Source organism: Triticum aestivum, chromosome 3B (assembly GCF_018294505.1).
Source record: "Triticum aestivum cultivar Chinese Spring chromosome 3B, IWGSC CS RefSeq v2.1, whole genome shotgun sequence".
NCBI classification, from domain to species: Eukaryota; Viridiplantae; Streptophyta; class Magnoliopsida; order Poales; family Poaceae; genus Triticum; species Triticum aestivum.
The window spans coordinates 305,550,770-305,622,858 of record NC_057801.1 but is presented as its reverse complement, the minus strand read 5'-3'; positions in this window follow the sequence as shown (position 1 = coordinate 305,622,858).

Below are 72,089 nucleotides of genomic sequence, written 5' to 3'. Positions count from 1 at the left end.
AACTCTAAGTGGGGAGGCTACAACCTCGCGTAGCATGGGATCAAATTTATATCGCGCGCTCTAAGGGGTGGTCTCCCCTCTCGGTCCCAACCGGAAACACCCATGCCCCCGGACCAGGTGGCCTGCCTACCAGCTACAACCGATATCTTCCACCATGGCCTCTCTATACGGTGTGTGCTAGAAAGAGGTTGACAACTTACTGAACCGTACTCTACTTGCTGTAGAGACGAGTGGTAGTACGAAACAAGTATGGGGGTTACTGGAACAAGACTCGATCTATGGTCGACTCAGGAGGTTTAAGTATTCCCTGCATGATTAGTATAACGAATATATTTCATCCAACAGAGTCACCGCTCATATCACCTTACCATGCCATACCAGACATAACCGTCCCGACGGAGACCGGCGACAAACTCATGCCTACCCAAGGCAGAGGTTTTCCCGGGTCCCTGCCGGTATGCATGCAAGGCACATGAGGGTGATTATCATCACAAGTGTGTCCATTTCCAACAGCATGGAAATCAATAACATGCACCCATGCATATGATCATGTCACATGAAATAACAAGTCCTTCGAAATGCGGTGGTGTTATAAATATATCAATGATCACACCAAAAATACTATGCCAGGATTCAGAATGCTTGCCTTCAATGTGTGGAAAGGCAGGGTGCACTCCAAAACTTGAAACATTTCTCCTCTCTTCAAAAATCCTATTTTAGCAATATAAAAGAATTAACACACAAAATAAAAACAGCACCAAAAGTTGTTCTGAAATTTTTAAAATAAATCTTAAAATAAACTAGGTTAAATTTGAGAGAGGTAGGAAAAAGAATCAATTCATTTGGAGTTATATTTAAAAAGTTATAGACAGTCAAAGCTGTGGTCAAAATCTGTTATTTAAAATAAAACAGAAAAGAAAACGTTTCGGAGGGGAATACGCTTTCGGTGCAGAGGAGGCGTACTTGAGGCTTTACGACTCCACTTAACCACGTGGACCAGTGTGGGGGTCACTGACAGTGGGTCCAGGGGGCCCACTGGTCAGGTTTGACTATTCTTCTCCCTCCTCTTCCTCTGTCCCGAGCCGAGGCGAGGCGTCCGGCGATCGTCGCCGGCGAACGGCGTTTCTTCGCGGGCATCTAAGCGCAGGGATGGATCCGCCACTCCTAGGCGGTCCTTCTGGTGGTCGCAGGGTCGCCGGGGGTGGAGGGAGTTGCCGGCGGCGAGCTCCGTGGTGGAGGGGGCTTCGGTGACAAAGTGGTTTTGAGGCGGCGGTGGTTCCCGATCAAAATCGAGTAGGGGAAGGGTTCACGGGAGGATGAGGAGGTTTCTGGCGAAGAGAACGGAGAGGGGGAGGCCCTGGTGGTGCCAGAATGGCCGGGGCAGTGGCGGCGGCTGCAGTCACCGGAGATGAGGAAGGAGGCCTCCCCGGGTCGATTGGCTGCCAAAGGGGGTCCTCGGGAGGTGGCTTGGGACTGCCTGCGTGCGGAGATGAGCTCGGGGCTCCTTATATAGGCGAGTCAAGGCGGTTCAGCGGCGGCCGCGGATAAGCTTCCGGCGAACCGATGTTCTGTAGCAGCAGGGCATCGTGGCGGCGATGAGCGCTAGAGGACATGGCTGCGGATGAGCTCGCGCTGCTCCAGGGGCCAGGTGGCGAGCGGGAGGTGTTTGGGCGGCGCTGCCCATGGCTGGAGCCACTGCGGACGCCGGAGTGCCACCAAGAATGCCCTGGCGGCGGCGCTATAGCGTGCCAGGGTGGTTTGGCGTGATGCTGCGAGGCGGGGAGTGCATGGCGAGGTGCTGCCGTGTGGGCCAAAGCCAGGGGGCCAGCGTGTCGGCTCGGGCGCGGCATCATGCAATACGCGCGCTCTGGGCGCGTCCAGTGCACGCACGGGACATGTTCGACACAATGCCACGGCATGCTACAGGTTGCAGGTGAGGTTGGGGTTTACCAGATCGAGGTTAGGAGCAACTGGGAGTCTAGTGGACATGCTAGTTTGATCAGAGGTGCAAGTTCACAGTGAAATGCCAAAACTCATGTCAAAACAGATCATGCCCATAAGGTGTTTGACAAAATGCTAAGGGCACTTAGGCAGGTCTTAGGTTGGCCAAAAACTCCAGATGGTGGTCTCTTCAGATGTACAAGAGGGTGGTGGGGTTAGTTGGTCAAATGCAGCAACTTGTTAGAGCAAGTTTTGCAAAACTACAATTCTGGACAGGAAATAAATGACATTATTTCATGAACCAAAAATATGCCAATGGGTGCATGCTCCTGGACTTAAGGGTTTGGCAAGGGGGACTACCAGTAGAAAAAGTAATCATGGATATAGGAGCAACTAAAATGGTGGTTGCTGTACAAATCCTCAAATTGGACCAGAATGGAAAGGAGGTTGATTCACTCAAAATTTTCAAAGAACAACCCTGGATTTTTGCATATAATGGAATCATATGTTTCTACTGACATCCCATAATTTTGGTGGAGGCTAGAAAGAATTATTTAGAAGAGTTGTAGTGCAAATTGCACTCTGGACCAGAGAAGGAAAAATTGATGCAGAGCTCAAATTATTACATAAATAAAAGATATTTTTGTACAAAAGTGATTTAAAAACATCACATGACATCTCCAAATTTTGGTTGGAATTTTAAGTGAACTTATCAAATGGTTGTAGTTCAAATAAGGCCATTTAACCTTGAAAATCCATTCTTCAAGAAAATAAAGATCAAGCAATTAAATTAGTTAATTAGTTATACTGATAAAAGGAAAGTTTTTCTTGAGAGGTTAAACAAGTCCAATAACATATTTGAAAAGTTTTCTCTTTGGGAAAAACTCATCATAACAGGGAAGGAAATGATTTAAAAATCAAAATGGAGATCAGAAATTCAAAGTTTTAATTCCTGGCAAAATTTTAATTCATTAAAACAAGGCCAAAATTTTGGGGTGTCACAAATACCTCACAAATCTTTTCACAAAAGTTAGAGAATATAGCCATCATACATCTTTGAAAGGTAGCAGGTGCATTACATAAACCAAAAGGCATACGTCTATAAGCAAAAGTACCAAAAGGTCAAGTAAAAGTAGTTTTTGATTGATCCTCTGCTGACACAGGTATTTGAGAGAAACCAGAATAACCATCTAGACAGAAACGTGTGTGTTTGGATAGTCTTTCTAGCATTTGTTCAACAAAAGGTAAAGGGTAATAATCTTTCTTAGTAACTTTATTTAATTTACAGAAATCAATTACCATCCTATCACCTGTGATAATTCTTTCGGGATCAATTCATCTTTATCATTAGGAACAACAGTAATACCTCCCTTTTTAGGAAAACAATGAACAGGACTTACGGATTCACTATCAGCAACGGGATAAATTATACCTGCCTCAAGGAGCTTTAGTATCTCCTTTCTTACCACTTCTTTCATCTTAGGATTTAGTTGTCTTTGAGGATGTCTAACTGGTTTGGCATCTTTCTCCACTTTAATTTTGTGTTGGCATAGAGTGGAACTAATGCCCTTAAGATCATCCAGAGTATATCCAATAGTAGCACGGTGCTTCTTCAGAGTTTTCAATAATCTTTCTTCTTCTTGCTCTGAAAGGTTAGCACTAATAATAACAGGATATATTTTATTTTCATCAAGATAAGCATACTTAAGATTATCAGGTAATGGTTTGAGCTCAAACACAGGATCACCCTTGGGTGGAGGGGGATCCCCTAGGATTTTAACAGGAAAGTTGTGTTTCGGAATAGGACCCTGTTGAAGGAACACTTCATCTATTTCCCTTCTTTCATTCATAAACATATCATTTTCATGGTCTAGCAAATATTGTTCTAACGGATCAGTAGGAGGCACGGCAATAGAAGCAAGTCCAATAATCTCATCCTTACTAGGTGACTCTTTATCACAAGGTTGTCTATGAAACTTAGCAAAATTAAACTCATGAGACATATCTCCTAAGTCTACTGTAACAACATCCTTTTTGCAATCAATCCTAGCATTAACAGTATTCAAGAAGGGTCTACCAAAAATAATGGGACAAAAGACATCTTGTGGGGAACCAAGAACAAGAAAATCAGCAAGATATTTAACCTTGCCACACAAGACTTCGACATCTCTAACAATCCCTACTGGCTCAATGGTGTCCTTATTGGCAAGCTTAATAGTAACATCAATATCTTCTATTTCAGCGGGTGCAATATCATGCATAATTTCTTTATATAAGTCATAGGGTATTGCACTAGCACTAGCACCCATATCACATAAGCCATGATAGCAATGATATCATATTTTAACAGAAATAACAGGCATGCCTACAACAGGTCTATGTATCTTAGCATCTGGTCTAGCAATGTTAGCAGCCTGTTCACAGAAGTAAATAACATGCCCATCTAAATTATCATCCAAGAGATCTTTAACCATTGCAATACTAGGTTCAACTTTGATTTGCTCAGTAGGTGTATAAGTCCTAGTATTACTATACGAACAACAGTTGAAGTTTTAGCATGATCCTTTATCCTATCAGGAAAAGGTGGTTTCTCAACATAACTAGTAGGAACAATAGGATCATTATAAGTGATAGTCTTTTCTTCAACTGTAACAGCTGCAACTACTTTTACTTCAATGGGAGGATTATATTTAAACAACTTCTCCTTAGGGGATCAACGTGAGTAGCACAAGATTTACAAAAAGCAGCTACTATCTCAGAGTCAAGTCCATACTTAGCGCTAAATCCACGAAAAGCATCGGTATCCATAAAAGATTTAATACAATCAAACTTAGGTGTTATACCTGACTCCTTACCATCGTCGAAACCCCAATCTTCAGAGTTGCGTTTAATTCTTTCCAATGAATCCCACTTGAATTCAGTAGTCTTCAGCATATAAGAACCAGCACAGGAAGTATCAAGCATGGTGTGATCATTGAGAGAAAGTCGAGCATAAGAGTTTTGAATAATCATTTCTCTTGAGAGCTCATGATTGGGGCATGAATATAACATTGACTTAAGCCTCCCCCAAGCTTGAGCGATGTTTTCTCCTTCGCGAGGCCAGAAATTATATATGTAATTACGATCACGATGAACAAGGTGCATAGGATAGAACTTCTGGTGAAATTCCAACTTCAATCGTTTATAATTCCAAGATCCCATATCATCACATAGCCTATACCATGTCAATGCATCTCCCTTCAAAGATAAAGGGAAGACCTTCCTTTTGACAACATCGTCGGTGGTACCTGCAAGCTTAAATAATCCGCAAACTTCATCCACAAAGATAAGGTGTAAATCGGGATGCAATGTTCCATCTCCAGCAAAGGGATTAGCTAGCAGTTTCTCTATCATACCCGAAGGAATCTCAAAGTAAATATTTTCAGTAGGTTCAGTAGGTTGAGGAGCAACTCTTTGCTCTACTGGTCGGGGTGAAGATACCCCGAACAAGCCCCTCAAAGGATTAGTTTCCATAGTAACAAGTGACAGAAAATTTCAGCACACTATATAAATGTTTCCTTACCAAGTTCCACTCACCAAAGGCGCTTCACACCCCGGCAACGGTGCCAGAAAAGAGTCTTGATGACCCAAAAGTATAGGGGATCTATCGTAGTCCTTTCGATAAGTAAGAGTATCGAACCCAACGAGGAGCAGAAGGAAATGACAAGCGGTTTTCAGTAAGGTTTACTCTGCAAGCACTGAAATTGTAGGTAACAGATAGTTTTGTGATAATATAATTTGTAACAGGTAACAAGCAATGAAAGTAAATAAAGTGCAGCAAGGTGGCCCAATCCTTTTTGTAGCAAAGGAAAATCCTGGACAATTTCTTATAATGAGAAAAGCGCTCCCGAGCACATATGGGAATTATCGTCAAGCTAGTTTTCATCACGCTCATATGATTCTCGTTCGGTACTTTGATAATTTGATATGTGGGTGGACCGGTGCTTGGGTACTACCCTTACTTGGACAAGCATCGAACTTATGATTAACCCCTATTGCAAGCATCCGCAACTACAAAAGGTGTATTAAGGTAAACCTAACCATAGCATGAAACTAATGGATCCAAATGAGGCCCTTACGAAGCAACGCATAAACTAGGGTTTAAGCTTCTGTCACTTTAGCAACCCATCATCTACATATTACTTCCCAATGCCTTCCTCTAGGCCCAAATAATGGTGAAGTGTCATTTAGTCGATGTTCACATAACACAACTAGAGGATAGACAACATACATCTCATCAAAATATCGAACGAATACCAAATTCACATGACTACTAATAGCAAGACTTCACCCATGTCCTCAAGAACAAACGTAACTACTCACAAAGCATATTCATGTTCATAATCAGAGGGGTATTAATATGCATTAATGATCTGAACTTATGATCTTCCACCAAGTAAACCAATTAGCATCAACTACAAGGAGTAATCAACACTACTAGCAACCCAGAGGTACCAATTTGTGGTTTTGATACAAGATTGGATACAAGAGATGAACTAGGGTTTTTGAGAGGAGATGGTGCTGATGAATATGTTGATGGAGATTGACCCCCTCCCGATGAGAGGATCGTTGGTGATGACGATGGTGACGACTTCCCCCTCCCGGAGGGAAGTTTGCCCGGCAGAACAGCTCCGCCAGAGCCCTAGATTGGTTCAGCCAAGGTTCTGCCTCGTGGTGGCGGAGTTTCGTCCCGTAAGCTTGCTTATGATTTTTTCAGGGTAAAAGCCTTCATATAGTAGAAGATGGGCACCGGAGGGCCATCAGGGGGCCCAGGAGACAGCGGCGCACCCAGTAGGGTTGGGCGCGCCCCCCACCCTCCTGGCCAGGGTGTGGGCCCCCTCTGGTGTTTTCTTCGCTCAATAATTCTTATTAATTCCAAAAATAACTTCCGTGGAGTTTCACGATTTTTTGAGTTGTGCAGAATAGGTTTCCAATATTTGCTCCTTTTCCAGCCAGAATTCTAGCTGCCGGCATTCCCCGTCTTTATGGTAAAGCTTGTAAAAGAAGAGAGAATAGCCATAAGTATTGAGACATAATGTGTAATAACATCCCATAATGCAATAAATATTGATATAAAAGCATGATGCAAAATGGACGTATCACGCGGCCGAGTTCGTCGTGGCGTGTGAGGGCGAAGAGGTCGGGGCGGGACTTCGACTGCCCCCGCACCGGAAGCTCGTCAGGATAGGATTCGGGCGTGCGAATGGAAGACTCATGAGCATTTGGTGGAGGCAGTGGTCTCTCCTAGGGATCACTTGGCTTTATGAGAGAAATTGTCCAGCGGTCACCCCATGGTGGATGAAATGCAAATTCTGCGCAAACCGAGGATGAACATATTCGTAATTGAACCATTTGCACACCAAATGGCGTCAAATCTACTGCAAACACTTATCTCTCTGTTGCTTTGTTTCTCCTGGAACGGTGTTATAATTATCATAGGAGCTGAATCTAGTTGTGTTTGTAATTGCTTTTCTGCCACCATTCCTCTTCAGAGCATTCTCTTCTTGCTCATCGGCTTTTTCTCGGATCTCTTATGTTTGCTGGTTGATGGGCCTACCATTGGGCCCTTGGCACTCAGAGCTTTTGATTCATCGGCTGTACCTAGAACAACATCATCTCCATCAGCCAGGCTCACTAGGCGAGCCGAATCTTCAACTGACTGCATTGACCTATGAATAGGAATAGGTGCAAGGGAAAATGGGGACAGGGTTACGAATGCTCACAATGAAGTTTTTGAGATAGAAAACATTTTGAAGAAGAATTAGATGCATACTTTGAGAAATGCTTCGGATAAAGGAAATGTGTACAATGATCTAGTAGGTTCGAACAAAATACTAGTTATCGTGCTAAGCATTCCGTTCGACGAGACATAACCCAAACACTAGATCTGAATTTTTTTGGATGTGAGGGACTACTACTACAAACCACATTCGCACATAATACCTATCAGTAAAGCTCTAAGAAATGCGGTAAAAACAGGTTGTTTTTACCACGGACAAACTCGAACAGGAGGAATAGAAGACGGAGTTCGCACTACACATACCCTAACTCGGTGATGTGCAGCAGCTACGGCAGCGTGGGGAGGAAGATGATCCGCGGCGGCGAGGAATGACTCCAGCGACCTCTTTTCGGCAGCAAAGCAGCGAAGATGATCGACGGTGTTGAGTTCAAGGAGGAGCGGTGCGGTAGGGTTTCGAAAGGGACGATGGCGAAGAGGCGAAGTGAATTTGGGAAGACGGGGATGCGGAATCTGATGAATTATATATATATATATATATATGTATGTATGTATGTATGTATGTATATATATATGCGCGGAGAAATAACCGCATCACATGAATCTGATCAAACGGCCATAGTCAGAGGACTTTTGTGATTCAATGGATCAGATGAACTGGCAGTTGATGAAGAGCACGTGGCAACCGTCATAAAAGTTTGTGGTCCTGACTTTGGAGGGAAACTCCAAATTTTGGATGGCTTTGGCCAAAAGTAATTAAGTTCTGAACGAACATTTACCGTGGTCAAGGACACTAGATAAAGTTTCGTTACTAGATGAAATTTTAGCATTCATAATGGAACACCATAGACTGGAAGAGATAGAATAGAGGGAAAACGGGTCCTAGGCATTACACTCAGACAAAGAAACATAAACACACGAGAGAACAACTATGAGTGAAATACATTAGGACTAACACAAAATCCTTCAACCGAAAGGCAACTCAACGAAGGGAAATTGTGGTGGCGTGACCCACCGTATAAGAGTTGTATGACCCTGAGCGTCGCACAATTATTGTGGCACACGGTTAGTCTAGTTCTTCGTAATGTATACACTCTCAGAAATAAAATTTCATGGTACAGGTGCCGAGTCTGATGAGGACATCAATAACATTGTTACACCCATAGCCCCTACTGTTATACATGCTACACCAATTACTAGAGCTCGCGCACGCCAATTAAATTACCACGTACTTTCGTTTCTTGGTAATGATTCTAATGTTCATGAGAATATGATGCTGCCTAAATTGGATACAGTTGTATTACTTACAAATGAAGGGCCTAGGTAGGACAAGAAGAATGAATATTGGAGCAAGATCAAGCATGGAGATGATGGCATGCGCAAGGGGAGCAAGAACGGAGGTACAAGTGATGATTTCAGGACTTCGAAGCCACCATAATGAGTGCATGAAGCCTTGGACGAACTATACAAGATGCCACTTCATAAATTTCGTCTAGAGGCTATTATAAGTGATGTGTCATCTTATTATTGGTCCAGGCCCATGTAATTTTGAAATACTGAAGTATAAGTTGCTTTTAGAGTCCGTATGTATGGGGAAAATAGAGATAGGGTCGGTTTCGGACCCCTCCTCCAAGGGGCCACAAAATTCTCCCTCATCCTCCATATATACAACCCTTAGGGCGTCATTATACTTTGGGTTTTGTTTAGATAAAAAGTTCGCCATAGCTGCAACTTCATGTACTTCATTTGTGTTCAACGACCAGACCAAGACGTCACAGAACCCTACTTTCATCAATAAAGCTTCCCTCTTATATTTGTAATATCCAGATTGCAATCTTAGTTTCATGCTTGTTCTTCGTTTGCTTGCAGGAAATAGACCCTCGTGGTCAGGTTGATCATGCTCCGGCATGGTCAATAACCCCTCGGAAGTTGGTTTAGCGATTGCTAAGGCGCGATGTCTCGCGTGTTCATAGTCGGATCATCTAGGTCGACTCCCACAGAAAAGGATAGCTATTTCATCAAAACATTGGGACACCTTTACCTCTATCAGAGTCCATCTCACTGCACATTTGCGAAATCGAGGATATATAGCTCACACCTTAACGCATAGAATCTTTTCTCGTCGAGAGGCTTAGTGAAGATATCAGCGAGATTGTCTTCTGTATTGATATGATTGATAACAATATCCTCTCGAGCAACATGATCGCAAATAAAATGATGTGTGATGGCAATATGCTTGGTAAGAGGAAGCTGCACTGGATTGTGTGCAATTTTGATCTCACTCTCATTGTCACAGAATAAGGGAATCTTCTTGACCTTGATGCCATAATCCTTCAGGGTCTGCTTCATCCATAATAACTGAGTGCAGCATGCGCTAGCAGCAATATATTCGGCCTCAGTCATAGAGAGAGAAACACAATTTTGTTTACTTGATGACCAACATACCAAAGATCTACCAACGAAATGGCATGTCCCCAAAGTAGATTTCCTATCAACCCGGTCACCAGCCCAATTTGAGTCTGAATATCGAATGAGGTCAAATGTGCTCCCTTAGGATACCATAAACCTAAGGTGGGGGTGTGAGCCTAATATCTCAGATTCTGCTTGACCGCTTACTGATTCGATTCTTTCGGTGCAGCTTGTAAAACGAGCACACGTACAAACACTCAACATAATATCAGGTCTGGATGCACATATGTAGAGAAGAGAACCAAGAATCGAACGATAAGCTTTCTGATCGTAATCTTTACCATACACATCTGCGTCCAACTGACCTTTCGAGTTTTGTAGCCCTTTAGTTTGGAATCTTGCATTTTGAACTTCTTCAAACATTCTCTCAGATATTTCTCCTGAAATACAAAAATTCCATTGTCTTGTTGACGTATTTGCAGTCCAAGAAAGAACTTACGTTCACCCATCATAGACATTTGATATTTCTCGGACATTATTCACCCGAACTCCAAGCTGCAAGCATTGTTAGTACTGCCGAAAATAATATCATCCACATAAATTTGGCACATGAACAGATCACCATCAACAACACGAGTGAAAAGAGTGATATCAGCGGATCCTGGCTTGAACCCTTTATCAAGCAGAAACCTTTTCAGGGTGTCATACCATGCTCGAGGGGCTTGCTTTAGCCCATATAGAGCCTTTTTCAACCTGAAGACTTTGTTAGGAAAGTGAGGATTTTCAAAGCCAGGTATCTGCCTAACATATACTTCCTCATCAATTTCACCATTTAGGAAAGCACTTTTTACATCCGTTTGATAAAGAAGGATATCATTGTAGTTCACATAAGCGAGAAGAATATGAAATGCCTGAAGGCGAGCAACAGCAGCATAAGTTTCACCGAAATCGATACCTTCTACATGTGTATACCCTTGAGCGACAAGACATGCTTTGTTTCTCACAATGATACCATTTTCATCTTCCTCATTCCAGAATTTCCAATTGGTGCTGATGATATTGTGCTTCTTAGGATTCGGTTTGTCAACCAATTCCCATACATCATTCAACATGAAATTGTAGCAACCCTTCTTGCATGGCATTCATCCAATCTGGATCATTAATGGCCTCCTCATACTTGGTAGGTTCTGCCAATGAGACAAAGGAGAAACTGCCACAATCGTTAGCCGAATGAGTGCGAGAACGAGTTGTGGGTCAATAACTTGGATTCTCGAGATCTTTGAGAATTAACGAAGGGTCAACTCGATTAGCCACTCGTGGGTGAGGATTTTGTTCTTGATGAACATTTTCATTTTCCTCAGCATCAACATCAGGATTAGCATTTGTGTTGCCATTTTCATCGGGATTGCCTTTTTGATTGGAATTTGCATTCTGGGTTCCATTTGTGTTCAGAGTGGCATTTTCTTCGGCAGTGGCTCGGCGAGCTCTACTTCGAGTCATGGGGTCATCATCCTCGAAAGAGGCAGGTACATTTCAATCAACTGGCTTGATGCTCCCAATGGCCATTTGCCGAATAGCATCTGAAATCGGTGGTTCATCTATCACATTTGGCAGGTGCTCCTTTTGGAGCACATTTACCGTTTGCATAACATTTACCGTTTCGAGCCATAACCAAGAAGAAAACCTTCATGTGCCTCAGGTGCCAACATGGAATTATGGTTCATATCACGAATGTAGCAAGGTGCAACCAAAACACGTAAATAAGAAACATTTTGTTTCCTGCCAGTGATAAGATCATATGAAGTTTTCTTAAGGAACTTGTGAAAATAATCACAATTCACAACATGACAAGCAGTGTTAATAGTATCATTCCAGAAATGAATAGGAGTTTTATACTCACTAAGCATTGTTCTCGCCATTTCGATTAGAGTTCTATTCTTTTTATCAACAACTCCGTTCTGTTGGGGAGTTCATGCGGTAGAGAACTCATGAGTTATGCCATTTTCATCGAGAAAATCTTCCATATGGGTACTTTTGAACCCAGTACCATTATCCCTTCTAATATGCTTAATTTGCACACCATATTCATTTTGGTCCTTCTTGGCTTATCTTTTGGAGATGTCCCGGGTGCAAGTTTTGTCTTCGAGAAAGAATACCCAAGTATAACGAGAGAATCATCAATGATAACTAGACCATAATGAATGCCCCCAAAACTTGCATAGTTCTGAGGTCCGAATAAATCCATATGCCAGAGGTCTTGTTGTGGTCATAACAGTTTTTGATGGGTTATGCTTCTTGGCCAATTTACCGGCCTCACATGCAGCACTATGGCTTAGTAACTCAAGTGTTCAATGCATAGGTGCTTAGTTTATTGGTGCCACATCATATTTTATGCCTACGTGGCATGCTTAGCAGCTATACATGGTGGAGCACTGGGAGAGGCCAAGGCTAGTCATAGTGGGGAGTAACTTGTACTGTAACATATTAACTATGTTACTCTAAACATCTCTATAAACCGGAAAGGAGGGAGTAGTAACATACACTAGTGTCATATGCATAGTATGGGAGCACATGATATTTCCCCGTCCAGACCGATCCTAAGTTGGCTTCTCACCTTCTTGGCCCAATAAAAACCCCTCCCCCCTCCCGCGCGCGCTTCCTGCCCGGCGCCAGCTGAGCCCGCCGCTCCACATTGATGGCAAGTCAGGGCAACGCGACCACTCACTGCTTCTGCCGTTGAAGTGGCACGCCGACCGAGGGCACCACCCGTTGCACGCCCTGCATTTCAGACTACACAGTGGATAGTAACTTTTAGAGCAAGTACTACTATAATTAGATGACATAAGCAGGCTATAAGGATTTAAATATAGTATTTGTGCTTAGTTGAAGGAGAGAGAAGAGGAGAGAGAAGAGAAGCGGATTGTAAACGTGTAGCCGGTTGTACTCCAACATACTCTACTTTATGAGACAAAAGGTGGGGCCATAATTAATGATATTGTATTTATACTAAAGGGACTAATGGACGCCTTAATTACTCCGTTTTTTTAGACAAACCTTGGTGGGGCTATTATTGACTTTTTTTGAGCTATTATTGACTTGGACGTGGGGTTTGGGGGCCAAAGGCCTACTATTATACTCCGACCTCACATGCTCTACCCTAGCCGCCGCTGTATCCTATGGTTTCGCACCGTTCCAGATCTTAGCACCGCCACGCAATTCTTCTCCAGCCCTCCTTCCGGCATGCACCGCGAGAAGGGACAGCAGTCCTCCGAACCCTGCCTTTCGTGATCCTGTACAGGAGAGAGGTGATCAGGTTTTTGGGGAGCACACTCCTGTGACTGCTGCCAGCGACGACTTCCCCAATGACAACCTTCTTCCCCGACCTCGGTAACCTCTTCATCATCGACATGAGTGACAATATCAACCACATCGGTTCTGCTCCCGCTGTACAGTATGTGATTCTATCCTCCTGGTTTTAGTCCGCATCATTACTTTGATGTTTCAAATTGTCGTCATGATCTATTTACTGCTTATTCGGATTAAATCTCATATTAAATTGCTCATATATTCAACAATCCAATCCAAAAACCTGATCACAAGCAATTTACTCCAAGTTGTTTTGCTGCGCTTTTGAAGCCGCCTACTTTTAAGGGGGTGCAATATTAAAGGTGGCGCACAAGAGCAGTATATTGGTTTCAGATCATGTGCTGCTATGACGCCACTAAGGGTAAGCCTGAGGGCGATCTTAATCCTACACACCAGGAAGCTTTTCAGAACATGGATACCCTCTTCAAAGCCGCCCTACCGAGTGTTCTTGATGATTCCATTGTGGATTCATATATGTTGTTTGACAGCGGCAAAGACATGTGGGCTGCGCTCGAGGCCACATTTGGGCCCTCGGGCGCTGGCAACGAGTTGTACGTCATGGAGCAATTATGTGACTGCAAGATGACTGATGAGCGCTCTGTTGTTCAGCAGACTCATGAGATACAATCACTCTATAAGGAACTTGAGTACTTTAAGTGTGTGTTGCCGGAGAAAATTTGTTGCTGCGACCATCATTTCCAAGCTTCCACCTTCGTGGAACGATTTTGCTACTTCTCTGAAAAACAAGAGACATGAGTTTTCTGTTTTGGATCTCATTAGCACTCTTGATTTTGAGGAGAAGGTGAGAGCAAAAGACACACGTGCTCGGGTCGCCGAGGGAGCTTCTAGTGCCCACATGGTACACGAGAAGAACTTCCAGCCCAACCAGCCCAAAAACAACAAGAACAAATCTGAGGGGAAAGGCAAGTTTGATGCAAAGAACAAGCCATAACATTCTACCAACTTCAAGAAGAATTCTCATAACGGGAAGGGATACAAACCTCAAATTTGGTAGCACCGCACAAAATTTATATGGCTGCATCTACCTGCTGTCAGCTAACCTCATGGTGCTCTAGGTATTCCTACATTCGTAACTAGGTACAATGACCACCGCAAGACGAAATTAGCTTATTCGTACGTTGACTTGCTGAATGCAGTGCGGAACGATCATGTCATGTATGGAGGAGCAAACAAGCAGTGCAGCCGAAGGTGGAAATCAACCAAGGACTTATGAAATTATATGTAATCTTCCTCAGGCAGGTCAGTATCCCCTTTGTCCAGATGATCGTGTTTTGTCATGCCGAGCTATTGATATGTGCTACTGTTTTGCAACACCGTTTAAGTATAGCTACTGTTTTCCTATCTTTTCAGATTCAGGACAATGAATAGGATATCAGGGGAACTGCACAATATGGACCCATGTTGAGTCATCTCTATTGTCTCATGTGTTTTCTGCAAATGTGTCAGCATCAATTGCAAGATGAGGCAGCTAGATAGTTGTGGAGTTGCCAACATGCTCAAAGTGCTCGCAACATTGAGAAGAAACAAGCATGCCCAGGAAATTAATGCATGCACAGGGAGGCCCTTTGCTCAGAGAAGCATCGACCGATTTTCTTTATTTCCACACCTTCTCACAGTTTTGTATATTGGTTATAGTATGGTAAATCATTGAGATGCATAGACATGCTGAAATTTTCTTCTTCTGAAGGTTAGTTTAATGTGAGTGTCTGCATCCAGTACCGCATCCTCTAATTTGGTGGATGCACACAGAGAAAATAAATCTCCTTAATTTACTCCATAACCACCCTATTAAATAGGCCTAGTAACAAACCAGGCGCATGCAGTGGCCGGCGGGCACATGCATCCTGCATGCATGGCCAGTCATGCAGCAACGCAAAAGAAGAGAGCGGATCTTCGGAAAAAGCAAGTAGTTAGTGTAGCGTGCCTTACAAAAACGAACAGCTCGCTCTCCCACTTCCGTCTCCCCACCCAATTCCCCCCGCTCCCCAATCTTCCTCACTCGTCCGGAAAACCCCGCTCACCTTCTTCCTCACTCGTACAGAAAACACCTGTTCCTCTTCTTCCACTCCTACAGAAATCCCCAGCCCTCCTTCTTCCCCACTCGCACTTCCACTAGGCTCGTCTCTGGCTACTCTGCTCAAACCCGTGAGCTCGGCGCGATGCCCACAAGGAAAATGGAGTCAGCTGGCCCCAGCGCCAAGAAGATGAGGCTCCCGCCAGCGGCGACGCCGGTTGTAGATCCCGCACCCGGTAGCGCGGGGAGAAGTGGCGACCCCCCCCCCACCCGGATCTGAGGAACCGGTAGAATCTCCGGTGGAACGCATCAGCGATCTCTCGGACGTCATCCTTGAGGAGATCATCTCGCTTCTCCCCACCAAGGATTGCTGTCGCACACAAGTCCTCTCAACTTGGTGGCACCCTCTATGGTGCACCGCGCCCCTCAATCTCGACTGTCGTGAGATATCTGTCCTTCCTGAATTTGATCTCATCAGAGCCATCGTCTCTTCTCACCAGCAGGGCCCCGTTCAATGCCTCTGCATCCCGACAAGCTACCTGCTGTCCATACCCGGCAAGGTGGATGCTTGGCTGACATCCCTTGAATTCGGAAAACTCCAGCAGTTTGAGTTCTACCATTTCCACGAAAGTTTCATACCACGAACATACCAAGAATTCGTGCCCACACCACCGTTGTCCATCTCGCGGTTTTTCTCCTCTCTCCACACCGCCACCTTCGCCCAGTGCCATCTACCAGATGATCTGGTACAAATGCTTCCACTCCCACTGCTAAAAAAACTTTCGCTTGTGGTGGTTTATCTATCGGAGGCCTCACTCCATAGCATCATCCACTCCAGTTGCCCTGCCCTGGAGCGCTTGCTGATTGTTTTGGGAATAGAAATCGGTATCAGTCGTCTCCAAATAAAGTCGCCTCACCTTAAAAGCATTGGAATTTGTTTTAAAGGACAGCAGGTCATCATCGAAGATGCCCCTTCATTTGAAAGGTTGCTCCTTCATAGTTGTTATACACCTTCAGGAATAACTGTCATCTCTGCGCCCAAACTGGAGACCTTGGGTGTAATTCGTGACCCGTTTAATAATCACAAGGAGTTGGTGTTTGGCTCCTCACTTTTTCAGGTACCGTATATTTTCATCTACACATTTGTCATCATATGCTGCATTTTTCATTTGTGCGCATAAGTTTTATATCATCTTGGAGTACACTTTGGGTACTAATATTATGTTATATGCTCAATGAAGAGTTTGTCCATTGATAGCCTATCAATGCTGCTGGATTCTGTCAAGATCATATATATCAAAATGTATAGTTTTGATCTAGACATAATTATTGGCTTGCTGCGATGCTTTCGATCTCTGGAGAATTTATACATAGAGGTGATGATTTCATGCACATTGAAAGCCCGTATATATTGTACTAGAATTAACTTTTCAGCTGTCGTTCTTTCGACATACTCTTTTTTTACACCTTAACTGTTTTCAATGTTCATGTCTACTTAGGGAGAACCACATGGAGAAAAACATAAAACCAATCGTTGGCGTAATAAGCACAAGGATTTTTTCAATTCTCATGACATTCGTTTGAGGACAATAACGATGGGACGATATGCATCCAACCAGGCGAACAGAAGCTTTGTCACATTCTTCCTGTTGAACGCGAGCTTACCATTGTCCATGAGGCTTAATTTTTACAGCAAGAGATTTCTCACGGATGAACATGTTGAACGGCAAAAAAAGAAGTTTCAGGTGGACAAATGGGCTTCTAAACGTGCTCGGCTTATATTTATAATAAGTTGTAGACATCCTGAAATAATTTTTTTTGCACAGGATGTTGATTTTATGGATCAGGCCGATCCATTTGTTTGTGACTGCAAAAAAGAGTGCTTGGGTTAGATGTTACTGTCATGTTCAATCTGGGTTTTTTCTAAAAATTTGATGAACAATTAATCCTTGGGCTTTTTGTAACATTTGTGTGCTTGACTTGCATGTTGTTGCCCTCGTACTCCCCTCGACCTGCCACTACACGGCCACATCTTTCAAGGCTGCTGTTCGTTCCCATCTGTGGCCTTGCTGTCATTCTCCGCCTTGGTTAGCTCGTTGTGCTCGCCGCCGTCTGGTGTTGTCAACATGGTCAACAACCAAGAGGAATCAGGAGATGACTGTATGTGGAGAGGCTGACAGTAGGGACCCACCAGGGTCATTGCATTTCGCAAGCAGGTGCCTCGTTATTACAAGCCAAAACAATACTTCCTCCTAATTGTTTGACAACTAGGTTCCACGCCATTGTCAATGTAGTCAATAAACAAGAAAATTACACAACGAGCGGATAACACAAGGGACCCAGTAGCTCGCCCAGTTGTTTTTCAGTTTCAGAGACGGAGCTCAACTGCGCGCTGTGCGGGGGCTGTGGCCCGTCTAGCCCACACTTACACTTTTATTAAGCACATGACGAGCCCAGTTGATATATTTTTTCTTTCTGAAATTGGCTAGCCCGGTTCTTCTTTTTGGAGAATACCAAAACCGAGGCCTACTTGCTTTTCTCAGCCCTGCTGGGCTGCAAATCTTTCTAGACGAGGAGGGATAAGAAATGGGCTTCCCCAGAAAATGGGCTATAAGTTGTAAGAAATGGGCTGTAAATTTTTAAAACAAAGCCAACCGGCAATTGCATTAAAATATCATTTTTTTAGGATTTCTCTACTCTCTACTCTTATAAAAACCAAAGCCAACTCGCAATTACATTAAAATATCATCTTTTCACCCACAAGATAAACTACTCATACAAATGCATCTTCATGTTCCGTGCAACGAATGGGCATCTTGCTAGTTAAGATTCTAAATTTCATTCATTTTATTTGCAGAGAATTGTTTTTTGAATTTTATTTTGATGTAATTTTTTGAAAACTATTTTTAACGTGACTCGAAATTTCGTGATTAAAAGAGTTCAGACCCCACCGAAATATGCAAAATTTTGTTGAATTTTTTAGCAGTGCCCAGAATATATGGACAGTAATGCTAATAAAAAGAATATGAGCTTCAAATATCCTTAAGAATTAGCAAATGGGTTGTAAATTATTGAAAATAATGGCTAATGGGGTGCATGCTGTTTTCCACAGATTTGGAGGCTGACTTCTGCGGCTACTAAGTTGACGATGACGCTGTCCTAAATTTTTTTTTGACGCGTACACAAGGCTTTGTCAACTTAGTCAACACACAGCAGTGACTGTTGGATGTCCATCCAATGGCCGCCGTGCTTCTTCAATCTCTGATCTTCCTGCTCCAGCCGCCCAAACCCGCGCCGGCGGGACTGCCTGCTCCCTCCTCCCGTGGCTGGCTGTGCTGCCGCCAGGCCATCCCTCTAATCACCCACACATCCTGTTATTTTCCGGCGATGTCAGCCTCACCCCATAGCCGACCAGTCAGCGCTCATTCCCCCCTCAGTGTGGGCATCCGCTGCGGTGGCTTCGCCGGCTCCGGGTGGTTCTCTTCCTGGGCCCCGCCCTCGTCCACCACGTTTGTGCTCTCGGCGCGGTGAGGTCAACATGGTCAACAAACAACAGCCATCGGAAGAGGCTGACAGTAGGGGCCCACACAGGAAAATGCCTCCTTATTACGCGCAAAATAATGGTTCCTCCACCTGATAGCTGGGACCCACCGGAAGGGTCTCTGTATTTCGCAAAAAAAACGTTCCCCCCGCTGTCAGCTCGGACCCACCGGAAATGCCTCCTTATTACGCACAAAAAAATGAATACTCCCCTACTAGCTGGGACTCACCTTGGTGGGAGGCTGACTTGTGGTCCTACTAAGTTTACGGGGACGGAGGGCTTTGTCAACTTAGTCAATATGAACGACTCTAGCTCCAGTGACTGTACGATGTCCATCCAACGGCTGTAGTGCTTCTTGAACCTTTGGTCTTTGTGCTCCAGCTGCCCAAAGCAGCGCCGGTCGTGCCGCGTACTCCTGCCTCCCGTGGCCGGCTGTGATGCCGCGGAGGCCTCACCGCCCCCTACTACTCCCACCGCTGGCCAGGCCATCCCTCTACTCACCCACATCCCCTGTTATTCTGCGGCGACGATAGCCTCACCCTCATACTCCTCTTCGCGTGGGCATCCACTGTTGCGTCTTCCCCGGCTCCGCGTCGCCCCCTTCCTAGGCCTCGCCGTCGTCCACCGCCATGGTGCTCTCGGCGCGGCATGGTCAATGTGGTCAATGACCGACTTCCATCGGAAGAGTACTGTGCGTGGAGAGGCTGACAGCTGGGTCCACGGCGGCCGCAAGGAAGTGCCTCCTTATTATGCGCAAAATAATTATTCCTCCACCTGACAGCGGGGACCCACCGGACGGGCCACCGTATTTCGCGAAAAAATGTTTCCCCCTGACTGCTGGGACCCACCAGCTACATCTTCGCACGTAAGGAAGTGCGTCCGGGAAAAAAAATGATTCGCCCCCTGATTGCTGGGACCCACCAGCTACATCTTCGCATGCAAGGAAGTGCGTCCGGGCAAACAAAAAACAAAACGATTCGCCCCCCTGACTGCTGGGACCCACCAGCTACATCTTCGCAGGCAAGGAAGTGCCTGACAGTCGGGACCCACCTGGTCGAAGCATACGTAGCGTTGTCATTATGGTCGCGAACGTGTACATACATACTGGTCATAGTAGAGGCGCGCACGTACACGTACGTACAGCGGCGAGGGTGCAAGAAAGAAAATACGGCCACGTACATACATACGGGCAGGGTCTCGAACGCCTACTCGTGCATACGTACATGGTTGTGTCGGAACGGAGAAACAACGTCATCGTCGTGTTCATGGGGAGCCAACCGGCTAGGTCAGAATGGAATGCATGGTCGTGTTCATTGGGAGGGCTTGGACGGAATAGGCGATGGAAACGAGGCCTGGCGTACCGCACAACGGAGGAAACGGCCTTGTGTTCGACCGGCCACATTCAAAACGGGATCCTGTTGATCGGGAGGGGCCTGGCGTACCGCAAAACGGAGGAAACGGACCTCCTACGGTCGAAATGGGGTCCTGTTGATCGGGCGGGGCCTGGCGTACCGCAAAACGGACGAAACGGACCTCCTACGATCGAAACGGGGGTCCTGTTGATCGGGAGGGGTGTGGCGTACCACAAAACGGGCGAAATGGACTTGTGTTGGAGCGCTACGGTCAAAATGGGGGGGGGGTGGCTACCGCAAAACGGGACTCCACGGGATACTGTTCATCTCCACCGTCGACCTCCTCCAGTGTCGGATTTAGGGTTCCGGCAGACCCTTGAGGTTCGAGCATTGCGGTGCGCGCGGAGATTTCGCCTTCTACCTACCTGTTCCTCGCCGAATCGCTAGGATCTAAACTACGAGAAGAACAACACAAGAGACACAAGGTTTATACTGGTTCAGGCCACCATTGTGGTGTAATACCCTACTCTAGTGTGTGGCGTGGTGGATTGCATCTTGGGCTGATGATGAACAATACAAGGAAGAACAACCTCGCGAGGGTCTGTTCTTGTTGTGGTGTTGTCCCTTTGGAGGGGTTGGTTCTAGGTGCCTATCTTATCTCCAGATTCCTATCCAGATCCCTCTACCCTGTGGGTGGCTAGTCCTATTTATAGGCAAAGGCCATGGGCCTCTTCCCAAATATTGAGCGGGAAGGGCGCCAACAATTGGCCATTTTGAAGGGGAACATCTAGTACACTTATCCTGACTAAAGTTGGTCCTCGCGTGTCAAAGGCTCTGGTGGTGACGCCGACTTGGGATCCACAGTGACCTCCATCCTGCCGTTGGACTGGTCTTGGTCTTGTTGCACCGAAATGGATGCCTTTGCTTGATGCTCTCGCCTGCGCTTTCTCCCCTTGCACCAAAGAGGAAAGAAGGACACTGCGCGGGCTGCCGCCCTTGGTCGTCATGGCTTGCGTCATGGGCAGCCCGCGAGGTACCCCGCCTTGAACTCTCCGCCTCCTTGTGAGCCAGCCTGACAAGGCCATGCCTGAGGAAGCCCCTTGTCGTCCGCCCCGTGAGGCATGGCCCCTCGCGAGGGTCTTGAGCTTGTGTTGAGGAAGATGGGCCATGCTGGGCCCCCTTTGAGCCACGCCGCAGGCCGCAGGCAGGCAAGTCTGGGGACCCCCGTTCCCAAAACGCCGACATCCAGCCTCCACGGGCTACCGTCGACCTCCTCTAGCCTCCACGGGCTCTTGTTCATCCAGCCTCCACCGCGCGCTACTCCACCAGCTACTGTTCAACCACCCCTCCACGGGCACCCCTCCACCGTCTACTGTTCATCCAGCCCTCCACACCACGGGGTCCTGTTCAACCACCCCTCCACGGCCACCCCTCCACGTCTACTATTCATCCAGCCCTCCACACCACGGGTTCATGTTCATCTAGAGGCAACGCCACCGCTCACTGTTCATCCAACCCCCCCCCCCCCCCCGCAACGCTCACTGTTCATCCAATCGATCGGCTTCAGTTAGCAGCAGTAGCGAAGGAATCGCTCCATCAGGTTCAGTTAATAGCCATCGATCGATCCCTCGGGCTCAGTAACGCTTAGCCTGCAGTGCAATTACTCTGGTTCAGTTAGAGCCCAACGCCTCGCTCGGCTTCAGTTAGAGCCAATGCCTCGCACACACGCGCGTACCTGTACGAGGGAAACGCGCATCGCTCTCCCACCATAACCGGCAACTCCCCGAAATTTTCCTCCCCCTCGCTCCCGATGAATAGGACACGTTTTGTTGCCTCCCAATGAACACGACGCAGTTTCTCCATTCTGACCCAGCCGGTTGGTTGCCGATGAACAGGACGCCATTGCTGCCCTCCGCTGCCTCTCCATGTACACGAGTCATGGCCGTACGTATGCGCGAGTAGGCGTTCGAGACCCCACCCGTATGTACGTACATGGTCGTATTTACTTTCTTGCACCCTGGTTGTATGTACGTGTACATGATATAGACAGGACTGCATGACATGCTACATTTGCGCCTCTACTACAACACGTGCCCTTCCTTACTCGGCCACGGTTCATCACCGCATCCTGCAGACCGATCGATCAACCAGTATGTACGTACACATTCGTGACCAAACAGACGACACTATGTACAGTTCGACCGGGTGGGTCCCAGCTATCAGGGAGGTAAGGAGGCACTTCCTTGCGTGTGAAGATATAGCTAGTGGGTCCCACGTGTCAGGGGAGAATCATTTTTTTGCCCATAATATGGTCGCACTTCCTTGCATGCATAGATGTAGCTAGTGGGTCCCAACAGTCAGGGGGGAAACATTTTTTTTGCAAAATATGGTGGCCCATCCAGTGGGTCCCTGCTATTAGGTGGAGGAATCATTATTTGGTGCATAATAATGAGGCACTTCCTTGCCACGGCCATGGACCCAGCTGTCAACCTCTCCACATACAGTCCTCTTCCGATGGAAGTCGTTCCTTGACCATATTGAGCACGGCGCGTCGAGAGCACCAACTCGGTGGACCACGACGAGGCCTAGGAAGGGGACGATGCGGAGTCAGGGAAGACATGGTAGTGGATGCCCACGCATAGAGGAGTACGAGGGTTGACTGGTTTGGCTATGGTGTGAGGTTGTCATCGCCGCAGAATAAGAGGGGTTGTGGGTGAGTAGAGGGATGGCCTGGCTAGAGGTTGGAGTAGGCTGGGGGTGGTCAGGCGTGCGCGGCAGCAGAGTCGGCCACGGGAGGCAGGAGCAGGCGGCACGACCAGCGCTGGTTAGGGTGGCTGGAGCAAGAAGACTAGTGGTTGAAGAAGGATTACGGTCGTTGGATGGACATCGTACGGTCACTGGAGCTAGATTCGTTCATATTGACTAAGTTGACAAAGCCCTCCGTCCGCGTCCACTTAGTAGGCCCACAAGTCAACCCCCGACTATTGTGGGTCCCAACTAGCAGGGGAGTATTCATTTTTTTGTGCATAATAAGGAGGCACTTCGTTGCGTGCGAAGATATAGCAGGTGGTTCCGAGCTGTCAGCGGGGGGACTGTTTTTTCGAGAAACACATAGGCCCTTCCGGTGGGTCCCAGATATCAGGTGGAGGAATTATTATTTTGCGCGTAATAATTAGGCACTTCCTTGCGTGCGGCCATGGACCCAGTTATCAGCCTCTCCACGTATGGTCCTCTTCTGATGGATGTCATTCATTGACAATGTTGACCTCGCCGCCGAGAGCACTAGGGCGGTGGACGACGGTGAGGCGCCAGACTGGAACGACCCGGAGAAGCCCCACTTTTTCCCGTAATAAGGAGGCACTTGCTTGTGTGGATCCCTAATGTCAGCCTCTCTAGTTACATCCTTCTTCCGATGGCCGTTTTTTGTTGACCATGTTGACCACACCGCGCTGAGAGCACAAACGTGGTGGACGAGGGTGAGGCCGAGGAAGGAAACGATGCAGAGCCGGCGAAGCCACAACAGCGGATGCCCACACTGAGGGGAGTACGAGGGCTGACTGGTCGGTTGCGGGGTGAGGCTGACGTTGCCATAAAATAATAGGATGTGCGGGTGGGTAGAGGGATGGCCTGGCGGCAGCACAACCAAACACGGGAGGAGAGAGCAGGCAGTCCCATCGTCAGAGGGGTGTGGTTTGGGCGGCTATAGAAGGAAGATTAGAGAATGAAGAAGGACGACGGTTGTTGGGTGGACATCCAACAGTCACTATTCTGTGTTGACTAAGTTGGCAAGGCCTTGCGTACGTGTCAAAACGTTTTTTAGGACAACGTCATCGTCAACCTAGTAGGCCTAGAAGTCAGCCTCCAATTCTGTGGAAAATAGCATACAGCCCATTAGCCATTATTTTCTATAATTTACAGCCCATTTGTTAATTCTTAAGGATATTTTGAAGCCCATATTCTTTTTATTAGCATTACAGACCATATTATGGGCTCTGCTAAAAAAATTCAACAAAATTTTGCATATTTCGGTGGGGTCTGAACTCTTTTAATCATGAAATATCGAGTCACGTTAAAAATATTTTTTTTAAAATTATATCAAAATAAAATTCAAAAAAAATTCTCCGCAAAAAATGAATGAAATTTAAAATCTTCACTAGCAAGATGCCTGTGCGTTGCACGGAACATCAAGATGCATTCGTATGACTAGTTTATCTTGTGGGAGAAAAGGATGAACGAGGGAAGGCCTTATCTGGAAATGTGGAGAGGAGTGCGGGTAAATTGTCATCGTTTCCTTCCTATCCATTAGATATAGATCAGACGACCGATATTATAGATGGCAGGCACACCGTCATCACCAACTCTGATTTTATAAGAGTAGAGAAATAAAAAAAGATATTTGAATGTAATTGATGGTTGGCTTTGGTATAAAAATTTACAGCCCATTTCTTACTACTTATAGCCCGTTTTCTAGGGAAGCCCATTCCTTACTACTTACATCCCTCCTCGTCTTGAAAGATTTGCAGCCCAGCAGGGCTGAGAAAAGCAAGTTGGCCTTAGTTGGGTTTTCTCCAAAAACCTGGGCTAGCCATTTTCAAAAAGAAAAAAGATATCAACTGGGCTCATCATGTGCTTAAATAAAATCGTAAGGATGGGCTAGACAGGCCGCAGCCCCCGCACAGCATGCAGTTGAGCTCCGTCTCTAAAAATAAAAACAACTGGGCGAGCTGCTGGGTCGCTGGTGTTATCCGCTCATTGTGTAATTTTCTCGTTTATTGTCTACATTGACAATGGCGTAGGACCTAGCTGTCAAACAATTAGGAGGAACTATTTTTTGGCTTGTAATATTGAGGCACCCGCTTGCATAATGCAATGACCCTGGCGGGTTCCTACTGTCTGCCTCTCCATGTACAGGCATCTCCTAATTCCACTCGGTTGTTGACCATGTTGATAACGCAAGATGGCGGCGGGCACACCGAGCGAACCAATGCGGAGAACGACGGCGAGGCCTCGGACGGAAACGAACAAGAACCATGGAAGATGTTGCAGTGTAGTGGCAAGCAGAGGGGAGTACAAGGACAAAAGCATGTAACTCAAGCTTACAAACGGTACAAAAAGCCCAAGGATTAGTTGGTCATCAAATTTAAACAAAACCCAAATTGAAGATGGCAATAACATCTAACTCAACCACTATTTTTCGCAGTCACAAACAAATGGATCGGTCTGATCCATAAAATCAACATCCTGTGCAAAAAAAAATTATTCGATGATGACTACAAGTTGTTGTAAATAGAAGCCGAGCACGTTCAGAAGCCCATTTGTCCACCTGAAACTTCTTTTTTTGCTGTTCAAAATGTCCGCTCATGAGAAATCTCTTGTTGAAAAACTTAACATTTATGGACAATAGTAACCTCGCATTCAACAGGAAGAATGTGACAAACCTTCTATTTTGCCTGGTTGGATGCATATCCTTCCATTGTTATTGTCCTCAAACAAATGTCATGAGAACTGAGAAAATCCTGGTGCTTATTACGCTACCGATTGGTTATATATTTTTCTCCATGTGTTAGTGCCTAAGTAGACATGAAGATTGAAAACAATTAAGGTCCGAAAAAACAGTATGTCTAAAGAGCGACAGCTGAACGGTTAATTCTATCACAATATATACGCGCTTTTAATGTGCATGAAATCATCACCTTTATATATAAATTATCTAAACATCAAAGCATCGCAGCAAGCCAATAATTACGTTCAGATAATAACTAAACATTCCAATATATAAGATCTTGACAGAATCTAGTAGCATTGATAGGCTATCCATGGACGAACTCTTCATTGAGCATATAACATAATATTAGTACCCAAAGTGTACTCCAAGATGATACAAAACTTATGTGCACAAATAAAAATGAAGCTTATGATTACAAATGTGTAGATGATAATATACGGTACCCAAAAAAGTGAGGAGCCAAACACCATCTTGTTGTGATCATTAAATAGATCATGAATTACACCCAACATCTCCAATAGGGGCACAGAGACGACAGTTATTTGCGAAGGTTTATAACGATAATGAAGGAGCAACCTTTGAAATGAAGTGGCATCTTCGATGATGAGTTGTTGTCCTTCAAAACAAATTCCAATGCTTTTAAGGTGAGGGGACTTTGTTTGGAGACAACTGATAGGGATTTCCATTCCCAAAAAGATCAGCAAGCGCTCCAGGGTAGGGCAACTGGACTGGATGATGTTGTGCAGTGAGGCCTCCAACTGATAAACCACCACAAGCGGAAGTTTTTTTAGCAGTGGGAGTCGAAGCATTTGTACCAAATCGTCTGGCAGATGGCACCGGTCAAAGGTGGTGGTATGGAGAGAGGAGGAAAACCACGAGATGGACAACGGAGGTGTGGGCACAAATTCTAGGTGTTCGGTTCGTGGTATGAAACTTTTGTGGTAAGGGTAGAAATCAAACTACTAGAGTTTTTCGAATTCAGGGAATGTCAGCCAAGCGTCCACTATGCAGGGTATGGACAGCAGGTAGCATGTCAGGATGCAGAGGCGTTGAATGGGGCCTGCTGGTGAGAGGAGATGATGGCTCTGAGGAGATCAAATTTAGGAAGCACGCATATCTGACGACAGTCGAGATCGAGGGGAGCGGTGTGCCATAGAGGGCACCACCGAGTTGAGAGGACTTGTGTTCGGTAGAAATCCTTGGTGGGGAGAAGCGAGATGATCTCCCCAAGGATGTCGTGAGGTCAGCTGACAGTAGGTTCCACTAAAATTGAGGTTTGTGCTTCCATTTGCACAAATAGACACCATATGGAGATAGACAACCCTGTTTGCACAAATACAATCGGCGGCGGCCTCCCGTGTTCTACTTCTCCTTGATGATGGCGGCGGGCGGGGACGTGCTAGCCGTTACCTCGTCGACATCCGCAGCGGCTTCTTACTCTGCCTGCATGGCGCAGCTACGCGCGCGTCAACGGCGGATGGCGCAGTCACAGGCACTAGAGGCATTGTACGACGCGGCAGCGTCGAGGGCAGAGACAATGCCCATGCCGCCGTGCTCACCGACAAGCCGGCGTGGAGCAAGTCGGCACTCTTCCTCGAGCTGTATTGGATCGGCCAGGTGCGGAACCACGTGCTGGCTTAGTGCAGCAACTACCTCCGACGGGCTAGGCAAGGTAGTTGGAGCAGGGAGCTGCCTCGCTCGTAACTGCCGGACTCAGCGGGCCACCCAGATAGATTTTATGTCGGAGAACTGCTCTTCCTGCTCGTCGGATGACGCTGAAAGTGTGGAGAAAATGGTGGAAGGAGGAGCTTGGTCGGCGTCCTGCTCCTGAACAGACGTGTGTGGCCGGAGTGGGTTTCTCGCATTCCACGAGGGTTCATCTATCTCTACTCTTATAAATAAAATAAAAATTATAAAAAACGGAGTTGGCGATGATGGTGTTCCTGCCATCCTGCAATATAGGTCGTCCGATTTATATCTGACGGATAGGAAGGAAACAATGGCAACTTTACAAAAAGATACCCACACCCCTCTCCACATTTGCAATAAGGCCTTCCCTCGTTCATCCTTTTCTCCCACAAGATAAACTACTCATACAAATGCATCTTGATGTTTCGTGCAACGCATGGGAATCTTGCTAGTAAATGTAGGTTTTTGAATGCGGCGAGGAGGCGGGTACAACTGGGAGTGCAGTGGGCGGCGCCCTCGGCCGGCGCGCCGCTTCAAATTGCAGACGCAGTGAGAGGTCGTGTTCGCCCTTACCCCCTTGATCGTGGACCTTGACCATGTACATCCGGCTTTGAGGACATCATTATCCTTGACGGTGTACGTCACCTTGTGTCCAGATCTGAGATGCCACGTGTACCAAATGAATGACTCCTACTTTGACCACCATGATGCTAGGTGCGAGCCGAGGAGCACTGTTGGAGAGACCCCCCTCATATTTTTCCGACATTGGCCGTTTGATTCATAGGATAGAATTCTATAGGATTTTTTTCCTATGTAATCATGTTTTAATTGGCAATCTAGCATCCACTCCAACTTTTTTTCACTTCCTTTGTTTTTCCTGTGTCAAATGATACGTCTCCAACGTATCTATAATTTTTTATTGTTCCATGCTATTATGTAATCTGTTTTGGATGTTTAATGGGCTTTATGATGATCTTTTATATTATTTTTGGGACTAACCTATTAACCAGAGGCCCAGTGCCAGTTTCTGTTTTTTTGCCTATTTTAGTGTTTTCCAGAAAAGGAATACCAAACAGAGTCCAAGCGGAATGAAACCTTCACGATGATCTTTCTTGGACCGAAAGCAATCCAGAAGACTTGGAGTTGAAGTCAAAAACGCCACGAGCCGTCCATGAGGCAGGAGGGCGCGCTAGGGGGTAGGCATGCCCCCCACCCTCATGGGCCACTCGTAGCTCCACCGATGTACTTCTTTCGCCTATATACTCTTATACCCTAGAAACATCAGGGGGAGCCATGAAACCACTTTTCCACCGCCGTAACCTTCTGTACCCTTGAGATCCCATCTTGGGGCCTTTTCTGGCGATCTGTCGAAGGGGGAATCGATCATGGAGGACTTCTACATCAACACCATTACCTCTCCCGATGAAGTATGAGTAGCTTACCACAAACCTTTGGGTGCATAGTTATTAGCTAGATCGCTTCTTCTCTCTCTTTGATTATCAATACAAAGTTCTCCTCAATGTTCTTGGAGATCTATTTTATGTAATACCTTTCTGCGGTGTGTTTGCCGAGATCAGATGAGTTGTGGATTTATGAACAAGATTATATTATCTATGAATATTATTTGGTTCTTCTTTGAATTCTTATATGCATGATTCGATATCTTTGCAAGTCTCTTCGAATTATCGGTTTAGTTTGGCCTACTAGATTGATCATTCTTGCAATGGGAGAATTGCTTAGCTTTGGGTTCAATCTTGCGGTGTCCCTTCCCAGTGGTTGTAGGGGAAGCAAGGCACGTATTGTATTGTTTCCATCGAGGATAAAAATATAGGGGTTTGTATCATATTGCTTGAGTTTAGCCCACTACATCATGTCATCTTGCTTAATGTGTTACTCCGTTCTTATGAACTTAATACTCTAGATGCGTGCTGGATAGCGATCGATGTGTGGAGTAATAGTAGTAGATGCAGAATCGTTTCGGTCTACTTGACATGGACATGATAAATATGTTCATGATCATTTCCTCAGATATCTTCATAATTATGCGCTTTTCTATCAATTGCTCGGCAGTAATTTGTTCACCCATCATAATACATGCTATCTTGAGAGAAGCTTGTCAGAATTCGGCATCCGGCAACCCTTGAGAGGTTCAAACTTTGGGGTGCATGCGGAGATCTCTACCTGCCCAGCCTGCCTACTCGTGATCCTCCCTAGCCTAGCGCGTAGAGCTCACAGAGACACAAAGACACAGATATTTATACTGGTTCAGGCCACCGTCGTGGTGTAATACCCTAATCCAGTGTCGTGCGGTGGATTGCCTCGAGGGGCTATGGATGAACTAGTACAAGGATGAACAAGCCTTAGGAGGTGAGGTGTTCTTGAGCTGGTGAGGTGCTCGGGGTGGAATCGATCTCTCTCCCACTATGGTGGTGGCTAAGTCCTATATATAGTGGCCTTGGTCCTCTTCCCAAATACGAGCGGGAAGGGATTCCACAATGGCGGGAATTGAAAGTGGACAAGTAGTACAGTCTATATAGACAAAAGTACTCTCCTCCTGCGAAAAGCCTCTGGTCGTGACGCTGCGGTGGGCTCGGCGATGACCTCCGTCCTGCCATCCTGGCGGTCTTGGTCTTGTTGCACCAGAATGGAAACCTTTGGTTGATTCCTCGGGACTCCGCGCCTGTGGCTTGCCTCCCTTGCACCAAAGAGGAAACCTGCGCTATGCACCTGCCTGGCGCCCGCCGGGCCTTGGTCGTCATGGCTCACGTCAGTTATGCCTAATGAGTTAGCTGGTTAGAACTCTCCGCCCCTTAGGAGCCCTCCTGAGGAGGCCAGGTCTTGGCGTCGTCCGCCTCGCGAGGCTCGTCCCCTCCTGAGGGTCTTGCTGTGTTGGTGTTGAAGCTGGGTCATACCCGGCCGTCAATGGAGTCATGCGGTAGGCCGCAGACAGGCTAGACTGGATACCCCCAAGTCCAGGATGCCGACAGTAGCCCCCGGGCCCAAGGCGCACTTGGACATGGCTTCCGGGCAAAGCCAAAGGGCAAGTGCGGAGCACCGCATGCCCTAACTGCATGCGGCCATGATGACGTGTGGCGATTGATTGGACGTGCGCGAATCCGCTTCCCCATGCTGCCTCGGCAACTGCTCCATTCTGACAAAAGGGGTGCCGCCTGCCGCTAGGCTTTCATTGCTCCTTCTTCATCTTGCTCCAGATCCCCTTCTTCCCCCAGCGGAAGAGCTCATCAGATCTGCCAATTTCGCACCAAATCTCGTACCTGATGGCCGCCGAGAAGACCACGGCTTCTTCCTCGGTTGCCGGCTCTGCCTGGTATGAGCCAGGGCTGCTGGCGCCCTATGTGGCCGGGGAGAAGCTTCAGAGAATGCTCCTCCTGGGAGAGAGCGACGACAATGAATGGGGGAAGACCGCGCTTCGGGTCGCTACCGCAGCCCCGAAGCCGGCGGGTAGCAACTTCTTCCCCTTCTTCATGCACAACTTCTTCTCTCGGCTAGTACCTATGTTCTCCCCCTTCTTCTTTGTCGTCCTTCACCACTATGGTCTCCAAGCGCTCCACATCCATGCCAGCTCCATCCTCCTTGTGTCGCTCTTCGCCTTCTATTGTGAGGCGTTCATGGGGGTGCTACCCTCTGTTGCCCTGTTCTGCCATTTCTTCTATCTTCGAAAGACCTGCGACAATCTGGTCGGGTGCATCGGTTTCGTCGTGGCACGGGGTGTTAACGCAATCTCTCGTGCCGGGAAGAAGGTGGAGGATGCCGTGAAGAGGTGGGTGTTGATGGATGCCAAGAGCTCCCAAAGCTTGCTGAAGCTGCCGACCGCATTCCCCGTCTCCGACAAGTGGTGGAAATATGAGAAGATCACTGACCCTGCCCTGACGGCATTCGTGAGGAAGATGGATAAGGAGCTGCAGAACGCGAAGCTGACGGGGGCCATGCTCATCAGGGAGTTCCTGAAGCAGCGCGTCGCGCCGCTTCAAGACCGCCCCCGTCCCGTGTGGAAACTTGGTGGTGATGACGAGCCTGCGCAAAGATCCCCTTCTCGAGGAGGAGCTGAACAAGGTGCTACTCTACCTGACGGCGAAGGACCCGAGCGACCCTCCGGAGGGATGGCTCCCGCTGTACTACCGTGACGACGCTGAGGAGGTCGCCAGGGCCATGCCTGTCTTTGATGAGCTCGGGTTTGTGCGGCTGGGGTCTTCCTTGCCGCCTACTACCTTGGTGCTCCTCTCCTCCGACGGCCAATCCTCCGAGGCCACCAAGGATGAGGTCGTGGACGAATCCTCTACCCTGGAGCAAAGGGAGCTTCTGCGCGAACTTCCGGACGATGATGATGATGGCGAGCCCCCGGTGGTGGAGGTGCCGCGCCGTCCAGGGGTCACCACGAGGTCTGTGGTGGCCTCCTTGAAGCAACACAAGCGAGGGGTTGTGAAGAAAAGCAGGACTGTGGTGATTTGTCCGGGCAGTAGCCCACCTTCGCCGACGCCATCCCAGGCGGTGCCAACCGCAAGCTCTCCTGCTACCAAGGGCTCGGCGCCAGATGCTCCGGCTCAGCGCCCATTGCTGAGCATGAAGAGGCACTACGCCTTTGTTGACCAGTAAGTTTCTCCCTTATCCTTGCTTGTCAGTTCTTGAAGTGGTGCTGAACGTATTCTCATGTCGTTAGGCAGCAGCCGTCGAAGAAGCAGAAGGAGGGCACGGAGATCGCCGCGGCTGTGAGCGGTAGAGCGGCCTCCGCTGCCCTGGTGAAGAAGAGTGACGCTGCCTCTGCAACCCCATAGGTGACGCCATGTCTGGAGGACTTGGATGCGCGTCCCCGGGAGGTGCCGGTGCCTTCGGCAGGCCTGACTCCTCTTGCACCCAGCCTTGTCGCGGCTGCCGGTGGAAACTAATCTTCGGAGCCCCCGGTCCTTCCTGAGGCTAAGGTTTCTTCTGCCTTGGTGCTAAGGGTGTCTCCTCCCTTGCCCAGCGCGTGGCCGAGTCATGGTGTTCCTGCTCCCTCCGGGACCCTAGAAGAGAAAAGGGCGGCGCTAGACCTCCTCCAGGGTGAGCTTCAGGGCCCGGATGATCGTTCGTGCATGGACGCCTGGGGCTGATCTCTGGTTGGCTCAAGGATGATGCGTCTATCCGCGCGGCCTGGGGCTCTGCGGAGGAGGCCCAGAAGGCGCTTGGGGTGGCCGCCACGGCGCGCGACTTGGCTCGGAAAGAGGCCACAAAAGCTGAGAACTGGTGTCGTGTTGTGGAGGCTGATCTGAAGACTCTCCAGGACCAGTAGTCCACCCAGGCCATCCAGCTCCAGGAGCGTGAGGAGAAGCTGAAGTCCTAGGAGGTTGTCGTCGCCAGTCGAGACGCCAAGGTGAAGACGGCCTTAGAGCAGGCTGGAGAGCGTGATCACCTGGTGAAGCTGAGGGAGGAGTCGGAGGCAGCCCAAGCGGCTCTGTCTGAGGCCAAGAAGGTGGCTGCCATAGAACGCGACACCCTCTCCTCCCTCGAGGCACGCTTCCACAAGGCTCAGAAGACGCTCTTTGGAGATGGTCCCTTGGGAAAGGCGGTTGTGACGACCCCGAGGGAGAGCCCTGCTGCTCTACCTCCTGAAGTCGTGGCGGTGCTCAAAGATGTTGTCGACGGGTTCGATGGGTTTACATCATTGGTGCAAAGCGAGGCACACTCACTTTCTTCCTCAGCGCAGAAGTGCATCTAAATCCATCTTTACCTCCAGGATGCCAGCTTCAACCTCTCCTCCTTACTTACTCTGGTGGACGCCGACACCCGGGATGCTGCTGTTGCCGCCGTGAAGGGCTTCGTGGACGACATGCTGAACAAGTACATGGTGGTTGGTCCTCTGAGTGAAGCCGGTGGGACGAGCGACACACCTGGCGATGAGGTTCCGCTGGCGAGCAGCGGTGATGCACAAGTCTAAAGAGGTGGCTTGGAGATTCTGCTTTCGCATGTTTATCCTGCACCATGCGACATGCCCCAGGGAGGCGTTTAAAACTATTTGCTTGGAACACTATGTCTTGTAATGACTAGATTATGCTCCTTCAGCTTTTCCATTTGCTTTGTTGTTCTACGTCCGCAGAGCTCAGCCCCGCACATACTTCAGCCGTTGTTGGGTCGTCCGGATCACCAGGATGAGCCCAAGAGGTGAGGGGCTACGTGACCAGTTAGGCTGCTGAGTCGCGATGCTCAGGAGTCCTCCTTGACGTGCGAACAACTTAGGAAAAGATGCAGGGGCAAGCCTTGATGTTCTGCGTCGGCAGGGCCCGGCCCCGCGCGTACCTCAGCCATCGTTGGCTCGTCCGGATCACCAAGACGATCCCAAGAGGTGAGGGGCTACGTGACTAGTTAAACTCCTGAGTCGCGATGCTCAGGAGTCCCCCTTGACGTACGAACAGACCATCCTAACTTTCCCTCGCCGAGCTCTCGCTTGGGAGGGGTGCGCGAAGACCAGGCCTGTGATGCCTGGCAAGGTGGGGTATGCCACGCGTGACCTGAGCATAGCCCCCGTGCCCAGCCCCCTTGCGCTACCTTCCCGAGGGAGAGCAGCGCCACTACAACAAGAACCCTCCTTCAGCAACGCATCGATGCGTTGTCTTATGTCCATATAAGTGTTGCTAAAGTCTACACCAACGGAGTTATATGCGTTGTCGTTGTGGCATTGCAAAGGTCTACAGCAACATATATAAATGCGTTGGTAACCGGCGTGAATATGTGTTGTAAGACAGCAATGTATATAGCTAGAAGATAACAACACTTCATATGCGTTGGTGACCTGCACATAAGAGGATCCTTATAATTCCTAGAAGAAATTTGGCATTGCTTGGTCAATTAATGGTATTTTTATATCAACATTCTGAACTATTATGCTAATGCTGATAATGCATAGGACACATAAACATAATAATTAGAAAGGTCTCATATATTAACTCAACATTGTTGCTTTACAAAGAACATTATACAGGGATTACAATATGTGAAACTATCTAGTAGTAGTCTGGTTCACAGCCTTGCAATCAACATGTTAGCCATCTAAAACATAATGTATGAAACGTTGACCTGAATGACATTCTAAAACCTAATCTAAAAGTATCTAGTAGTAGCCACCTCCTTGATCTTTCAATCAACTCGTGAGCCATGCATCATCGATTTATCTTGGCAATCTACGACAACAAAGAAATGAGAAAACATAAGGTTCCATAAAAGAAATACAAGTTAATAGGGCAGTAAAATTTAAACAAAGAGCAACATACAAATGTTGAACGCCATGCGAGATTTAATCTTGCTATATGACCAATGGTTTTGTTTTAGTGGTCCTATCAACCAAGAATCAATTACCAAATTCAACACCCTCAATTTTTGATTTACATTCTAGGTCGGAACTTTGGAGTGTAGCAAGAGCAACATTCTTGTTTAGATTTCCCAAGCTAAGCATGAAATACAATAAGCATTCATATTGCAAATAGAATGATCTATACTATATTGTTGCTCAGCCATGTTGAATTCCAACAGTAGAGAAATGGGCATACCTTATCTTTAGATGGATGTTTGTTTGATGCTCACATGTCCATATAATAGAGAAAGTTTCACTTCAGATACAATATGTTGCTTCACTAAACACATTAGTTAAAGTTTTACTTCTCTGAACACTCAAGTCAAAGCAAGCTCCAGAATAATCGTCGCATCATCCAACATACGTCATCATCTCCGAAGGGCTTTGATATACCATAATTTGGATACTTCTTTACAGTTCCAGCTATAGCACTCAACTTTATAGACAGAGAAAAGGGAGCCTTATGAAGAGACCATTCATATGTAAATTGAGTTATTAAACACCTTGTAAAGAAAATAATGAAGATACAGGGACGTACATGCCCAAAAAATATGTGCGCCGAGAATCAAAGCATGCTACATTGAAAACATAGGTCTGTAGTTACCAAAATAGTGCATAGAAATGCAGAGATTAAAAAAATCCAGGAATACTAGTAGTTGATAGAAAATAATTCGCACAAAGCTAAATCAGGTGGCTATATTAAATGTTGACAAGTGCGTTTTCTAGTGATTTTGATTTATATACATGCTTGACAATAATACTAATCTAAATAGTGAATACATAATCTTTTCAACATGAGTTTCGAAATTACATTGTAGATTATGTAACTTAAATCACCTACAACTTTACCAGCCAACATTATTCATGAAGTCATACCTCCTTCTACAGAAGTAGCCCTACCCTGAACTTTCTCCCAAAGATGAATATTTAAGAAATTTTGATCCTGTAAAGAATGATGGATTCATTAAGCACTTGCATACACATTTAAGTAGATCTAACAAAAATACTAACCAACACTCTTTAGAAGTCTAACAACAATATTAATTTCTAATGATACACCTTAAGTTTAGGATTCACTCGCATGAGTTGTGATGCTAGGATCAAAGACTCCAAGGATCAATGCGTCGTGGAAGATGACACGCAACAAACACACTATTCTGAAAACCAATGCACAAGTGTTAGGCTGCTAGCAACAACTGCTACTATGCTCTAGGATGACGGCGATAATCAAGTCTGAACCGAAGTTACTATATCCAGCCAGTGAAAGCGCAGAACATACACAGGTCACCATCTGATCGATTCGTCGATCAAAATAAGCCAGCCACGATCGACATGAGCTATTGCCTGCTGGCTTTGGGATTCTCTCATTTGGTGCTAGTTATTAATAATTTAACATATCGGCTAATGACTAATTAGTTGCGGCCAGCCGGCCGTTAGCATGTACTTCCTCTATCCCACAATAAGTGTCTCAATCTTAGTACAATTTTGTACTAGCTCTAGTACAAAGTTGAGACACTTCTTTTGGGACGGAGGGAGTACATACGTGCCCATAATGGTGGATTGAATTTAATACTTCAAAGGAAATTGTTAGATAATTGGTAACTACTTCTACAACACAGACACCTTAATCTTTATTGAAAGTCGGTCATGAGCAGACCATATAAAAACAAAATTTTCCAGACAACACACTTATTGTCCATTAGTCACCGACCTTGCCTTCTGTTGTTACCTTCCAGGGAAGGTATAAGATGAAATCACCACCATATTACTAAAGCACAAGCAGAATATCCAAGGAATCGGGAATATATAGGTTCCATCAACCAGCCACATATGAGAAAGTTGTACCGCATACCCACAAACAAGAACACCAAGAATTGGAAGTCTCCATTTTTATTACCCATCATGAGTGTCTGTATTAGAAAATATAGGTTAGACTAGGAAATATTCTGGCTTGCCTTGTACTCCAAGTAGATCATGTATTCCTATATACATGCCTATGAGGCTCAAGCAATACAACAAACTATTCCATCAATTTCCTCTCTCCCTTCTAACATGGTATCTATCGCAAGTCGATCGTAAACCCTAGCCGGCGCCGCTTCTGCACCTGCGCGCCGCCCCCGGGGCGGTCGGCCTCCATGACCGCCACCAGGGGCCGCGCCGCCCGTACCTAGGGTTCGTCCGCCGGTCGTGTTGGCCGGCTGCCATAGAGTCATTTTCCCGAGCCTTGCTCCGGGGTTTTCTCTCTCCCGCCGGTCATCTTAATCGCGCGGTTTCTTTTTGGTTTTCCGATCTATTCTTGATCGGTTTGCGTCGCCCACCGCCGCTGTCGACCCTGGCCGCCTCTATTCTGACCCCGGCGGGACCCGCTAGCCTCTCCTCTGACCCGGCGGCCCGTCAGGGCCAGCCATCATCCGCGCGTCGGTTCGCCCGTCGCCCTGCACCGGCCATCACCGCCCTGCTCCGATCGGAACACCTGCATCACCCCGACCCGGCGGCCATGCGCCATGCGACGGCCAATCATAGTCATCGCTGGCGCGCCGGCCCGCCCATCGATCCACATCACCCGCCTCTGCCGCGTCTACACGGCGGCCCAGCGGTCTACCTCGCCGGCATCGTCCTCGGCTGCATCGGGACGGCTGTGTCAGGCTTGTCGGCTGCCTCAACTCAGGCGCCGCTGTTTCGTTGGTCGCTCGGCCCTTGCTGCCCGGGCGCCGGTGTTGCTTTGGCAGCCCGGGTGCCGGTGTTGACAAGCTCGTCCGCACAACGTCTCACGCCGTCCGTCATCGCCGGCTTCATCTCGGACTCCGCCGCCACCACGTCTCCACCGAGCCGCGTCACCGACATCGCGCGTGATCAGCTTGATCACCCGCTCGCCGCGGCGATCCGCCTCATCGACGTCGCGCGACCGACCTGGCCCGTCGGTTACGCGCGCCTCCGTACGCCTCGTGAATATCGTCCCCGAGTTCAGCGCGCCTCTCCACCGATCGAGCATTGGGCTGCCGCTGCATCGCCCAGTCGGGCTGCAGCGCCGCCACCCCATTGTTCTCCTCGCGGCTGCATCGACCCGTGCGTCGTCGCTGCGTTGCCCCTTCGGGCCATAGTATTGCGATACGCGGTCCCCGCCGCTGCCCCAAGGCCGTCCCCGCGGCTGCACCGACTTTTGAACCGCCATTGCGTCGCACCATCGGGCCGCAGCATCGCGGCCCGCGGTCCTTGCTGCCGCCCCGACCCTCCTGCCTCCGCTGCGTCACCCCTTCCGGCCGTAGAGCCGCGGCCCGCGATCCACTCCACCGTCACTGCGGGTTGACCTCCCGTGGTATGCGCCGCGCCGTCTCACTTGGCGTGGGAACACCACTGTCCACGTCGGTCTTCGTCACATTGTCAGGGTTCTTTGCCTACTTCGAGCACCACCGCCGCACTCCTAACCTAGCCGCCGCCGCCACCGTCAGGCCACCGCCGCTACCTTCGTAGCCGCCGCCGCTGCCTGTCCACCCCCTTCGTCTTCGTCCAAGCACCAGCCTGTCGCCAGCGTCGCCGTCATCTACCCCGACCACTTCGTCTACTCCGACCACCATTGGTCACATCGGGCCCGCGCCGATGGATGCCGCAATTGTCGTCGAGTTCTTTTCTGCTGGCCCCTCCGAATTCTCCGACATGGCGTACAGCTCATGCAGGTCCCTCGTCTACGCATGCCCGGTGCTAGCAGCACTGATGCGTGCCTTCATCCATGACGTGTCCCAGGGCCTAGCAAGCCTGGTCAGCGCTTCGTCAACTTCGTCTTCGTCCGTCTACGCATGCCCGGTGCTGGCAACACCGGTGCGTGCCTTCGTCCATGATGTGTCCCCGGGCTTGGAAAACTCGCCGCGACGCGTTGTCAACACCATCATCCTTCCGGCACACCACTACCTCGTCACCACTGCGCCCATGACTAACTCGGCGCCTCCTCGCGCCCGCAGCTCCACGGCGACTTCCTTGACACTGGCTACCATGACTCGACATTGACCACGACATTCTTCGCACGACTACCTCGACCCACGGCTCCACCACCCATGCTCTTGGCTACCTCGACAAATGGCACAAAGGGCTACCGCCTTGCTTGAGCAACCTCATTGGTTTCCACTCCAGCCATGCCTTCCGTGATGCATCGACCGTTACGACTGTGGGGGGGTGTCTATCAGCTTGCCTTCGGATTCTTCTCCAGTTTCGCCGTCTGCGTCGCTACCGTTGTGACTGCGGGGGGATGTTGAGTAACGTGATTGTATTAGGAAACATAGGTTAGACTAGGAAATATTCTGGCTTGCCTTGTACTCCAAGTAGATCATGTACTCCTATATGTATGCCCATGAGGCTCAAGCAATACAACAAACCATTCCACCAATTCCCTATTTCCCTTCTAACATGCCTGTCTCGCAAATACGAATTGGGCCAATTGAGTGAACCGGCGGGAAGCATAGAGAGACGGGAGAAAAAAAATACCATCGCGTTGAGGTTGGAGAAGCCCTTGGCGAGGATGTGGTACTTGTGGAATCCATGAATATGACATGCACGGACAAGCGGATGGCAGCTGGGAGGCTGGAGAAGAAAGAGCTGCAGGTGGCCTCGCTGCCGATGAAAACTCTCCTGCTCCAGAAGGCTCCGCACCATCTGATCTGGCAAGTGGCCGCCTTGCCTTCTTGCGCTGCCGCCACAATCAACATAGCCATGCTCCTCCGATGCTGCGGGGCTGCTGTTTTGGGGGTTGCTGAGATTGGTCTGGGTGGGAAGGAAGGTGTTGGAGAGATGGGAAAGTCCTGGACATCGGAATCACGGGGCACAGTTGAGGCGGCCGAGTGTGGAGGACGGAGGCGAACTGGAGGAATCCGGATCAGGGATCACACAAGGCGGCGGCGGCCTGTGCCTACTTATCGGGAGGAAGTGGGTTGTTTCCTTATATTTTTTATTTTGGAAAAAATGATATTTCCTTGATTACCGTAGGAAGTGGTTAATAGTCGTGGGAAGTGGCTGCGATCCTAGCAACACATGGTTATTTCGTTGGAGGGAATGCATAGCTATAGGTGGGTTTGTGGTGTAGTGCGTGGTGAGGCTAGTCATTGAGCCCGGAGGCTCCCTGAGGTTAACGCGGCCGTGAGGCCACCCCCAGTTGTTTATCACCAGCGCAGAGTATAGTGCTTCCGCTCTTGCATGGGCATAGCCGCTCCTCGGCAATGTCGACGGCCAGCAGGGAGCATGGTGCTTCCACCGGTGCGTGGGAGGGGGCTCCCTTTGAGGAGAGCCCCCGGGGCCTGTACAACCCCGCCCTGACACGTGGCTTGCACGGTAGGGCTGGAGGAGGTGTATATGGGCACCCGTGAGCCAGCGCGGGACTCACGAGGCCCTACCTCAAGGCGAGATGGTTTGGCAGCCTGCGCCGAATGAACTTCCTGAGGCTTTTGCATGAGAAGGCCAGACACCAAAGACCCCAGGAGGTGACGTGAAAGGGGCCGGCCCGCCAGACAGACCCGAGCACAGACGCCGTGCCCGGTCTTCTCATGCAAATATCCTGAAGAAAAACAGCCGGCATGAGGTTCCCGTGGCCACGGGAGCACCATTTCGCACGCCCTTGCTCATCCATCATGATTAGCTCATGCGAGAACAAGGCACCAAGAGCCACGGGAGGTGACGTACACGAGACTGGACCGTGAGCCAGAGCTCAGCTACTTGGGTTTAGTGACGCTGCAGGGACGAACCCGAGCATAGACGCCGTGCCAGTCCTTAATTATGAGGCGGTCATGGGAGGGCTTGCAAGGGCTCGAGATGTTCTTAGCGACGAAGCGCCGGTCAGGCAGTCGGTAATTCGAAAGTAGTTTGCAAAGGATTGTAACTAGCCGAGGGGTGCCCCCAATCTGAACAAACTAGGGCGATGTCACCTGGTACCGTTGCTGGAGAGTTGTTCGAGTAGCCAAAAACGCGTGCCGTTGAAGCCATTCCTCATGAGCCGCTCCGGTGCTGAGCCTCGGGAGGCTCGGAGGGACCGAAAGGCTCCTGAGGGAGCTCCTCCATCTCCGCCAAGATCGCCTGGTGCCTGGCCTCGCAGGCCACCTGAGCGTTCGTCGTACAACGATGGAACGCCTCAGCCGTGCTCGCCATGCCGAAAGGCATGCGGACATAGCTGTGAGGCGGTCCCAAGCATCGGCCGACACGAGACGACCACATGAGCTGCCGAGACCCGGCCCTGTTGAGCCCAGGGATGTCGATGCAGACGCGGAACTCTTTACCCTCGCTAAGGCAGCGAGCTCTGCCTCACGGTAGGTGATGATCGCCTTGCAGAACCCCTCCTTCCTAAATCTCCTCGATCGCCTCGCTGATGAACTCCTGAACGCCTGGTGCCTCATGCCTGCTACCTTCTCCTGGGAAGCATGCTCTGAAGCGCGCCTCCACATGGTGCCCGAGCCCCACTCTCACGACATTGGCTAGGTCTGAGGCCCTCCTGAGGAGCGCCCCTGAGCCTAGCCTGAGAGGAGCACCGGGCACGCCTTCCTATGCGATGGGTGAAGGTGCCGCGTCCGGAGACGCAAGACTCGGCGTTTCTTCCTCAAGTGATGCTCCCTCACGAGTCACCTGGCCCAGCTGCAGCTTCTTCGTCTTGGGGGCAACCTCAGGACGGAGGGCGCCATCTTCGTCTTCCGGGTTCTCAACTGCTGCTGCCTAGAAGGCATGCTTGAGGGAGCACACCGCATTTTTCTCTTGGCAGGCGACTGTGATGATGCCGCCGCTTCCTGGCATCTTGAGGATGTTGTAGCCGTGGTGTGTGGCTACCATGAACTTGGCCAGTGCTGGGTACCCGAGGATGGCGTTGTAGGGCAGGCAGATGTCGGTGATGTCAAAGTCAATGAGCTCAATGCAGTAGTTGTTGCACTCGCCGAAGGTGACTGGGAGGCAAACCTGCCCGATCGGGCGTGTCGACCCGTCGGTCACTCCTGAGAATGGCTTGGTGGGGTGCAACTGGTAGTATGGCACCTGGAGCCTGTTGAACGTCTGGACGGAGAGAACATTGAGCCCTACTCCGCCATCACTGAGAGTCTTGGTGACGGTCATGTTGCTGATGACGGGGGAGCAGAGCTTGGGGAGCGCGGCAGCGGTGGCCGCGTACTTGAGCCGGTCTGTGGAGTCGAAGGTGATGGATCACTTGGACCACTTGAGAGGGCGAGTTGCCTCAAGCTTGGGGAGCGCCGCGTTGACCTCGCCAGCAAACTGCTTGAAGACACGATGGGAAGCTGGGTCTTGTGAGCCGCCCAAGATGCAGACGATGGCCCATTGCTCCTGGAAACCCCTAGCCCCCTCATCGTTATGGTGATCTTCGTTCCATCTTGGCGGTGGAGGCAGAGGAGGCACGGCTGCATTTCCCTGAGGGCGGTCCTCACGAGGCTGCTCCCTCTAGTTACCCTTGCGTGGCTGGTCCTGTCAACGATCCTCACGAGGCTGGTCGCGCCACTCATGATGGCGGTCACATCCATCCCAGCGTCCTCCACCTCGGCCACCTCCGCGACCGTAGCCCTGATCATTGCGCTCGGGGCGTCGACCGAGGTGCCCGTCGCGGAGAGCCCTAAGCTCCTGGTAGTCACTGGTGTTGTGGCTGTAGACGTTGTGGAAGGCGCAGAACAACCGCTTGCCCTTAGATGACTCGGGGTGGTCGCAGCCGCGCTTTGTCTCTGGCTCTGCCGCAAGCACGGCTGGCCCCTAGCGCTTCGTGTCCTTGGTCTTGGTCTTCTTGTCTTCTGTATCAGCATCAGGGAGCTCGTGGAGGGAAAGGCGTCCCTCCTCAGCCCTCACACACTTGTTCGCCATGTTGAACATCTCTAGAGCAGTGCAGAGGTCCTCGTGGATGGCGAGCTCCTCCTTCATCTTGACGTCGCGGATGCCATCGGTGAACGCGGAGATGATGGCCTCGTCAGACACCTTGGGAATCTTGAGGCGGATGTTGTTGAAGCGCTAGATATACTTATGCAGGGTCTCCCGAGGCTGCTGCTTGACGTGACGCAGGTCGCCCGCGGCCGGTGGACGGTCGCTAGTGCCCTGGAGGTTGGCGATGAAGCGGCTGCGCATCTCCTCCCAGGAAGAAACCGACCCCTCGGTCAGGTTCAAGAGCCAAGAACGTGCGCCATCCTTGAGGGCCATCCGGAACCAGTTTGCCATGATCTTCTCGTCACCGTCGGCCGCCTCGATGCTCATCTCGTAGAGCTGTAGGAACTCAGCGGGGTCTGTGGTGCCGTCGTAGCATGGAGGCAGGTCGGGCCTGAACTTGCTCGGCCAAATGACATTGCGGAGCTCTGCAGTGAACGCATGGCATCCTACCGTGGCCATCGGAGGTCGTCGAGGGGGTGGAACATGGTCCTGGTGCACGCGCACTGCCACCTCCTGTGGCGGCTCGCGAGCTTGGTGCTGCGATGCTGGAAGCACGTGCACTTCACCTTGGGGGCGTTGAACCACCTGGCAGCTCACGTTGTCCCGAGCCGTCACCGAGAGCTGCGGGTCGCGCCGTGGAGCCATACGCCTTGGCTCGATGATGGTGCCCGGGGCCGGAGGCAGAGGAGGAGCCCCGTGCGCGACGTCACCCGCTGCATGTGGTTGCTGAGGCAGGGAGTGAGCTGGCCCGTTGGAGCCCTCGTGCGCGACGCTGATGAGCTCGGCGATATGCTCGAGCCACTCCTCGTAGAGATCACCCACGGGACGGTAGCGAAGGAGCTCCCGCGCTATGAGTAGACCGGCATGCGCGTCCACCTTGTCGCGGAGCGCGTGGGAGGACGAAGCTGCTGGGGTCAGCGACGGAGTAGCCGTGCGGCCATCATGGCGCATCGACGGGTGCAGCGACAAAGCTTGTTGTTCGTGGCCGGCAGGTCCCGTGGCAGCATTGGCCACCGGAGAAGGAGCGCGAAGGGCGCAGCCATCACCCGTCGGAGCCGACTGAGCGACGTGGGCGGTGACCGCTGCCCGACGCTCGGTGCGAGCCCTGCACGTGTCGGCCATGGAGATGTCAGAGCGGAGACGGGTCAAATGACAGAAGAGAGGATCCGACGCACCCCTACCTGGCGCACCAAATGTCAGATTTCGGGATCCGGCAACCCTTGAGAGGTTGAAACTCCGGGGTGCATGTCGAGATCTCAACCTGCCCAGTCTGCCTACTCACGATCCTCCCTAGCCTAGCGAGTACAGATCACAGAGACACAAAGACACAGATATTTGTATTGGTTCGGGCCACCGTTGTGGTGTAATACCCTAATCCAGTGTGGTGTGGTGGATTGCCTCGAGGGGCTATGAATGAACTAGTACAAGGATGAACAAGCCTCAGGATGTGAGGTGTTCTTGATCTGGTGTGGTGCTTGGGGTGGAATCGATCTCTCTCCCACTATGGTGGTGGCTAAGTCCTATATATAGTGTCCTTGGTTCTCTTCCCAAATACGAGCGGGAAGGGATTCCACAATGGAGGGAATTGAAAGTGGACAAGTAGTACAGTCTATCCAGACAAAAGTAGTCTCCGCGTGCGAAAAGCCTCTGGTCGTGATGCTGTGGTGGGCTTGGGGATGACCTCCGTCCTGCCGTCCTGGCGGTCTTGGTCTTGTTGCTCCAAAATGGAAACCTTTGGTTGATTCCTCGGGACTCCGCGCCTGTGGCTTGCCTCCCTTGCACCAAAGAGGAAACATGCGCTCTGCACCCGCCTTGCACCCGCCTGGCCTTGGTCGTCATGGCTCACGTCAGCTATGCCTCATTAGGTAGCTGCATAGAACTCTCCGCCCCTCAGGAGCCCTACTGAGGAGGCCAACTACTTCAGGGGTCTTGGCGTTGTCCGCCTCTCGAGGCTCGGCCCCTCGCGAGGGTCTTACTATGTTGGTGTTGAATCTGGGCCGTACTAGGACGTCGATGGATTCACGCGGTGGGTCGCAGGCAGGCAAGACTGGATACCCCAAAGTCCAGGACGCCGACAAAGCCACTAGTGAAACCTATGGCCCACGGGTCTCTTTTCAAATATATTACATCTCTTTTTATTTACATCGCATCTGGTTTACTATTTTGCAATCTTTACTTTCCAATCTAGACAATAAAAACACCAAAAATATTTATTTTACTATCTTTATTAGATCCCACTTTTGCAACTGCCTGTGAAGGGATTGACAACCCCTTTATCGCGTTGGTTGCAAGGTTCTTAATTTCTTGTGTAGGTACTAGGTGACTTGTGCGTCATCTCCTACTGGATTGTTACCTTGCTTCTCAAAACTAAGGGAAATACTTACGCTACTTTGTTGCATCACCCTTTCCTCTCCAAGGGAAAAAACCAAGGCAAGCTCAAGAGGTAGCAAGAAGGATTTCTGCCACCGTTGCTGGGGAGATCTACGCCAAGTCAATCCATACCAAGTACCCATAATAAACTCTTCTCCCTCGCATTAAATTATTTGCCATTCGCCTGTTGTTTTCCTCTCCCCCACTTCTAAAACGATTTTCGAAAACCTTTGCCTTTTTTCGTCCCTCTTCCGTTCGCCTCTTTTCATTTCCTTCTTGTGTGCTTGTGTGTTGGATTGATTGTTTGTCATGATGGATCAAGATAATACTAAATTGTGTGACTTTTCCAATACAGCACTCTCTTTTCTTAATCTCATGAAATTAATACCGCTTTGTTGAATCTTGTTATGAAAGATCAAATTGTTGGCCTTCCTAGTGAACATGCCACAACCCATCTAAAAAACTTCGTTGATTTGTGTGATATGCAAAAGAAGAAAGATGTGTATAATGATATTGTTAAATTCAAGCTATTTACGTTTTCGCTTAGAGATCGTGCTAAAACTTGGTTCTCTTCTTTGCCTAAAAATAATATTGATTCGTGGAATAAGTGCAAAGATGCTTTTATCTGTAAGTATTTTCCTCCCACTAAGATCATCTCTCTTATGAACGATATTACGAATTTTAAGCAACTTGATCATGATCATGTTGCATAAGGTTGGGAGAGGATGAAATTAATGATACGAAATTGCCCTACACATGGTTTGAATTTGTGGATGATTATACAAAAAAATTATGCCAGATTGAATTTTGCTTCTAGACATCTTTTAGATTCGGCCGTGGGAGGCACTTTTGAGGAAATCACTTTAGGAGAAGCTACTAAACTACTATACAATATTATGGTTAACTATTCTCAATGGCACACCAAAAGATCCACTAGTAAAAAGGTGCATGCGATTGAAGAAATTAGTGTTTTGAGTGGAAAGATGGATGGACTTATGAAATTGTTTGCTAATAAAAGTGTTTCTTCTGATCCTAATGATATGCCTTTGTCCACTTTGATTGACAATAATAATATATCTATGGATGTGAATTTTGTTGGTAGGAACAATTTTGGTAACAATGTGTATAGAGGAAATTTTAATCCTAGGTCATTTCCTAGTAATTTCTCTAATAATTATGGTAATTCCTACAACAACTCTTATGGAAATTTTAATAAGATGCCCTCTGATTTTGAGAATAGTGTTAAAGAATTTATGAGTTCGCAAAAGAATTTCAATGCTTTGGTTCAAGAAAAATTGCTTATGATTGATGAGTTGCCTAGGAACGTGGATATAATTTCTCTTCATGTTGGTTCTTTGAAAATTAGATCTATTCCACCTAAGCATGATATCAATGAGTCTCTCAAAGCCATGAGAATTTCCATTGATGTGTGCAAATAAAGAACCGCTAGGATGCGTGCTAAAAAGATTGATTTGTGAAAGCATGTTCTTCTAATTTTCATGATAATAATGATGAAGATCTAAAAGTGATTGATGTGACTCCTATTAAATCATTGTTTTCCAATATTAATTTTGATAAAGATGGGACTGGAGATGAGTCAACTTTAGATAAAAGGCGTCCCAATGATTCGGAGTTTTTAGATCTAGATGCAAAAATTGATAAAAGTGGGATTGAAGAGGTCAAAACTTTAAGTAGCAATCAACCCACTATTTTGGATTTCAAGGACTTTAATTATGATAATTTCTCTTTTATAGATAGGCTTCAGCCATCGCTGGTATGCCAGGTCGCGATGTCATGGTCAAGGCCAGGAGGTGAGCGGCCCGGGGTCCAGTAAGAGCCCCTGAGTCGCGATGCTCAAGAGGTCCCCTTTAGCGCTCAAGCAGCCATCGCTTGGTGAGAAAGGAGTGCGACGTCGCCAAAAACGGAACTGCATTAAGTGCAAGGTCGGTGCTGTGACAACTAGTGATTCTGGAGGGTGACTTATCTCTGGGGTCTGAAACCGTTCCTTGGCGCGGCAACGAGCCCGTGCGTTGGCAGCCGAGGAGTTGCCTGGCGAGGTCCCCTACGTGCCTCTTCCCTCTTGTCTTTGCTCCCCTTTGTGATCTACATCCTCAAGTCCCGCCCCTCGAGCGGGGCTCAGCCGTCGCTGGTATGCCAAGTCGCGATGCCGTGGGCAAGGCCAAAGGGTGAGGGCTGGAGAGCCGGTAAGAGCCCATGAGTCGCGATGCTTAGGTACCCCCCTTTTAACGTGCAAGCGGTTTGCATGGACAAGGGCGAAGGAGACACCGCGGAGGCCGCACCGGACGCTGCTCCTTAAAACGATCCTGCGAGTTCATCATGAGAAAAAAACGAGGGTTTGTCGTTACAACTGCCGGCCAGCTGTTGGTTGCTCTAGGAGGGTGGCGAGGCACTGAAGGCTTGGTGTGGTGGCGCCCTGCGGGGTTGCCGCGGCCAGAGCTCAGCCGTCCAGGTTTGTCAATGTTGCAGGGACGGACCCATGCGCAAGCGTCATGCCGTGAGGGAGCAGCTCCATCAGTTGGTGTCAATCGAGCGGGCGATTAGGTCGTGCACGTTGGTCATGAAGGAGCAAATTCATTTAGATAGGCGCAGAAAGAAACGGTCACCGTTGGGTCGGGCCCGAGCGACTTTGGGGATAATGCAGCCCGAGGGGCGCCCCCGATAAAGTAAGCTGAAAACATGAACTAAAGGCGATACATGCCGCAGGGACGGACCCACGCGGCCTAGGAATGTTGCAGCCCTGGGGGCCCTCCCAGCTGAAAATGAAACTCGAAGGATGTCACCTGATGATGCTGAAGATGGAGGGATTCTGAAGTAGCGGATGGCGTGCGCTGCGGGAGACAATCTTCATGAGCCCCCAGGCCCAGGGGCCTCGGGAGGCTCCGGAGGCGCTGGCGGCTGCTCGCGACCATCTCCATCCCCGCCAGGACTGCGGAATGCCTGACCGCTTGAGCCTCCAAGATGCTCCTCATGAGGCGCTGATGCACCACAGCCGCGTTCGGCAGGCTGTGAGGCATGCGAACATAGCTGTGAGGTGGGCCTTCGTAGAGCCCCACACGTGAGGGCCAGAGGCGCTCCAGAGAGGCAGCTCGGTTGAGTCTTGGTATGTCGATGTAGACGCGCAGGCCACCATCCTCGCCTGGATGGGGAGCTACGGCGGGTAAGCGGCGGCTGCCACTTATGACTCTTGACTCCTGCAACTCTTGAATGATCTCACTGATGAATTCCTGAGTATTTGGTCCTCCTTGCCTTGCTTCCTCCTGAGGGAAACGTGCGTTGAAGCACGCATCCAAGTGGTGCCCGAGCACCTCCCTCATAATCTTAGCAAAGTCGATGGCCATCCAGGAGAGAGCCCCCGAGCCTTGCTCGAGGAGGGCGCCGGACGCGCCTCCCTATGCGACAGATGGAGGTCCTCCCTGAACGGGCGCTGACCCTGAGGGGCCAGCCTCCCGAGGGGTCGGGCCAGGCGATGTCTTTTTCTTCTTAGGAGCAGCCTCGGGAGGCCTCCCATTCCTGCGATCTGGGTCTTCAATTGATGCGTCTTGAAAGGCACGTTCTAGGGAACACACAACGTCTCTCTCTTCACAAGGCACAGTGATGACTCCGCCGCTTCCTGGCATCTTGAGGACATTGTAGCCGTGATGGGTCACATCCATGAACTTGGCCAGGGCGTGAGGTGAGGTGTTCGGGGTGGAATCGATCTCTCTCCCACTATGGTGGTGGCTAAGTCCTATTATAGTGGCCTTGGTTCTCTTCCCAAATACGAGCGGGAAGGGATCCCACAATGGCGGGAATTGAAAGTGGACAAGTAGTACAGTCTATCCAGACAAAAGTAGTCTCCGCCTGCGAAAAGCCTTTGGTCGTAATGCTATGGTGGGCTCGGGGATGACCTCCGTCCTGCCGTCCTGGCGGTCTTGGTCTTGTTACACCAAAATGGAAACCTTTGGTTGATTCCTTGGGACTCCGCGCCTGTGGCTTGCCTCCCTTGCACCAAAGAGGAAACATGCGCTCTGCACCCACCTGGCGCCCACCTGGCCTTGGGCGTCATGGCTCACGTCAGCTATGCCTCATTAGGTAGCTGCATAGAACTCTCCGCCCCTCAGGAGCCCTACTGAGGAGGCCAACTCCTTCAGGGGTCTTGGTGTCGTCCGCCTCTCGAGGCTTGGCACCTCGCGAGGGTCTTACTGTGTTGGTGTTGAAGCTGGGTCGTACCAGGCCGTCGATGGAGTCACACGGTGGGTTGCAGGCAGGCAAGACTGGATACCCCCAAGTCCAGGACGCCAACAAAGCCACTAGTGAAACCTATGGCCCACGGATCTCTTTTCAAATATATTACATCTCTTTTTACTTACATCGCATCTAGTTTACTATTTTGCAATCTTTACTTTCCAATCTAGACAATAAAAACACCAAAAATATTTATTTTATTATCTTTATTGGATCCCACTTTTGCAAGTGCCCGTGAAGGGATTGACAACCCCTTTATCGCGTTGGTTGCAAGGTTCTTAATTGCTTGTGTAGGTACTAGGTGACTTGTGCGTCATCTCCTACTGGATTGTTACCTTGCTTCTCAAAACTAAGGGAAATACTTACGCTACTTTGTTGCATCACCCTTTCCTCTCCAATGGAAAAACCAAGGCAAGCTAAAGAGGTAGCAAGAAGGATTTCTGCCGCCGTTCCTGGGGAGATCTACGCCAAATCAAGACATACCAAGTACCCATAATAAATTCTTCTCCCGCGCATTACATTATTTGCCATTCGCTTGTCGTTTTCCTCTCTCCCACTTCTAAAACGATTTTCGAAAACCTTTGCCTTTTCTTCGCCCCTCTTCCGTTCGCCTCTTTTCATTTGCTTCTTGTGTGATTGTGTGTTGGATTGATTCTTTATCGTGATGTATCAAGATAATACTAAATTGTATGACTTTTCCAATACCAAAACATGATTTTATTAGCACTCTCTTGGCTGAATCTTATGAAATTAATACTGCTTTGTTGAATCTTGTTATGAAAGATCAAATTTTTGGCCTTCCTACTGAACATGCCACAACCCATCTAAACAACTTCGTTGATTGGTGTGATATGCAAAAGAAGAAAGATGTGTATAATGATATTGTTAAATTCAAGCTATTTACGTTTTCGCTTAGAGATCGTGCTAAAACTTGGTTCTCTTCTTTGCCTAAAAATAATATTGATTCATGGAATAAGTGCAAAGATGCTTTTATCTCTAAGTATTTTCCTCCCACTAAGATCATCTCTCTTAGGAATGATATTACGAATTTTAAGCAACTTGATCATGAGCATGTTGCACAAGCTTGGGAGAGGATGAAATTAATGATACGTAATTGCCCTACACATGGTTTGAATTTGTGGATGATTATACAAAAAAATTATGCTAGATTGAATTTTGCTTCTAGAAATCTTTTAGATTCGGCCGCGGGAGGCACTTTTGTAGAAATCACTTTAGGAGAAGCTACTAAACTACTAGACAATATTATGGTTAACTATTCTCAATGGCACACCAAAAGATCCACTAGTAAAAAGGTGCATGCGATTGAAGAAATTAATGTTTTGAGTGGAAAGATGGATGGACTTATGAAATTGTTTGCTAATAAAAGTGTTTCTTTTGATCCTAATGATATGCCTTTGTCCACTTTGATTGACAATAATAATAAATCTATGGATGTGAATTTTGTTGGTAGGAACAATTTTGGTAACAACGCGTATAGAGGAAATTTTAATCCTAGGTCATTTCCTAGTAATTCCTCTAATAATTATGGTAATTCCTACAACAACTCTTATGGAAATTTTAATAAGATGCCCTCTGATTTTGAGAATAGTGTTAAAGAATTTATGAGTTTGCAAAAGAATTTCAATGCTTTGGTTCAAGAAAAATTGCTTACGATTGATGAGTTGGCTAGGAACATGGATATAATTTCTCTTCATGTTGGTTCTTTGAAACTTAGATCTATTCCACCTAAGCATGATATCAATGAGTCTCTCAAAGCCATGAGAATTTCCATTCATGTGTGCAAAGAAAGAACCGCTAGGATGCGTGCTAAAAAGATTGCTTTGTGAAAGCGTGTTCTTCTAGTTTTCATGATAATAATGATGAAGATCTAAAAGTAATTGATGTGACTCCTATTAAATCATTGTTTTCCAATATGAATTTTGATAAAGATGGGACTGGAGATGAGTCAACTTTAGTTAAAAGGTGTCCCAATGATTCGGAGTTTTTAGATCTAGATGCAAAAATTCAGAAAAGTGGGATTGAAGAGGTCAAAACTTTAAGTACCAATCAACCCACTATCTTGGATTTCAAGGACTTTATTTATGATAATTTCTATTTTATAGACTATATTTCCTTGCTACAATCCATGTTAAATTCTCCTCATGCTTATAATCCAAATAAAGCTTTTACTAAACATATCGTTGATGCTTTGATGCAATCTTATGAAGAACAACTTGAATTAGAAGTTTCTATCCCTACAAAACTTTATGATGAGTGGGAACCTACTATTAAAATTAAGATTAAAGATTATGAATGCTATGCTTTGTGTTATTTGGGTGCTAGTGTTTCCACGATTCCAAAAACTTTGTGTGATTTTCTAGGTTTCCGTGAATTTGATGATCATTCTTTAAATTTGCATCTTGCGGATTCCACCATTAAGAAACCTATGGGAAGGAATAATGATGTTCTTATTGTTGAAAATAGGAATAATGTGCCCGTAGATTTCATTGTTCTCGATATAGATTGCAATCCTACATGTCCTACTATTCCTGGTAGACCTTTCCTTATAACGATTTGTCGGATTTCGGGTTCCGGCAGACCCTTGAGGTTCGAACACTGGGGTGCTCGCGGAGATCACACCCTCAGCCTACCCACATCTCACCGCCTCGCAAGGATCTAAACTACACGAAGGAAAACACAAGGGACACAAGATTTATATTGGTTCAGGCCACCATTGTGGTGTAATACCCTACTCCAGTTTGTGGTGTGTGGATTGCCTCTAGGGCTGATGAGGAACAATACAAAGGAAGAACAACCTCGCAAGGGTCTGTTCTTGGTTGGTGCGATGAACTGCTAGGGGAGTTCAGTCGCCTCTCTTTCTCTCTCTTGGGTGTCAATCCGATCAGATTCAGATGCCCAACCCTGTGGGTGGCTAGTCCTATTTATAGGCGAAGGCCCCGGGCCTCTTCCCAAACATTGAGCGGGAAGGGCGCTAACAATTGGCCATTTTGAAGAGGAACATCTAGTACACTTATCCTGACTAAAGTTGGTCCTCGCCTGCCAAAAGACCCTGACAATGACGCTGGCTTGGGCTCCACAATGACCTCCGTTCTGCCGTCCTGCTGGTCTTGGTCTTGTTGCACCGAAATGGTTGCCTTTGCTTGATACCCTTGCCTACGCTTGCCCCCTTTGCACCAAAGGGGAAACAAGGACACTACGCAGGCCGGCGCCCGCCTGGCGCCCGCCTGCGCCTTGGTCATCATGGCTTGAGTCATGGGCACCTCGTGAGGTACCCCACCTTGATCTCTCCGCCTCCTCGTGAGCCATCCTGACGAGGCCGTGCCTGAGGAAGCCTCCTGTCATCCGCCCCGCGAGGCTTGGCCCCTCGCGAGGGTCTTGAGCATGTGTTGATGAAGATGGGCCGCACTGGGCCACTCCTTGAGCCACGCCGCAGGCCGCAGGCAGGCAAGTCTGGGTACCACCGTTCCCAGAACGGCGATAGTAGCCCCCGGGCCCAAGGCGCGCCTGGACTTGGCTTAGCAGAGAAGTAAAGAGGCAAGTGTGAAGCACCACGGGCCCCAATAGCCTGCGGCCTTGGGCGCCGCATGACGGTTGATTGGATGTGGGCGCCCTGGCTCCCCCACGACACCTCGGCAACTACATGATTTGACAAGTCCCTGCATGCAAAACGGGTCATGATTACCTGTGATCGTGGAGGCTAACGGTTGGCCTCCCTCGGCTATATGTACGGAATGGCGCGAGCCCTTCCGATCCATCTCTTCCCGCTACTCTTTGTCTTCCTCTTCGTCCTTGCTCCTCCCTTCGCCAATGGCACCGATCCGTCGGTTTTCTGCCGAAGAGAAGGGGAAGGTCCCCTGAGAGAGTCCTGTCCTGCTCCCTCCAAAGAAACCGCTCGTCTCTTGCCACGGGGAAGGAGATGCTTGGCAGGAGGTGTCGAGGCCATGGTTCGAGCAGCCGCCGCCAGGATTCCCACTGCCCTTGTACGCCCGGATCGAGGGCCCTGAAGGTACTGGCGCCGAACAGCATCGCCAGAGGCGCCATCGCCGCTAGCGGATCACGGCGGTGCACATCGTTCCTCCTGGGGTCCATGCCATGGGCTCTGCTCGCGACCTCGTGCTTCACACCACCATGCCTCCGCGGTCTTGGATTCGCCTCCCTCCTTCCTTCGCCTTCGAGATCCCGCCGAGGGGGCCTATCGAGCTTTGGCTGCAGCATGCTTGCTGTAGTGCCCCTGCGACCGAAGCGGAGGTTGAGGTCGTTGCTCCGAGCAGGGTCTACCTGACCCGTGGCTGGCGCGAGATCGCCTGGGAAGGCAGGACGGATGGCTCCATCGTAGTCCACCTCGAGTATGATGGCCCCTCCCTGATGTTCTTCAAGGTCTTCGACACGGAGGGACGTCGGCTGGAGTGCTGCCCTGAGAGAGGCGATCGGGATCCTGCTGTGGTGAGGACTAGGCTCGTCAACCGTTTCCCCAGCAGCTCCTCAGGCAGCGGAGGTGTCGGAGGATCCAGCGACTCCGCCAAGCTCCTCGCGACCCCGGAGACGAGCGACGACAGCTACGAGCCCCCGAGCGTGCGTCGCTCCCGGAGCAGGGCGGGCTCGTCGGGTCACCGTCGCCACTGATCTGTATGGGGTTGGCGCCGGTGGCTGACGGCCCACTGTTGATGATGGCGTCTCTTGCGGAGGCGCGCGTAGTTAGCACTATTTAGGATTTGTCCCTTTTGTTTCCTACGAGGAATCGAAGAACACACCCCGTGGGGGTTTGTAAGATGCCTATAGATCCAATTGTTAATATGATCCTTATCATGAAGTGGTGAGGGGTGCTCGCCCCATCTTAGCTTAGTTTCTCCTTTTGAACCTCGCGAGAGCTTGATGCTCTGCGCTGACAGGTCCCGGTCCCAAGGCAGGCTTCAGCCTTCGCTGGTATGCCAGGTCGCGATGCCCTGGTCAAGGCCAGGAGGTGAGCGGCCCGGGGTGTCACGCCCAATATGCAACCCTATCCAAAAGGAACTCGAAGGTCCCACCAAGGATAGACCCACATATTGAAATGCTTTTGCAAGGTGGATATCATTACATCAACATTACATAATAGATGGGGATACATACATAAGTCATACAATGCCACACGAATACATCATCACAATACATAAGAGCATCATCCGACTACGGATGGAACACAAACAAAAACTCAAACGACATCCACCCTGCTAGCCTAGGCTGCCGACCTGGAACCTATCCCTGATCGAAGAACAAGCAGAAGAAGAACTCCAAAACAAGCAAACATCGCTCTCGCATCATGATCATCGCATAACCTGTACCTGCAACTGTTGTTGTAGTAAACTGTGAGCCACGAGGACTCAGCAATCCCATTACCATGGGTATCAAGACTAGCAAAGCTTAAAGGGAAAGGAAGGGGTAAAGTGGTGAGGCTGCAGCAGCGACTAAGCATGATATGGTGGCTAACATACGCAAATAAGAGCGAGAAGAGAGCAAGCGGAACGGTCGTGAAGCTAGCAATGATCAAGAAGTGATCCTAAACTCCTACTTACGTCAAACATAACCCAGAAACCGTGTTCACTTCCCGGACTCCGCCGAAAAGAGACCATCACGGCTACACACACGGTTGATGCGTTTTAATTCGGATCTGGTGTCAAGTTATCTACAACCGGACATTAACAAATTCCCATCTGCCTATAACCACAGGCATGGCTTTCGAAAGATTATACCCTGCAGGGGTGTCCCAACTTAGCCCATGACAAGCTCTCGCGATCAACGAAGGATATACCTTCTCCCAGGAAGACCCGATCAGACTCAGAATCCCGGTTTACAAGACATTTCGAGAATGGTAAAACAAGACCAGCAAGACCGCCCGATGCGCCGACAATCCCAATAGGAGCTGCACATATCTCGTTCTCAGGGCAACACCGGATGAGCAATCCGTACAACTAAAACCAGACCTCAAGTTTCCCTGAGGGGGCGCTGCAAAGGGCTCTAGTTCGGACCAACACTTAGACAAGCATTGGCCCGGGGGGGCTATAATAAAGATGGCCCTCAAGAGAGCGACTCCCAAGGGAAAAGTAGGTGGTGGTGAGGCAAATGGTAAAACCAATGTTGGGCCTTGCTGGAGGAGTTTTATTCAAAGCGAACTGTCAAGGGGGTCCCATAAATCACCCAAGCGCGTAAGGAACGCAAAATCCGAGAACATAACACCGGTATGACGGAAACTAGGGCGGCAAGAGTGGAACAAAACACCTGGCATAAGGCCGAGTCTTCCACCCTTTACCAAGTATATAGATGCATTAATTAAATAAGAGATATTGTGATATCCCAACATAATCCTGTCCACCATGGAGCAATCTTCAACTTCATCTACAACTAACAATGCTATAAGAGGGCTGAGCAAAGCGGTAACATAGCCAAGCAACAGTTTGCTAGGAAGGGTGTCAAAGGTTAGATGTTCATGGCAATTTGGGAGGCTTGATGAGCAAAAGATAGGTAACGCAGCATAGCGATAGAACGAAGCAACTACCATAGCAATGATAGTAGTGAGATCCAGGGTAGCGGTCATCTTTCCTGAAATCCCTCTAGGAAGAAGAACGATTCCATGAAGAAGATGAACAGATGAAGCCGAACCAAGCATAGACGAACGAATCCTCACGATCGCAACGAAACGGGAACTATCGAGAAGAAGCACACGACATGGTAAACACACCACACAAGAACACGACATGATGCACAAACAAGTATGATGCAAGACAAGACTACATGAAGCTACTCATGGCAATAGATGATGCAAACAAGAACAACTCATCAAAGCAAGTTTAAATGAGGCCGGGAACAACATATAACAATTCCGGTACGTCCTCATATGCAAATTTCGAAACTGGTCCAGATCTGAATAAACCTTATGTTCAAGTTATTAAACATCAAGTTACGATGCACCAAGATGATCTACACGCGATTCTAGTCAAGTTACATATAAAGTTCATTTAGTTCGGAGCTACGGCCTAGAAGATATGAGCAAAACAATTCAAACATGGCATTGATGCGAAATGCACCCAAACATCAAGCAAACACCTCAAAACATGGATGCAACATGATAATATGAAACCATATGCAATTCTAAGCAAGTTTTATATGGAGCACACTCAAAACGGAGCAACAGTTCAACACACACACAAAATAAGTTATAGCAACAATCTGTCCAAAACAGCAACTAGGCATCTTGCAAGCATCAAAACAACATGCTACAGGACCTCAACAAGAAAACAAAAGGCATGGGAATGACGTACAGGTAAAGCATACCAAAACATGAACACTGAGCTATCTCCAAAATCACTAGAACATGCTCAAACACACATGGCAAGATTGCAAATAATAACAGTTCAGACTTTGCAGAAAATAACATCAGGTTGCAATGTTTAGAGCTATCAAACAACATGTTACAGGAACTCATCATGGCAAACAAAGGCATGGCATGAATCTACTAACTGCATAGAACAAGAGTCCTTTACTGACCATGAGCCAAAAAGGATCAGAAGATATGATGGCACCCATGTAAACATAGCAAGTTATAATACAGATTCAAACATGGCAGGAACAACGATCATTAGGCATGCTGGTGAGCTTGTACCACTCACTACAAAACAATAAATGGCATGACAAGGCAACCAACAGTAAGAAGGCATGTTTATTAAGCTAAGAATGTCAATAGCGAGTTCATAGGGTGCACGGATCACTAACAACAAGCATGGCAACAACTGAACTTCATGTTAACAGGCTGACAGCAACATTATTTAGCAACTTTGGAGCAAGTATACAACAAGCTACAGCAGGCCATAAATGCAACCAGGGGCATGGATGGATAGAGAATGACATGTAGAACAAAACACCCTTAGTGAACATTGTTGGAAATATGCCCTAGAGGCAATAATAAAAGCATTATTATTATATTTCCTTGTTCATGATACTTGTCTTTTATTCATGCTATAACTGTATTATCCGGAAATCGTAATACACGTGTGAATACATAGACCATAACATGTCCCTAGTGAGACTCTAGTTGACTAGCTCGTTGGTCAATAGATAGTCATGGTTTCCTGACTATGGACATTAGATGTCATTGAAAACGAGATCACATCATTAGGAGAATGATGTGATGGACAAGACCCAATCCTAAGCATAGCACAAGATCATGTAGTTCGTTTTGCTAGAGCTTTTCCAATGTCAAGTATCTCTTCCTTAGACCATGAGATCGTGTAACTCCCGGACACCGTAAGAGTGCTTTGGGTGTACCAAACGTCACAACGTAACTGGGTGACTATAAAGGTGCACTACAGGTATCTCCGGAAGTGTCTGTTGGGTTGACACAGATCCAGACTGGGATTTGTCACTCCGTATGACGGAGAGGTATCTCTGGGCCCACTCGGTAATGCATCATCACAATGATCTCAAAGTGACCAAGTGTTTGGTCACGGGATCATGCATTACGGTACGAGTAAAGTGACTTGCCGGTAACGAGACTGAACAAGGTATTGGGATACCGACGATCGAGTCTCGGGCATGTAACGTACCGAATGACAAAGGGAATTGTATACGGGGTTGTTCTAATCCTCGACATCGTGGTTCATCCGATGAGATTATCAAGGAGCATGTGGGAGCCAACATGGGTATCCAGATCCCGCTGTTGGTTATTGCCCGAGAGCCGTCTCGGTCATGACTACGTGTCTCCCGAACCCGTAGGGTCTACACACTTAAGGTTCGGTGACGCTAGGGTTGTATGAATATGAGTATGCAGTATACCGAATGTTGTTCGGAGTCCCGGATGATATCTCGGACGTCACGAGGAGTTTCGGAATGGTCCGGAGGTAAAGAATTATATATAGGAAGTGGTATTTCGGCCATCGGGAAAGTTTCGGGGTCACCCAGTATTGTACCGGGACCACCGGAAGGGTCCCGGGAGGTCCACCGGGTGGGGACACCCATCCCGGAGGGCCCCATGGGCTGAAGTGGGAGGGGAGCCAGCCCATAGTGGGCTGGTGCGCCCCCCAAGGCCCACCCCCTGCGCCTAGGGTTGAAACCCTAGGGTGGGGGGGGCGCACCACATGCCTTGGGGGGCACTCCTCCCCCCTTGGCCGCCGCCCCTTGGGAGATTGAATCTCCCAGGGCCGGTGCCCCCCCTACGGTCCTATATAAAGGGAGGGGGAGAGGGGCAGCCACACCCTGAAGTCCTGGCACCCCCTCCCCCTGCTACACCTCTTCCTCCTCCGTCACGTGCTTGGCGAAGCCCTGCCGGAGTGCTGCTGTTCCACCACCACCACGCCGTTGTGCTACTGCTAGAGCCATCATCATCAACCTCTCCTTCCCCCCTTGCTCGATCAAGGAGGAGACATCATCCGCTCCGTACGTGTGTTGAACGCGGAGCTGCCGTCCGTTCGGCGCTAGGATCTCCGGTGATAGGATCACGACGAGAACGACTACTTTAACCCCGTTCTTTTGAACGCTTCCGCTCGCGATCTACAAAGTGGTTTGTAGATGCATCTCCCATGACTCGTTGCTTAGATGAAGTCATAGATGGATCTTGGTGAAACCGTAGGAAAAAATTTAATTTTCTGCAACGTTCTCCAACAAACATCTCCAGATTATGCATAGAATGACTTGTAGCAGCAGGTTTACATAGCATCATGAAATAACAGATTCAGCCTAGCAAAACAGTAACAGCAAGTACACTACTTAACAAGCTTGATTCACTCACCACAAGTCATTGCATGACAAGATAAGTATAGCATCAGCAAGAAGACATGTTTATGAAGCTAACCAAGGCAAGAACAAGTTCATAGCATGCAAGGATCAACTACAACAACCTTGGCAAAATTGTATTACATATAAACAATCTGCCAGGAAACATTTTGTAGCAAATATAGAGCACGAAAATGACATGCTATACTACTCCATAATTGCAAGAAGGGGCATGAATGGATAGAGAATAACCATATGTTCAAAACATCCTTACTAAAGTATCTCAAAATATGCATGGATCTCTTTGTAGCATCAAGTTTACATGGCTTCAAAATAACAGCAGAACAGGGATTAAAATCAGCAACATTAGGAAGCCTAGTTTGCATGCTTGTGCTAGTCACCACATTGATCACAAAAATACATGGTAAGCACCTCTGTAAAGAAGACATGACATAGATCAAAACACATGTAGGGCTCAAGTACATAAGATGCACACATCAATCATGGCAAAAATGACAAAAGTGCATGTTCTATTAACAGACAGCAGACAACATCATATAGCACTCTTGCAATGATGATTCAGGCATCAAGATGAGCTCAAATGAACATGATGCAATGTAATGAAATGAAGTACTCGTTGACGTGAACAATTTGACATATTACACACACGAAACGGAGCAGTATGCATGGAGATATGATGCGATGAACATGGCATGATAATGTCAAAATATCGGGGACTTATGCGTTTTCTGAAAAAACAAACAGATGAGCGCTATGATACTAAACGACGCACAGGGCATGGGATAGGGGGCGGCTCACCCTGGGCTTCGGCCCATGACGGAGGACTAGGCGGGCCGGAGGGGATGCGGGCTGGGCCGGTCGGGGCCCACGAGGTCTGCGCGGCTGGAGGAGGCCCGGGACGTGGGGCGTCGTCCTCCTCGACCCCGAGTGGGACCAGGGCGGCGGCGGCCTTCTCCGGCGATGAGGCGGCGAGGCGGCGGCGCAATCTGAAGGGGACCGGCCGGATCCGGGCGGATCTGGCCATGACGCACCCATTTCTAGCACCTAGGAGGCTTGGCGGCGAAGGGTACGCGAGATCCAGTGAAGAAGAGCTCGCAGTTGGGCTCGTCCATGGCGGCTCCTACAGGGTACGAGGGAGAGAGAGAGCTCGTGGGTGAGAGGAAGAACGGGGCAAGGGAGGAGGAGAAGAGAAGGCAGCGGGGACGTGACCTGGCGGGACGCAGCTCCGGCGACGAGCTTGCCGGCGCGGCTGCCGGAGGCGCCAGCGGGAGGAGTCGCGGCGGCGGAGGCCGGGGCGACGAGCTCGGATGCGGGGAGCGAGGGCTCGTCGATTGCGGGCAGCGGGCCGAGCGGCAGCGAGATTCGGGCCCGTGCGGGCCTGCAATGGGCTCCGCGGGCCGCGGCGAAGTGCGGCACGGGGAGGACAGGTGGCGTGCGCTGGTTAGATGCAGAAGGCGGCGGCGACGACGTGGCGGATGCTGATTGGCCCGGACGATGTGGCTGAGGGCGGCGGACATGTCCGGGCAGCGGGGTTTTTGTCCGGCGGCGCGGGGAGGAAGAGGGCTAGGGTTGGACTGCGGGATTTTCGGGGGAGGGCATATTTATAGTTTCTGGGAGCTAGGAGAGTCCAAATGAGGAGTGGTTTTTGCCCACACGATCGTGATCGAACAACCGAGAGCATGGAGGGGGTTTGGATGGGTTTTGGGCCACTTTGGAAGGGGTGTTGGGACGCAAAGAGAGAGGGGGTTTGCGGGCTACGTGGTTAACCGTTGGAGTACCAAACGACCTCCAAATGACACGAAACATGACAGGCGGTCTACCGGTGCTATACCAAGGCCGCTTGGCAAACCTCAGGCCATTCCGAGAACGTTTAACACCCGCTCACGAAAACAAGGTCTGAGAGGGGCGACGGGCGTGCATGAGAGGTCCGAACTCCGAACGGACAACGAAGAGAACTGGGAGAACCTGAACGGATGCAAGTTTTGAAAAACATGCGGATGAAATGCAGATGATGACATGGCAAAAAGCCACACACAAGCAGCTGACATGGCAATGACGGAGAATAACAGGCAGACACCTGGTGCATCGAATTCGGGGCGTTACACGGGGTCCAGTAAGATCCCCTGAGTCGCGATGCTCAGGAGGTCCCCTTTAGCGCTCAAGCAGCCATCGCTTGGTGAGAAAGGAGTGTGACATCGCCAAAAACGGAACTGCATTAAGTGCGAGGTCGGCGCTGTGACAACTCGTGATTCCGGAGGGTGACTTATCTCTAGGGTCAGAAACCGTTCCTTGGCGCGGCGCCGGGCCCGCGTGTTGGCAGCCGAGGATTTGCCTGGCAAGGTCCCCTACGCGCCTCTTCCCTCTTGTCTTTGCTCCCCTTTGTGCTCTATGTCCTCAGGTCCCGGCCCTCGAGCGGGGCTCACCCGTCGCTGGTATGCCAGGTCGCGATGCCATGGGCAAGCCTAGAGGGTGCGGGCTGGAGAGCTGGTAAGAGCCCATGAGTCGCGATGCTCAGGTACCCCCCCCCCCTTTAACGTGCAAGCGGTTCGCGTGGACAAGGGCGAAGAAGATGCCGCGGAGGCCGCGCCGGACGCTGCTCCTTAGAATGATCCTGCGAGTTCATCATGAGAAAAGAAATGAGGGTTTGCTGTTACAACTGCCGGCCAGCTGCTGGTTGCTCTAGGAGGATGGCGAGGCACTGAAGGCTTGGTGAGGTGGAACCCTGCGGGGTTGCCGCGGCCAGAGCTCAGCCGTCCAGGTTTGTCGATGTTGCAGGGATGGACCCATGCGCAAGAGTCGTGCCATGAGGGAGCAGCTCCATCAGTTGGTGTCAATCGAGCGGGCGATTAGGTCGTGCACGTTAGTCATGAAGGAGCAAATTCATTTAGATAGTCGCAGAAAGAAACGGTCACCACTGGGTCGGGCCCGAGCGACTTTGGGGATAATGCAGCCCAAGGGGCGCCCCCGATAAAGTAAGCTGAAAACATGAACTAAAGGCGATAAATGCCGTAGGGACGGACCAATGCGGCCTGGGAATGATGCAGCCCTGGGGAGGGGGCGCTCCCAGCTGAAAATGAAACTCGAAGGCTGTCACCTGATGATGCTGAAGATGGAGGGATGCTGAAGTAGCGGATGATGTGTGCTGCGGGAGACGATCTTCACGAGCCCCCATGCCCACGGGGCTCGAGAGGCTCCGGAGGCGCTGGTGGCTCCTCGCAAACCATCTCCATCTCTGCCAGGACTGCGGAATGCCTAACCGCCTGAGCTTCCAAGATGCTCCTCATGAGGCGCTGATGCGCCGCAGCCGCGTTCGGCAGGCTGTGAGGCATGTGAACATAGCTGTGAGCTGGGCCTTCATAGAGCCCCACGTGTGAGGGCCAGAGGCGCTCCTGAGAGGTGGCTCGGTTGAGTCCTGGTATGTCGATGCAGACGCGTAGCCCACCATCCTCGCCTGAATGGGGAGCTACAGCGGGCAAGCGGCGGCTGCCACTCATGACTCTTGACTCCTGCAACTCTTGAATGATCTCGCTGATGAATTCCTGAGGGTTCGGTCCTCCTTGCCTTGCTTCCTCCTAAGGGAAACGTGCGTTGAAGCACGCCTCCAAGTGGTGCCCGAGTGCCTCCCTCGTAATATTAGCAAAGTCGATGGCCCTCCAGGAGAGAGCCCCCGAGCCTTGCTCGAGGAGGGCGCCAGGCACGCCTCCCTATGTGACAGATGGAGGTCCTCCCTGAACGGGTGCAGACCCTGAGGGGCCAGCCTCCCGAGGGGTCGGGCCAGGCGATGTCTTCTTCTTCTTAGGAGCAGCCTCGGGAGGCCTCCCGTTCCTGCGATCTGGGTCTTCAATTGATGCGGCTTGAAAGGCACGTTCCAGGGAACACACAGCGTCTCTCTCTTCACAAGCCACAGTGATGACTCCGCCACTTCCTGGCATCTTGAGGACATTGTAGCCGTGATGGGTCACGACCATGAACTTGGCCAGGGCTGGGTACCCGAGGATGGTGTTGTACGGCAGGCGGATGTGAGTGACGTCGAAGTCAATGAGCTCGGTGCGGTAGTTGTTGTTGTTCCCGAAGGTGACAGGAAGGCGGACCTTCCCTATCGGAACCGTGGAACCATCGGTGACTCCTGAGAAGGGCTTGGTTGGCTGCAGCTGATTGTATGGCACTTGGAGATTGTTGAACGTCTCGACGGATAGGACATTGAGCCCGGCGCCGCCATCAATGAGGGTCCTGGTGACTTGCACGTTGCTGATGATTGGGGAACAAAGCATCGGGAGGACTCCAGCTGTGGCCGCGCACTTGAGCTGATCCGCTGAGCTGAACGTGATAGCGCACGATGACCACCTGAGAGGGCGTGTGGCCTCAAGCTTGGCGAGGACTGCATTCACTTTGCGGGCAAACTGCTTGAAGATGCGCTAAGAGGCCGGGGCTTGTGCGCCGCCCAAGATGCAAGCGATTACGCGCGGCTCCTGGAAGCCTCCAGCCCCTTCGTTCTGGTGATGGTCTTCGTTCCTCCTTGGCTGTGGTGGCAGAGGAGGGAGACACACATTGCCTTGTGGGCGATCCTCGCGAGGCTGATCTCTCCAACCCCCCTCTCGAGGTGGGTCCCTCCAACCTCCCTCACAAGGCTGGTTCTGCCAGCGGTCCTCGCGAGGTCAGTCACGCCACCCTTGGTGAGGGCCACGGTCTTCCCATCGTCCTCCACCTCTTCCTCCTCCTCGGCTATAGCCCCTGTCGCTGCGCTCGGGGCATCGGCCGGCACGCACATCTCGCACGACTCTGACCTCTTGGCATTCGTTGGTGTTGTGGGTGTGGAGGTCGTGGTACACGCAGTACCGGCTGCCCTTGGATGACTCAGGCTGATCCCTGCCTCGCTTGGTGTCCGGCTCTGCTGCAAGCACGGTAGCCCCCTTGCGCTTCACGTCCTTGGTCTTGGGCTTCTTCTCTTCAGGGTTAGCGGCTGGCAGCTCGAGGAGAGACAGGCGCCCTTCCTCAGCCCTTGCGCACTTGGTCGCCAGATTGAACAGCTCCAGGGAGGTGCAAAAGTCTTCACGAATCGTGAGCTCCTCCTTCATCTTGACATCACGCACACGGTCAGAGGAGGCTGAGATGATGGCCTCCTTAGACACCTTGGGGATCTTAAGGCGAGCGCTGTTGAAGCGCTGGATGAACTTCTGCAGGGTCTCCCCCGGTTGCTGCTTGATGCGTCGCAAGTCGCTCATGGCCGGGGGCCGGTCGCGGGTGCCTTGGAAGTTGGCGATGAATCAGGTGCGCATCTCGTCCCAAGAAGATATCGTGCCAGGAGCCAGGTTCAGGAGCCAGGTGCGGGCGCCGTCCTTGAGCGCCATGGGGAACCAGTTTGCCATGACCTTCGCGTCTCCGTTGGCAGCTTCGATGCCCAGCTCCTACAGCTGGAGGAACTCGGCAGGGTCAGCCGTGCCATCGTAGCGTGGGGGCAGGTCTAGCTTGAACTTGCCCAGCCAGGCCACGCTGTGTAGCTCGGCGGAGAAGGCACGTCAGCCTACAGTGGCCGCGGGGGCCCTTTTGTGATGGAGAGCTTGATCTTGCGGGTCTTTGTGCGCCGCGGCAAGGTGCAGCGCGGGGTCTTGACACGCCAGAGCAGGTGCGTGCTCGTGCCGAGCCGGTGCGGGGAGCACACAGGCGGCTTCCTGAGGATGAGGGATCTCTTGGCAGCTCTTCTCTTGCTGCGCTAGCGCCGGACGGAGTGGGTTCCGCCCAGGGGCCATGCGCCTTGGAGCCAAGGCGCCTTCTTGAGGTGGAGGCAGCTGAGGCGCCCCCGGATCTTCGTCGCCCGCGCAGGGGCGGTGCGTGGTGCAACGAGAGGGACGGTGCAGGGGAGCCCCCAGCGGCGCTGATGAGCTCGGTGATGCGGGCGAGCCGCTCGTCGTAAATGTCGTCGACGGGATGGTAGTGCAGGAGCTCCCGCGCCAGGAGCAGCATGGTGTGCGCATCCGCAGGGGTGCGACAGGCGTGGGACCAGGAGCCGGCCGGAGTCAGTGACGGAGTGGCGGTGCGGCCTTCTCGCCACACCGATGGATGCAGGGATGACGCCTGCTGCTCGTTCCCCGCCAGGCCGGTGGCGGCGTTGACGGCAGGCGACGGGGAACGACGGGGGCGCCCACCGACGGGGGGCGTCTGGGCGACGCGAGCAGCGAGAGCGGCCCGGCGCTCAGCGCGGGCGCGACGTGCGTCCGACATGGATGAGATGGGCGGTGAAAACACGAGGCAATGGAAGGCAGATTCCTGCACACCCCTAACTGGCGCGCCAAATGTTGGATTTCGGGTTCTGGCAGACCCTTGAGGTTCAAACACTGGGGTGCGCACGGAGATCACACCCTCATCCTACCCATGTCTCACCGCCTCGCAAGGATCTAAACTACACGAAGGACAACACAAGGGATACAAGATTTATACTGGTTCAGGCCACCATTGTGGTGTAATACCCTACTCCAGTTTGTGGTGTGTGGATTGCCTCTGGGGCTGATGAGGAACAATACAAAGGAAGAACAACCTCGCGAGGGTCTGTTCTTGGTTGGTGCAATGAACTTCTAGGGTAATTTAGTCGCCTCTCTTTCTCTCTCTTGAGTGTCGATCCGATCAGATTCAGATGCCCTACCCTGTGGGTGGCTAGTCCTATTTACAGGCGAAGGCCCCGGGCCTCTTCCCAAACATTGAGCGGGAAGGGTGCCAACAATTGGCCATTTTGAAGGGGAACATCTAGTACACTTATCCTGACTAAAGTTGGTCCTCGCCTGCCAAAAGACCCTGACGATGACGCTGGCTTGGGCTCCATGATGACCTCCGTTCTGCCGTCCTGCTGGTCTTGGTCTTGTTGCACGGAAATGGTTGCCTTTGCCTGATACCCTTGTCTGCGCTTGCCCCCTTTGCACCAAAGGTGAAACAAGGACACTGCACAAGCCGGCGCCCGCCTGCGCCTTGGTCGTCATGGCTTGCGTCATAGGCACCTCGTGAGGTACCCCGCCTTGATCTCTCTGCCTCCTCGTGAGCCAGCCTGACGAGGCCGTGCCTGAGGAAGCCTCCTGTCGTCCGCCCCACGAGGCTTGGCCCCTCGCGAGGGTCTTGAGCATGTGTTGATGAAGATGGGCCGCACTGGGCCACTCCTTGAGCCACGCCGCAGGCCGCAGGCAGGCAAGTCTGGGTACCCCCGTTCCCAGAACGCCGACACGATTGGTGTAATTATTGATATGAAAGAAGGAAATATTAGATTCGAATTTCCATTAAAGAGAGGCATGGAACACTTTCCTAGGAAGAAAATTAAATTGACTTATGAATCTATTATGAGAGCCACGTATGGATTGCATACCAAAGATGGAAGTACATAGATCTATCCGTGCTTTTATGCCTAGCTAGGGGCGTTAAATGATAGCGCTTGTTGGGAGGCAACCCAATTTTATTTTTGTTCTTTGCTTTTTGCTCCTGTTTAGTAATAAATAATTCATCTATCTTCTTTTTAGATGTGGTTTTATGTTTTAATTAGTGTTTGTGCCAAGTAGAACCTTTGGGAAGACTTGGGTGAAGTCTTTACGATCTTGCTGTAAAAAACAGAAACTTTTGCACTCACGAGAATAGCTGTCGTGTTTTACAGGAGAGTGATTTTATGTTAATTCCTTTTGAAGATGATTAATAGACAAATTCATCACGTCCAACAATTTATTTCAGAATTTTTAGAGTTACAGAAGTATTCTAAGGTTACAGATTGCTACAGACTGTTCTGTTTTTGAAAGATTCTGTTCTTTGTGTGTTGTTTGCTTATTTTGATGAATCTATGAGTAGTATCGGGGGGTATGAACCATAGAGAAGTTCGAATACAGTAGGTCTAACTCCAATATAAATAAAGAAAGAGTTCATTACAGTACCTTAAAGTGGTGGTTTATTTTCTTATACAAACGGAGCTCATGAGATTTTCTGTTGAAGTTTTGTGTTGTGAAGTTTTCAAGTTTCTGGGTAAAGATTTGATGGATTTTGGAATAAGGAGTGGCAGGAGCCTAACCTTGGGGATGCCCAAGCCACCCCAAATTAAAATTCAAGGACAACCAAAAGCCTAAGCTTGGGGATGCCCCGGAAGGCATCCCCTCTTTCGTCTTCGTCTATCGGTAACTTTACTAGAGGCTATATTTTAATTTACCACATGATATGTGTTTTGCTTGGAGCGGCTTGCATGATTTGAGTATTTGATTTTTAGTTTAACACAATCATACTTTCTGTACACACCTTTTGGGAGAGACACGCATGAATCATAATTTACTAGAATACTCTATGTGCTTCACTTATATCTTTTGAGCTAGACAATATTGCTCTAGTGCTTCACTTATATCTTTTTAGAGCACGGTGGTGGTTTTAGTTTATAGAAATTGTTGATATATCATGCTTAACTTATATTATTTTGAGAGAATTTTAGAAAAGCATGGTAATTTTCTTTGGTTATAGAATTATCCCTAATATGATGGTTGTCCAAGATGGGTATAATAAAAACTTTCATATAAAGTGCATTGAATACTATGAGAAGTTTGATTCTTTATGATTGTTTTGAGATATGAAGCTGGTGATATTAGATTCATGCTAGTAGATTAGTTGTGAATTTGAGAGATACTTGTGTTAAAGTTTGTGATTCTCGTAGCATGCACGTATGGTGAACCGTTATGTGATGAAGTTGGAGCATGATTTATTTATTGATTGTCTTCCTTATGAGTGGCGGTCAGGGACAAGCGATGGTCTTTTCCTACCAATCTATCCACCTAGGAGCAGGCACGTAGTTCTTCGTTTCGATAACTAATAAAGTTTTGCAATAAGTATATGAGTTCTTTATGGCTAATGTTGATTCCATGGATTATACGCACTCTCACCCTTCCACCAATGCTAGCCTCTCTAGTACCACACAACTTTTGCCGGTACCATACACCCACCATTGCCCTCCTCGAAACAGCCACCATACCTACCTATTATGGCATTTCCATAGCCATTCCGAGATATATTTCCATGCAACTTTCCACCGTTCTGTTTATTATGACACGCTCCATTATTGTCATATTGCCTTGCATGATCATGTAGTTGACATCGTATTTGTGGCAAAGCCACCATTCATAAATTTTCATAAATGTCACTCTTGAATCATTGCACATCACGGTACACCGCCAGAGGCATTCACATAGGGTCATATTTTTCTCTAAGTATTGAGTTGTAATTCTTGAGTTGTAAGTAAATAGAAGTGTGATGATCTTCATTATTAGAGCATTGTCCCAGTGAGGAAAGGATGATGGAGACTATGATTCCCGACAAGTTGGGATGAGACTCCGGACGAAAAAAAAGAGAAAAGAAAGAGGTCATAAAAAAGATAAAAGGCCCAAATGAAAAAATGAGAGAAAAAGAGAGAAGGGGCAATGCTAATATCATTTTACTACACTTGTGCTTCAAAGTAGCACCATGATCTTCATGATAGAGAGTCTCCTATGTTGTCACCTTCATACTAGTGGGAATTTTTCATTATAGAACTTGGCTTGTATATTCCAATGATGGGCTTCTTCAAAAGTGCCCTAGGTCTTCGTGAGCAAGCAAGTTGGATGCACACCCACTTAGTTTCTTTTGTTGAGCTTTCATACACTTATATCTCTAGTGCATCCGTTGCATGGCAATCCCTACTCACTCAAATTGATATCTATTGATGGGCATCTCCATAGCTTGTTGATACGCCTAGTTGATGTGAGACTATCTTCTCCTATTTTGTCTTCTCCATAACCACCATTCTATTCCACCTATAGTGTTATGTCCATGGCTCACGCTCATGTATTGCGTGAAGATTGAAAAAGTTTGAGAACATCAAAAGTATGAAACAATTCCTTTGCTTGTCATCGGGGTTGTGCATGATTAAATACTTTGTGTGATGAAGATAGAGCATAACCAGACTATATGATTTTGTAGGGATAGCTTTCTTTGGCCATGTTATTTTGAGAAGACATGATTGCTTTGTTAGTATGCTTGAAGTATTATTGTTTTTATGGCAATATTAAACTTTTGTCTTGAATCTTTCGGATCTGAACATTCATACCACAATAAATAAAATTGCATTGATAAATATGCTAGGTAGCATTCCACATCAAAAATTCTGTTTTTATCATTTACCTACTCAAGGACGAGCAGGAATTAAGCTTGGGGATGCTTGATACGTCTCCATGGTATCTACAATTTTTGATTGTTCCATGCTATTATATTATCTGTTTTGGATGTTTCATGGGCTTTAATATGCTCTTTTATATTATTTTTGGGACTAACCTACTAACCGGAGGCCCAGTGCCAGTTTATGTTTTTTTTCCTATTTTAGAGTTTTGCAGGAAAAAAATACCAAACGGAGTTCAAACGGAATGAAACCTTCGCGATGATCTTTCTTGGACCGAAAGAAATCCAGAAGACTTCGAGTTGAAGTCAGAAACGCCACGAGGCGTCCACGAGGCAGGAGTGCGCGCCCAGGGGGGTAGGCGCACCCCCACCCTTGTGGGCCCCACGTAGCTCCACTGATGTACTTCTTTCGCCTATATATACTCTTATACCCTAGAAACATCAGGGGGAGCCACAAAACCATCGCCACAACCTTATGTACCAGTGAGATCCCATCTTGGGGCCTTTTCCAGCGATCTGCCGGAGGGGGAATCGATCATGGAGGGCTTCTACATCAACACCATTGCCTCTCCGATGAAGCGTGAGTAGTTTACCACAGACCTTTGGGTCCATATTTATTAGCTAGATGGCTTCTTCTCTCTCTTTGATTCTCAATACAAAGTTCTCCTCGATGTTCTTGGAGATCTATTTGATGTAATACCTTTCTGCGGTGTGTTTGCCGAGATCCGATGAATTGTGGATTTATGAACAAGATTATCAATGAATATTATTTGATTCTTCTCTGAATTCTTATATGCATGATCTGATATCTTTGCAAGTCTCTTCGAATTATCGGTTTAGTTTGGCCTATTAGATTCATATTTCTTGCAATGGGAGAAGTGCCTAGCTTTGGGTTCAATCTTGTGGTGTCCTTTCCCAGTGACAGTAGGGGCAACAAAGCACGTATTGTATTGTTGCCATCGAGGATAAAAATATGGGGTTTATAACTTTATATGATATTTCTTGAGTTTATCCCTCTACATCATGTCATCTTGCTTCATGCGTTACTCTGTTCTTATGAACTTAATACTCTATATGCATGCTGGATAGCGGTCGATGTGTGGAGTAATAGTAGTAGACGCAGAATCATTTCGGTCTACTTGACACAGACGTGATTCCTATGTTCATGATCATTGCCTTAGATATCTTCATAATTATGCGCTTTTCTATCAATTGCTCGGCAGTAATTTGTTCACCCACCGTAATACATGTTATCTTGAGAGAAGCCACTAGTGAAACCTATGGCCCCCGGGTCTCTTTTCTATTATATTACATCTCTTTTTATTTACATCTCATCTCGTTTACTATTTTGCAATCTTTATTTTCCAATCTATACAACAAAAATACCAAAAATATTTATTTTACTATCTTTATTATATCTCACTTTTGCGAGTGACCGTGAAGGGATTGACAACCCGTTTATCGCGTTGGTTGCAAGGTTCTTGAGTGTTTGTGCAGGTACTAGGTGACTTATGCATCGTATCCTACTGGATTGATACCTTGGTTCTCAAAACTGAGGGAAATACTTACGCTACTTTGCTGCAGCACCCTTTCCTCTTCAAGGGAAAAGCCAATGCAAGCTCAAGAGGTAGCATCAAACACTCTGTTTTTTTTGTGGAACATTGTGTTAATGCTATGGGATTGAAGTAGACATGCCACTCCAATCCTTTCTTTTTCCTATTCCTACATTTTAAGTTCCTATGAAGAGAGTACTTGCTCTAAATGATGTGCCGCTGCAAGAGCCGCCTATATTAAATAACCTTGCTCTAAAAAGGTGGACCAGCTTTGGCTATAGTAGGTGATCTTGTGCTTGGCTCTTCTCCTCTTCCGGAAGTCGAACAATAATGATGGTACTACAATAGTACTTCTGGCAATCTCACACCAAATGAACTGTTGCATGTCCACCGCTTGTAAGCAAAAATTTCTCCTCATGCTGCGAGCCACTGCGCACGCGTTAGTGAGGGAGAAGGCATAGTAAGCAAGCTTCTCGTCGTTCTGCGAGTTGACAGGACACATCAAAGTTGTTTAGTACTCTCTCCAAAGAGGGCCGACAATTGTCCATGGCTACCATCCTGTGCTCCATCATTGAGTATGTGCACTATTCATGTGCCATCGAGGAGAAAAAATATTGCGTAGTACTAGGTGCCATCGAAGTGCACGACTCACTTATGCACTGCTTATCTCCATTTTCGTGCATGCAAAAGGATGAACAAAGCATAAGTCAAAAAAGAGAGTGGAAGAACATAGATTCCCAATGACCGAGAAGGAGCAAGGAACCTCAAGGTGGAGGGTCTGCACTCATAATAGTTTATATTATTCACAATATAAAATCAACCAAATCTCTCGTCTAGCTGGTTCGCGTGTTTTCCCCTGTTTTTTGCCGCCTACCCACCTATAAGACTGCCTCGCGATGGCCAATTCCTCTTTAAAAACCTAGGGAGGCGGTTGAACCGAATAAGTCTAACTTATTTTAGTGGGTACACTGATGTGGCATCGAAAGGGTGTGATAGCTGACTCTAGCAAAATAATTGACTACCACGTTCGCATACATGAGCATGGGGCCCACTTGTCAGCATGCTGGACAGAGGAAGGAACGCAAGACAAAATGGAGCACAGAAGGGTGTGAATCGATTGGCTCACGTGTGATGACCAGTGGAGCAATCCA